This window comes from Falco peregrinus, chromosome 4 (assembly GCF_023634155.1).
Source record: "Falco peregrinus isolate bFalPer1 chromosome 4, bFalPer1.pri, whole genome shotgun sequence".
Classification (NCBI taxonomy): domain Eukaryota; kingdom Metazoa; phylum Chordata; class Aves; order Falconiformes; family Falconidae; genus Falco; species Falco peregrinus.
In genome coordinates this window covers 56,634,703-56,685,662 of record NC_073724.1, presented here as the reverse complement: position 1 = coordinate 56,685,662, position 50,960 = coordinate 56,634,703, and the positions used below count along the sequence as shown (strand labels likewise).

General features: G+C 46.2%; 1 protein-coding gene across 5 annotated transcripts; it reads left to right on the top strand.

Annotated features, from left to right (window-relative positions):
- Positions 1 to 15,302: 15,302 nt before the first annotated feature.
- On the top strand, positions 15,303 to 27,159 carry CHAMP1 (chromosome alignment maintaining phosphoprotein 1). 5 transcript variants are annotated; one of them, XM_055802436.1, is made up of 2 exons: positions 15,303 to 15,675; positions 23,447 to 27,159. In XM_055802436.1, the coding sequence occupies exon 2, from the start codon at positions 23,507 to 23,509 to the stop codon at positions 26,375 to 26,377; it is 2,871 nt and encodes a 956-aa protein (XP_055658411.1). In that variant the 5' UTR covers positions 15,303 to 15,675; positions 23,447 to 23,506; the 3' UTR covers positions 26,378 to 27,159. The 5 variants fall into 5 exon arrangements, with proteins under 5 accessions (XP_055658411.1, XP_055658412.1, XP_055658415.1 ...); XM_055802437.1 differs by lacking the exon at positions 15,303 to 15,675 and adding an exon at positions 16,026 to 16,299; XM_055802440.1 differs by lacking the exon at positions 15,303 to 15,675 and adding an exon at positions 16,323 to 16,771.
- Positions 27,160 to 50,960: the final 23,801 nt, after the last annotated feature.

Below are 50,960 nucleotides of genomic sequence, written 5' to 3'. Positions count from 1 at the left end.
TAAAGTTTATCTTGTTTGCCAAGTCTGTCCTGACTGCTGAGAAAGAATTTTGTCTCGGCATCCTGGCTGAGTGAGGTAGCGTTAGTGCAGGGCAGGCTTTCCCTTCAGTGAAAGAGCCCAGCTTGGTCTAAAGAGAAGGAGACTTGCCAGGAAAGTTCTCCTGCCGTAGAGCCAGGCAGAGCTGAAATCTTCACCAGATGAGGGTCTGCCCAAAAGCAAGTGTTTCCCACCTGTTTGGGTGCCCAGGGGAGGCTGGAGGGGGGGTGTCTCACCTTGTGGGGGAACCACAGGACACAGAAAAGTAGCGATTCTGCATGCGCTCACAAACTTGAGCTTAGTATCTTTTGGCTTTCGAGCTACTCCCCTGCCTTTACCCGAGTGCCAAGGTTATGAGTATCCCTTTATAACATCATAGGTAATTAACCAAACACAGTCTAGTTAGCAGTAATTTTCTGTTTGGGTCTTCTTACTTTCCATCTCGGAGTTGCCAGAGTGGATGTCAAACCTCGACTCAGTAAAAACTGTCAGGATTTGAACATCCGTATCTGTCCAGTCAAGCAGCTGTGCCCTTGCTGACTGGGATTCCCGCCACCTGTTCGCTTGTTTTTGCTTTCTTGTGAATGCAGCCTCCTGCACGGGGCAGGGAGCCCGGCCTTCGGCTTCTGTGCTCACGTGGGGTGAACATTCAGAACATTCGGATTAGGATGGGGAGAGTGCGCTAGTCTGCATCTGCACCCGGCGGCTTGGCCGCACCGCTCCTGGAGCTCTTGGGGCTACCTCTGTGACTCAGCAGGTACCAGCATCTGCTCCTCCCACATCTGAGGGGGCCAGCAAGAAGGTACTGGCCACTGCCAGCAGAATCTGAGCGTTTCTGTAGCCTTGCAACGCCTGCCACGACCTCAGGAAAGGACAGGAGCAGCGAGGCAGTGCCGGGAGCACCAGGAGCCCAGGGCACGAGGGAGTGCTGCCTGCAGGCTCGGCACTGAGGTGTGACCCCGGGGAGATGAGAAATGCCTCCCGCCAGCAGAGAACATGCCGCTGCTGAGCTTCCCCTCTCTGTGCTGACGGCCATCTCCGGGTGGATGTGGGAGCGGGGACTGGATTTGGGGTGGGGTTTGTACAGCCGTGTCTGTAGGGCAGACTGCACCCCTGGCCTGATGCGGGCTCGGGGGGCACCGCCTGCTGGAAGCGAGCGGATACCTCATTGGTAACGCTTGCAAAATACGATGGCTAAAGCAGCAGAACGCATTTGCAAGGCTGTGCCCCGACCTCTGCTGCACAGGGGTGCAGCAGGGCCTGAGCCTGCGCCCCTCGCTGCGGTGGCGAGGTGGGAGAAGCTGCCACCTGCTCAGTCAGTGCTCGCTCGTTCTTCTACGCTTCTCCCGATGACACCAAATAGATGCAGGCTCGCAGCCTGTCTTTGTGCAAACTCAGCATGGCATGAGAGCTTTACTGCCACAATAGTAACTTTGTTTTGCAAATTCAGCTTTGCTGAAAGTAGATACAGCATCCCTGTGGAATGGGCATTGTGTCTGGTTACATCAGAGCCGACTCTGGTGCCGTCTGTTTTCTTGCTTTTAAAGTATAATGCTCAACATTTAATAAAAATATTCAGTGACTTGATAGCTTCACTGAATTTCTGTTGCCCTGTTTCTTATTAAGTCCTGAGGTCATCAACATTTAGCAATATGGAAATCACCCGGCCTGTCAAACTGGAATTGGGCTCCATTCTGTCATGAGCTATTGTGTTACAGGACACTGATGTGGAATGTAAATATTCAGCAAAAAAACCTGCATTCGTGCCTGTCACAGCTTTAAAGAGAAGCTTATTGAACTCCAAAACATCATACTGACACCTTCACATTCGATTTTTAAACACATTCTGCTGCTCCTTTTCTTTTAAAAGCAAATGGCTGTAGGTTGTTTTCAGAGAGCCTTTGGAGGCCAGCAGCTCAGCTCAGCAGCCGCGGTAAGCCTCGCTGCTCGCCGCGCTGCCAGCATGTTTGCTGCTGGCCTCTACTTGCAGCATTGATCCTGAACAGCCCAAACAAAGGCGTGAAATGTTAACATGACAAAACCCACTGACTGCACAAAATTACACTGAACATCAAAAGAAAACATGCTTTAAAAGGAAAAAAATAAAAATAAAATGCAGTACTTGCCCCCCAAACCTGATGGAATATAGGATGATAAAAATCGGTGGCAAGTGTGACTTGTGAGTTGGTAGTGCTGGTCTGAGTCTTAAATGATGAAAGGAGAAACTTAAAATTCTCAGGTTATTATCATTTATTTATAACTGTTTCCTTTGAAAGAAAGAATATGTGAAACAAATGGGAAACCTATTGATTATTTTTTTTCTTACCTGATCTAATAATTTCCAAGTGATTTAAAAGCATGCACTCTGTCTTCTTTGCATCCACTTGGGCTTTTCATTGAACTTCTTCCTGAAGACTGAAAGTGTTATCTTCTTACCAAGAGCTGGTTTATCTCTTAACAGTTTAATCTCCCAAACCTCTTCACTGCTGTATAACTAAAAAATAAATATTTTCCAGATATATTTTGTGGTTTACATGTTATTAGACCACATCCTGATCTCCTGAACGTGTCCCATTTGCATATCTCAGCTACAACTATGTGAATACTATCAGAGGCTCATTACTGTTACATACATAAATATTACAGTATTTTGATTCAAACTGACACAAAGACAGAAAACATAGGACTGCGACTGTGAATGCAGTGTTCTTCACCCCATTCAAACAAGTAGCCCTGATTAGGAAAAAAACCACAAACCCAGCTCTCTAAAAGGGTAAAGACTAACCTCAGAGGGGTTTCAGATGCAAATTGGCTCATGGTCCATACAGGATGGGCAGCCTTCAGCATGGGCAGAAGGCAGGAGACAAAAAAAGATGCAGAAGTAGGAAGCTGTCTCTCTTTTTTTTTTTTTTTTCCCTTTTTAAAAATGTTTGTATACTCTAAATACAACCATTTTGCATAAAACTTGCAGGATTTTTTTTTTTTTTAAATTAGGATCTCAGTTGCCAGCTCTTCTGAACAGAGAGAAAAATAATGCTAGAAGGATCCAGCTGGCCAGACAGAGTATTTAGATCATTCACAGCACAAAGGACCTGGCCTGTTACCACTGATCTGTGCCCAGGTCACTGTGTTGTGCTGCTTTCCATCTCCAGTTACCGCAGAAATGCAGATGGTTCTATTGAATGAGACTGAAAAGTTCCACTTCACATTGTTTCTTAACAGTGAACTTGAATATAAGTTCTGATATCTGACCTCACCTGCTGGAACTTCTTGCATGTTTTTGACAGATTTTCAGCATCTAGAAACAACAGTATGTGTATAATTATGTTCTCGGGCATTCGGATGAGAAAACTGTAATGCCCCTGCATAAATTAACTGTGTATTCCAGCGTGTTGTTGCCAAAGATGTTCCTCACCCACTCTGTGGTACAAGAAAAGGAAAAAGACAGAGAAGAATAAACACAAAATAATCCTCACACACCCTGATCATTTTAAAGTGTGATCATGAATGCCATAAAATTGGGCTAGAAATATGTCAATACTTTGCTGTTAGAAGGAAAGAGGTTTGGAGAGGCTGGGACTCAAGAGGAGACAATAGGCTGGGCCATCGCTCTATACGTTGATGAGAGAGAGGAAGGATGAGGTGACGACAGGCTGGATGCTGCCTGTACCTTGAATTGCAGAAATCTTGGGGATGACCATGGTTCAAAACTTGTCTGAAGCATTGACACGGAGGTGGGGTGGAGAGCACCTACCAGCCTGGTCCTGCGGAGGACCCTGCAAATTCCCCACCCGCATTGATCAGGAAGACCTTCCAGCAGCAAAGGGGGGCCACAGCTACTACAGGCATTTTTTCAGTGGTATAAAGGGAGAGGAGGGCATTGCTGTCCAATCTACTTCTCTTTCCCAGAACAAAAGAGAACAGAAAAGAGATGTAAAGATGCTACTGAGGGAGAGAGGGTCTGTTGGGGCCACGGGTGCACCAAAGTGCTCTGCAGCCTCCTCCCTCCCTGCTCCAAGGTGTTTGGCTGGCTGTACTGAAGGGCAGCTCTGGCACAGGGCAGCTGTGCCTGGCCACGCACCTCCCACCCCAACCCACCGACTCCATTTCCCGGCTTGACCTGGGACCTCCTTGTCCACTACAGACCCGTTGGTGAGGGCACGGCCCCTGCCCACCCTGGCTCCCGGCTCCCGGCTCCCCTTCCCTTGCAGAGCAGCCATCTCTCCACCATTCCTGTAGCTGCTACCAAAGACAGAGGACTTGCTCTGCTGACAGCAACGTTACTTAGTTTGGAGTTGGGGTTCTGCCTCCCCTCCCCTAGGAAAGTTACAGCTCAACTCACTCCACTGAAATGAAATTAAATACTTGAGAGCTAATTTGGCCCTCCACACAGGGCAACATCCAAAACAATTAAGAAGGGAATATTAACTGTGATTAGCTTAGGGATGTCAAATGAAAAATGGAAACACTTCCACAGCTGAACAGACTTCATTTATAACACTACCCTGTAATACAAACATTAAACCTGATTGTGTATTGAAAACTTCTAAGTTCCTTACGTAAAGATCAAATATCTAAGAAGAAATGTGTTACATAGGGTAGGAAAGTATTCAGTGGGTGTTTAAGGCATACTTCCAATGACTTGTGATTTCTCCATAGCTACAGCGTTAGGTAACAGGTTTATTGCTCTACTCAATTACTGTCATTACCATGTAATAAGAACAACAAAAAGGCAATTCCAGAAAGTAATTTAGAGGCCTAAAAGAATGAAATGAAATCAAATAGCTGTCTTGTATGATTATACTCCATGCCTTCAAACTGTTGACATTTTCACCAAGAGAGAAACTTCACAGGTGAATATGATATATTTTTTTACATTTTGCTTATGCAAAAAAGATAATCTAGAACTGCAAACTAAATGCAAACATCTCTCAATATAATATTAACTGAAAGGGGGGAGGCATGAAATTTTAGCATGATTTCATAAATCAAATGAAATCCCTAGATGCAGAGAAGAAAATTCATAACAACTTAGGGGAAAAAAGTTTAACCATACAGTACAAAAAAGTTATTCACTAGACCACAGATGGCTTCTAACACTACATGCGTTCTGTTTGCTAGTGAAATACTTGCTCTGTAACTGCTGATCCAGCAAAAAATCTGTATGGAGTTCCTTCACCTTCTTTGGGAAAACCCTCTCTTGGCTAGATTGAAAGGGCATCTTCTAAGTACTCCACCTACGGAAATCACAGCATGAAAAAAGATCAGAAGTTAAATTACTTTGGCAAAAAAGAAATGTAGTAAATGAGGTACACCTGATTTATCTGGATTTTAATGAAGTGTTTAATTCCATTCTAAATGGAAATTATTAGATGAACTAGAGAAGCTGGAAATGAATTCAAGAACTGCGAGCTAGGTGAAAGTGCTGGCAAACCAGCGAAAGACAAAAAACTGGGGATGAAATGAGAACCACAGTGGAGACAGGTTAGGAGCTGGATCTGGGCTGACTTTACACACTATTTCCACAAATGACCAAGGCAGGAGTGAACTAGTGATATCTGAAGAAATAAAACCAAGATAAAATGAGATAGTGCAAAATGCAGGTACCACACTTGGGGACGAGTAACAAGAGCGCTCTTAACTGAAGATCTGGATGGAAACAACCAGCTGTTTTTTAAGTCAGTCATGGGAAAAACACAATCCACAGTAGGTCGTGGTTCTGTGGAAGTCAGTCGCTGTCCTCGAGTGTGTCAGGCAGAGCATGGCCCAGAGACCCAGGGGAGACCTACACCTGAAACCTGCCCTTGGACACTGGAAAACTGCCTGCCCCTGCTCAGGAAAGATGCTTTCAAGCTGGAAGGAGGGAGGAGATCAGGACAAAGAGGGAGGGAAGACCAAGCAAGCTCCTGCTCCCCAAGAACACATTACATGGGAGATGGCTGAAACCAGGGAACAAAGAGGGTGGGCTTGAACTAAAGGTCACTCTTGGCACAGCAACAAGTAATATATTCCCTATAGTCAAAAGAGGATGAGCCTGGGACTTGCCTACACAGAAGAACAGGTAGGTACCCAGCCTGCGGCGCTAGCTTTCTCCTGTGGCATCTAGAAGTGGAACAGAAAAAAATTCTTCATCAATCAATAATTGTGGTTGATCACCAGACTTTCACTACACCTTTACAGCATGGTAGGATTGATTTGCTTGAAAACTTAGCCACAGCTGCTGAAAAAATACTGCTTCTATAAAAGTAGCCTGTGATGTATGACACATCACGGCTAAATGTTACCTGACACTACAGCTGATCAGGAAGACAGGTACCAGCTTTTTTGAAAATGCTAGTAGTTTTGGCTAATGTTTCAAAACTGTTGAAGGTATTTTAAAGCTTATTCCCTCAAACAGAGAGGGAAAGCAAAAGCTGTTTTGAGGGGCTTCTTTTTTTCCCGTAGGGTAAGCCTGGAACCCTCAGGTGGCAAATGCTGACAGCTCCTGTATCAAACACATTTAAAACATGAAATAATTTTTAAAGGTGGGTCAGTTCCCTTCTCAAAAACTATATATCTTCTTTCAAGAAGAGGAATGAAGCTCTTGTCTCTGAGGTGCTTTTAAAAATATCCTTGTGCCATAAGACATAGAAAAGAAAGCAAATTACTGCTGCCGCAAACTCTCAGCTATTTCATTTCTTGATGATGGATGTTTAGCTTTGTGCTATTGAGATTCTTTTGTGTGTATTGTCCGATGATGTACCACAGTTCAAACAAAACCCAGGAAGGACTTCCAAACTCCAGCAGAATGGAAGTGCCAGAGGACTTCATGCTTGAAAAAGAAATGTAAATTTGTGCTTTCTCTGGAGAAATGTTTACCACCAGAATGGTGCGAGGCAGGCAGGAAAAAGCATTCAATATAAATTAAAGGATTTAAATTATGTCACTTTTCAGAACGTCTTTTGGCATTACTATAAGGCTGGCCAACAGCTTTCCAGGGTGCTGTGTAGTTTTGGCATCTACAGACATTTTCCTTTCCAGAAGCATAACAGCGCAATAAACTTTTTTTTTACCTTGCTGGTGTCAGCATCAGCGAATGCTCGGGAAGCACCTGTGTCCGGACTCATCCTGCCTCCTCACCTCTGCACCGGTGATAGTGGTGGGGCAGTGGTGGAAGTCTCTGCCAAAATAAATAATGTCGAGGCCTTGGAACAGGCAGACCTAAACACAGCTACACAAATAATACGAAGGAGAAAGTTGTCTTGGTCAAGCTTTGAGAGGCCCCAATATAAAGCTTAATCCAACTCTGCTTTAGGCTTTGGTAACCTCACAATGAATGAAAGAAAGTTTGAGACAGAAGGACCTTTCCTAGCATCATGCTGACTGTGGCAGAAAACAGAAAGATCGAACAAGCCCCATGAAGTGATCCAGCACAGCTCAGCACAGTCCAGCACTGGTGTTAAGTAACATTTACCTGGTGGCCTGAAAAGCATATAGTATTGACAAAGGATCCACGACTCCTTTCCTGGATTAAACACAATCTTTTCAAGTGTCACTGAAAATGGCAAATAGGGATTGATGAAAAACATCTACTTATAATTTAGGTACAGATTTATAATTTAATATAATCCAGGAAGAGATCTCTTGGAAGATGTTGGACCAGAGAAAGATCATAAAGAGATACTGGTATTTTGAAAGAAAGCCAGATAACATAAAGTAAGTAAATTTAGAAAAAGAGCCTTTTTCTGCTGTAAACTGTAAATTGGTTTAGCCTGATGTTACACCTTTAGCCTAGAGAAGGGAAAGGACTCTGCTCCAAATCAATTTCAATGCCTTTACAAAGGTGTCTGGCTGGAGCGAGATACGTAAGTTCCCCTGATAGTCAACAGAGATCTTGGTTTGATGCATTTGTCTCTCCAGAAGCACCTAAAGACACCTGAAATGCACAATTTATGGGATTGCATTCCCATACTATGTTCCCCCAGAGCACAGGAATGCAATCAGTACAGCTATAGTTAATTGTTTCAGGATGTGCTATAAAAAGCATTCATTTGCCTTGCACAGCCCTTTGCAGAGAGGAGAATGCACTAGCTGCTGGTTTGTTGTCAAGAGTAACGCAAAGCGTACATTTTAGCTCACAAATCCCCTGTAATGTGAAATTCTTGCTACTTCAAGATTGTCTTTTTCCTCATAGCCCTCTGGACAGGGGGCACTCATGGCAAAGGAATTTGTTTCCAGCCTCACTCTGCCTGCTGCCCTCTCAGATCCCCATTTGGACATGTGCACGAGCCTGTGAAGTCACACTGTGCTTGCGTCAAAATGTTGAGATTCTTTAACTGAATAGATACAATCTGGCAGCTTTCTGCACTCATTGCACCAGTTTTGCAAACTAATTATGAAGTGTGTGCTAGAAGATTGTTTTTCATAGTGTCTTCTATTAATTAATTATAAAAAAAAAAAAAGAAGTTCCTTTGTATCTGAATAACGTCAAGAGTAATTTCATCACACCAACATTCTCAGGTGGTTTCAAGTGGGCGTACAAAAAGTAAAACCTTCAGTCCTCCCTTGTGGCTCCCTTACAGGTGCATAGGGGCTCTTAAAGAGAGGCATTTGCCTTCTAGTGTTGGATGGCCACCTGGCCACCTTCTTACCCTTATCAGCATTGCCAGCAACAACCTTCCTCTTCACTAAATGCCTGCAGAACTCATTTAAAAACTCAGCAACCATTACGCACACTCCTGGAGAGTAAAGCATATCCCCACAGACAGCAGTGCCACAAACTGCATCGCGCTGACCCACCAGTGTTTCATCTCTTAGAGCTTTTTCAGTGTTGTCGCCGATATGGCACTTCCTCCAACTAAACTTCCAAAATGGAAGCTCAGCGAATGCCAGCTGTGGTTGCTTTCTCTCCTAGGAGGCAGACATCCATTTCTAAAATGACTAGACAGACACCACCAGCATTTCAGACCCCACATGCACAGTGTGTCCATGCTCAGCTGGCCAGTGGAGGGCTGGATCTGCTGGCCATGGCTGCATGGAGCTGGACACCAGCAGGCTACTGATGGGTCGAAACCCCCTTAACACAACTCTCAGGCTCTACCCTTCATGCTTTGATGCCATCAAATGTATGAAACAGTGAAGTTCATGGTCAGGTCTTTCAAATTTAGATTGCAGAAAACCATCATTCAAGAATTGTGGGTTTCCTTGTCAACATCATATTCTGGATTTCATGGCATCCATGAACTAGAAAAAGCTGTATCTCATGGTATAGTTCTACAGCCCCCATACTCCCTACAAGCTGAAGCCCTGACAGAGGAGATACACCTACATCAATAAACCACGCGGGAAGAACTGCAGGGCAGGAATAGGTAACACAACATCAAGTGGGGTGCCGTGAGTTTCTGCTCCAGTTTGAGACAATGGAGTAGGCAAATGTTCTCAGAGGTATGAGCAGATCACAGGGTGACTATGAGCCACAAATGTGATACAGGCAAATGCATTCTTGTGTGTCAGGCAAGACATTTCCATAGGAAAGGCAAGTATTGTGCAAAGCTCTGGGCAGAACTCACCAGTACCACTAGGGACATTTCTCATTCTTCAGGTTCAAGAAAGACAAATACTACCTGGGATGAAGGCAGACAAAGACTAAACAGTTGATTAGGGGCATGGAGGGCCTACAGAAGAAAACAACTAGAATGAGCAAGAAGACAAAGGCTGAGAGGGCTCACATGACTTTCAAGAAGCATATGAAGGATGAAGGCCAAAAAGGAAAAGCACTATTTAAGTGCAAGGAAAAATATGGCAAAGAACACAAAACAATTCAGGACTCCTTTCCAAGAGGAAGACCTCACCATAAACAGTGGAGTAGCAAATGTCACTCAGTACACTGGTAAGGAATGGTGAGGAAGTCATGCATGCTCTCTACGTCTCTACAAAGTTCATGCAGAGGGAACCAAACCCCTTTCTTTAACTTCTGGCATCACCATAACCAAATGAATCTATATGGTATAAATGCCCTTGTTTACATAGCCTGAATGTACATATTCATTTTGGCACCAGCGTACAAAACAGCAAGAACAGTACCTTTCTTACTCCTTCAGAACTCAAAATACTAAATCCTAAAGGAAACACATTTGCCAGGGTTTTAGTTAAGATCTGAACATCTTCCCACAAATCAAAGTAGGCAGATAATTCTCACAAAGTTTAAAGTCACAAATGAGCCCTGAAAGTTTTACTCTGGATGAAGTCCATTTTGTATCCTGTATAAACACGGCCAACTGCACGGCTTGGTTTCAGTGGGAAAGGGGGTGTGAGTGCAATAGCAGCAACGGGCTATTTTTGCAGTTTGGAACAGTCGTCGTTTGCCTGGCTGTGCTTTGGGCATGGATCCAAATGCTCTAGGTCTGAAAATGACCAACCTTTCCATCCTACCATTGTAAACTCCACTCATTTTCCCAAGCTCATGTTATTTCCATGACTGTCTGCTGGCACCGTCCATCCCAACCAATGGCTCTAGTTACACTTTGGCTTTCCCCCAGGCTGCGGCTGCTGAAATGCCTCCCCCTATGCCCCCAGAAAAGGGTTTGTGTCCAGCCACATCAAGTCCCTGGTCCTCCTCACTGCGTGGCCTCATGGACCTTAGCTCTGGCACAGAGAGGGGACAGCTAAGAGGGGTGGTCTCTGGGCTGCAGGGCTGGTTTCTGCCACAGCCTGAGAGAAGAGGAACAACACTAGGTTTGTCCTTGGGAGCTGAGTGGCAGAGGACGTGCCAGGGATGCCCAGCGGCTGTGCCCGGTGCATGGCCACCAAGGGCAGGGACACCTGCCCTGGGCACAGGGGCTGCCTCAGGGCCAGCACCCCAAAGGCTGCCCTCTGAAGGATGCTGGCTGGAGGGATGGCAGGCAGGGCTGCAATGGTGGCCCCGTCACCGCAGTGTCACAGTGCTACCACCCAGCAATGCAGCAGCCACACTGCCCTGGGACAGGATAAAAGGGGGCGTCCTCCTGCGTCCTGCTGCCAGCCTGGCCAGCCTGGCCATCAGGACAGAGCTGGCCCAGGGGAAGCATGAAGACATCTGAGAGGACCTCCTTGAGGAGTTGGTGGAATTATTTGGAGGGGCTGAGGGAGGAAGACCAGAGGCTGGATGAGGCTGCTAGAGGCTCTCCACTGCAAGGCCAGTTTCCAGGGGGGCCACATGCAGAGCTCATCTGATGGAGGGAAATAATTTTCAGCTGGATAGCCATGGCAAGACCAAGGGAATGCCTTCTTGAGGAGCACTGCAGAACTTGCCATCCTCAACCCCTACAGAGCCAGGGGCAGCAGTGTAAGAAATGGGATGCACAGATGTTGCAAGGGGTCCTAGTGCTTTGGAGCACCCACCGGTGTCCTGCCAGGTGCAGGAAGGATTCTTGTCCCTGAGGTCAATGACGCCAAGTGCCTTTTGCCACTCTGGGGAGCCCCCAAGATGGCTCCAGTTTGAGGAGGTGTGGGGCCTCTCCTGGGAAGTGTGACCAGCCTGTGGGATGAGGATGCAGGTTTTGCTCACGTGCTCAGGGAATTCTGGGGTCAGGAAGGAATTTTCCCCCGGGGCAGATTGACACTGGTCCCCGAGGGTTTTTTGCCTTCCTCTGCAGCATTGAGCATGACCACTTGTCAGGGCTCCTCTACTCTCTTCTGGCTAGGCCACTGCCCGCTGCTGATGTACCACGAAGGTGGCCTCTCATGCCCTGCAGCTGAGGAGAGGAAGGCTTTTTTCCCCCCCAAGGTGGGCTAGCAAGTGTCCCCAGGGTTTTTTTGCCTTCCTCTACAGCCTTGAGCATGGGCCCTTGCCAGGCCTCCTTTGGGCCGTTTTGGCTAGGTGCCGGCTGCTCCTGCTCTGGGGAAGAGGCCCAGGGGCATGAAGCTTTCTAGACTCCCAGGGTGGGCCCCCAGGGGTTGCTTCTTTTTCTGTATTGCACTGAGCACAGCCCCTTGTCAGGGCTCCTCCGAGCCATATTGGCAAGGTTCTTGCCTGCTGCTCTTGCTACTCCTACCCTGACTCTTTCCAGCTCTCTTTCCCATTGCCAGACTGTGACAGGAGCAAGCTCTGCTCTTCCCTTGGCTCCGTTTCTCCAGGCGTTCTTGGCTGTGCAAGCCAGCCCGTACTTGGAAGGGCTGCAGGCTTACTGCACCGCCAGGAGCTGCTGCTTCTCAGCTGTCCCTGCAGGCAATACAAGTGTGGGGCAAGCACCAGAGCGCTCTTCGTGGATCTTCGTGTGCCTTGAAGCACAGCGGAGCAAGTTTTGGAAGGCAAAAGGTGTGCTTGTCACGGATACGTCACAGCCTTGAAAATACCCCATGGTACCACACCCCCCCTCTTCTTCTTTTGTGCGTGGTCAGTTCTGATCCTCACTCTTCCAGTTCTCACTCTTCAGGAAAGAGGGACTGCTTGGTGTGTATTCCTGCTGCTCCTTTCTGCAGCTCCGTCACTTGCCCTTGCCAGACTGCAAGGGATGTTTTTTCAAGCCAAACTGAAGAACCTATCGGTCTGCTCCTGGCTACAGGTGCGCATTAGGTTAACGCTTGTGAGCTTCAGCTCAGAAACAGGTTCAGAAAAATCAAATAAAACCAAACCCTGTTTTCACTTGTAACCTTTGTGATATGTGTCCCCCAAAGTGTGTTTGGAGCCGACCCCCCGCCCCGTCCCCCCCGGGCATTTCAGGCAGTAACAGTCTCATTGTTACTCAGCTCTTGGTGAGCGCAGGGCATGCAGCGCAATAGCTACGCTGTGCTGTGCCTAGAGCTCCGCCTGGCAGGTCTGAGAAGTCCATCCAGAAGAGCAGCTCTCTGCAGCCCCATCCAGAAGAGAGGGGCACAGACGGGCAGACCTACAGCACTGAGGCAGGGACTGAAGGCTCCAGGCTGAGCTGAGATACGTCCCCTGGGCCCTTGGCATGAGACGGCGTTGGGTCCTGGGGGAGGCCGGTCCCAGCCATTGAGACCTACAAGAACCCCCAGGACCCTGGCAGATGTAGACCTGTACTGCTCATACGGTCTCCTTTAGACATTTATGGTTGGCCACTTTGCAGACAGAAGGAACTTTGTTCTGAAGGAGCACTGCTGTTCTCAGGCTCTTTTGTTTTATTATGTTCTTCCAAGGGAAACAGTTCAGGCATTTCTAAAAATGAGTACAAGGTGGGGTGTGTGTGGGGGTGTGTGTCAGGAAATCCATGGGGAAATGAACAGGTATTGTTCCCCTCAAAAAAATTTGCAACCATTTAGTTGAGGAGTGCATCCCGCTTCAGATTTGAGGGCTTCATCTTTGAGCCTCGCTGGTGTCAGAGATGTGGGGTTTTGCCATCCTGTGAAAATCCCGCTAAACTGGATGAACACAGAAGACTTTAAAAACCCACACCTGACGCATACTTTTTCCAAGTTTGCTCAGATGGTCAAATGCACAGCTCTCACCCCCATCAGAAGGTACATGCCTCCTTTCCACGGAGTGACGGAGCCAATGCCCAGGCTGGGACATGGTTACCCATTCAATCCCTTCTGCTAGTGCAGGGCTGGGGAAGGAATGATGTCCTCGGCCCGTACTGTTAGGGAAAGAAGAAGGTAGAAAGAACAGAAGAGTTCAGTTGGAATGATCATCTAGTCCAACTGCCTGACCAGTTCAGGGCTGACCAAAAAAGTTAAAAGCACGTTATTAAGGGCATTGTCCAGCCGCCTCTTAACCACTGACAGGCTTGGGGCACCAACCAGCTCTCTAGGAAGCCTGTTGCAGTGTTTGACCACCCTGTCAGTACAGAAATGGCTCTTAACATCCAGTCTAAACCCCCCCTGGAGCAGCTTTGAACTATTGCCACGTGTCCTGTCGTTGCCTAAAACTCCCAAATTACTGCACTCTGATTTAAACAAGAGCGCGCACACAGTTCAGGTCAAGCTCTCAAGTGCTTCACCCTCTCAAGTCCACACCATCTCAAGCTGTCGAATCTGATCAATGTAAGGACTTCTAATCAAGGGAGTCAGTCCTGGGAGACAAAGAACAGATCGAGGTAAGGACACCGTAAGGTAAATTATGCAGACAGAGGTCTCCAGGTGAAAAAGTTCTGGCCGCAAGACGAGTCAAACCGCTAAGGTGCTGCCATCCTCAGAAAATTAGTTGGAAGTAGGGGAAAGGTAACCGCGGTAACAGCAGACAGCGACCTCCACTCTGCCAGCCCCCCGGCGGAGGGCAGCCCCCCTCCCCGGGCAGCCCCTGCAGCGGGCGGGCGCCAGACGCGGGGAACTTCCCCGGCCCGGCGGGCGAATGACAACGGCGGGTGCCGCGGCCACGCGAGCGCTCCCCGCGCGTGACGCGTGCCCTCGGGCGGCGCGGCGTGCGTGTTCGGAGGCAGGGCACCCCCCGCACCGGCGCGGCAATGAACCGGCGCCAGCGAACGGCTCAGTGCTCTGGCTGGGAGGCCTTCCCGGGTCACGGTTTTCGGCAGCACCGCCCCCGAGTGCCGGGGAGGGGAGCTGAGCGCCTCCCGCCGCCGGCCCCGCCTCGAGGAGCCGCAGGGCGCGGTGCGGGGGCCGCCGCCGCCCCCTCTGCACGGCAGGCAGCGGCACGCGCCGGCACCCAGCGGAGGTCCCTGGGGCGCCGGCGAGGCCGCACCGCAGCCGCCGCCGGGCAGCAGCGGCGGAAGCCACAGCCCGTGGCGCGCCGCTCGCCGCTCCCGGCCCGGCCTCGCCGCTCGGGTCGTGTCACCGCGAGGAAGCCCCTTCCCCGGCCACCCTCCCGCGGGGGAGCGGTCGCCGCCCCGTGCCCCGGCACCGCGGGCGCTAACGCCGCCGCCGGGCACCGGGCACCGCGCGGGCACGCCCGCCCGCGGCTCGCCCGCCCCCGCACCGCGGACCCGGCCCGGGGGAGGCCCGCGGGGCCAGCGCGCTCCCGCGGCGGCGTTACGCCCGCCCCGGCCCGCGCCGCCCGCCTCCCGCCGCGGGGCTGTGGCAGCGGAGCACCGATGAGGCGCCGCGCTCCCGGCGCCGCGGGGCCTAACGGTGCGGGGTAGCAGGAAGCGGCTGGGCTGCGACGGACCCGCCGGCTACGGGAAACGGCAGCGACGAGCGGCCTCCGCCGGCGCCTGGCGGCCCCGCCCCCTCCAGCGGCCGCGGCGCCGGGCGGGCGGGGGCGGACCCCCCCGCAGCGCGAGCGGCACCGGGCCGCCGCCGGGGCGAGCCCCTCCGGTGCGGCGGCGCCCCCTGCCGGCTGGGCGGGGCCGGGGGGGGCCGCGTGACGGACCGGCGGTGCGGCGGGGGGGGGGCGGCAGGCGCCGCGGCCCCCTCCCCTCCGTCAGGGCAGCGGCACGTGACTGAGCCCGCGCGCCGCTGTCTCGACGGGCTCGCGGTAGGGCGGGGCGGGGCTGCGCCCAGCGACGGCGCTTCCGGTTGGGCGGCGGGCGGGCCCGGGGGAGCGATAAAGCGGCCGCTATTCGGCCGCGCGCCCCCTCCCGGAGCCCCCCCCCTTCCCCTCCCCCATCCCCTCCTCCATCCCCTCCTCGCCCTCCCCCTCCTCCGACTCCCCGCCCCTCGTGCGGCCCGAGCCCGCGAGCGCTGCCGGCCCGGCCTGCTGCCGTCACCGCCACCGGCGGGGGGTGCGCCCGGCCCGGCGCCCGCCGCCGCCCCAGAGGTGCCTCAGCGGTGAGTGCGGGCGGGGGGATCCCCCTCGCCGCCCCCGCTCCCGCCGCCGGCGCACGCACAGGGCGGGCGGGCGGCCGGGGCCCGGCCCGCTCCCCTCCCCCTGGGCACCGGGCCTGGGCCTTCCCCTTGTCCAGCCCCCGCCGCGGCGTCGCGCCGGGGGAGCGGGCGGCCGCCGGGGGGAGGCGGGGGGGGCTGTCGCGCGGGCCGGCGGCGGTCGGTGCCGGCGCGGGGGAACAAAACCGGCGGGGCGTGAGTGGCGGCGCCGCGCGTGGGGAGGGCGGGGGGGGGGCGCCCGGCGGGGCGGGGATGAATGGACGGGCGTCGCGGCCCCCGGCCCCGGGAGGGCGGCCCCCGGCCCCGGGAGGGCGGCCCCGGCAGGGCCGGGCGCGGGCCGAGCCGGTTGCCCTGCGGGAGGCCGGGCCGCAGGCACCCGCTCGGCGAACGAAAGTTGAACCGGCGGAGAGAGGAGCAGGTGGAGCGCGGCGCCGGTTCGGCTTTTGCGGGACGGCTCGGGAGAGCGAGCCCCCCACGGGCGCGTCCACGGCCATGACAGCAACCGCGGCGGGGAGCGAAGCGAGGGCTCAGCGCGTTGGCTGGGCTGCGAGCCGGCGTCCTTAGGGACGGGTGAGGCGAGTGGGCTGCTGGCGGCGTTTGGAGCTGAGCTCTGAGCCGGAGAAGGCTCGCGTGGGTTAACCGCACTCACTTCTCGGAGCCTAGAGGTGGGCTGCGGGAGCCTGTAGTACCTGGTGCAGGTGTTGGGCGGATTTAATGCTCGCCTGTGCAGGGGGGGAGTTGCGTTAACAGTTCAGCGCTGTTAGAAGTTATACTCTTCCATAATCTCCTTTTGAACCTCCGTTGCTTTCAGGATAATGTGAATGGAATTCTTAGTCTGGTGTCACCAAGATTCACAACCTTGGTTCACAGCTTCCGACTGGATTGTGTGTTCTGGCGGGTCCAGTGGCACTTCATTAGCTCGGGTTCAGCACTGCAGAAATGAGGTTTCTGGGGCCATTTTGGAAGCTAGCTATGTGGAATTATGAATTTGGCATTAGCCCTGTCGGAAGTACATGGAAATGTTTCCTACCCCAAATCTGCCGTAGGTATATTGATACTACTCCACGGTTTAGACAGTTAGATCTAATTAAGAGCTGATGTTGGTGTGTAAAATTGTCATTCTCTTAGCAGAGATGGAAATCTTGAAAATAGTTGCATTTCTGTTCACTTTGTGTTTCTTAAGTCATCTGCATATGCATCAAGTGTTGTCACTTTGCAGCTCTCCTCTGACTTGAACCTCTCCTCAAAACGGAACCACGTTAATACAGCCGTTTCCTGCCTGGATCTGGGGTCTCACGTGTTCTCAAGCGGAGCTCGCCATTTCAGTGCGGGGTCAGGTCAGGGTATTTGTGCCTTTTTAGGTGTGTAGTTATTAAGTTCAGCGATAGTTGCTGACAGAACTTAGCCCAAATAGATTGGCTGGTAGCTGGGAGTTCAATTGTGAGGATGCGTTTAGATTCCTGTGGACGCTGCTGGATTAGCAGCAGCGTAGCGCTGCCTGCCTTGTTCACAGTGCATTGGAAGTGACCCCCTTACCTGCTGTTTGTGTTGTGAAGTCCCTGCTCTGCCGTGCTGTGAGGACGTTTTGTGTGCAGCTGCCTCTGGGAGCTAAACTTCTGTTTCTTGTCAGTCACAACATGGGGATGTAGCTTCAAGAGAAGCATCATGTTGCCACCAGGCTGCCATTTACTTATTGGCACTGCAAGAACATGTCATTTTTCCTTTTGCTTAAACACAGCAATACTCCGGATCTCCTCCTGTTAGAGACAGTGATGCAGCTGTATCCAGCTTGCTTGTGCTGGGAGCTGACTTTGCCATCTACCCTCTTTGCTGATAGAGGTTATGGCTGAACTGCTTGCCTGCAAGAAGCTTCCAAGGCTTATGAAAATGCCAGCCTACCTGTGTAGCAACTGATACAGGGAATCCAATGCGGTTGTGGGGAATCACAGAAAATAGAGAACTTTCTTCTTGAAGTCTTTCCCAACTGTGCTGGCATCATTGATGTGTGTTGCATGTCCTCATTATCTGTTTGTGTCTCACCAGGCTTGATTCTTTATCAAGAGGAAAAGAGATGCAGATCCTTCTGCCAGTGAGAACCAAGATGGTCTGATTTTGAAGAATGATATGACAGACTACTTGTTGCTGTGTTTTGAATTCGTACATGTAATGCTACAAGCGATCTGTAATTTTCTGTGCTCATAGGCAGTCTAGATCTTTAGCTTTGAGCCTTTGGTTGCTTCCCTCTGGCACTGCCTCATGACAATCACAGCTTATCCACTGTAGAGGAAAAGCGCAGGGATATATTAAATGTTGCAACACTGGGTGTATAATATGTTTATTAAAAAGAAACCTGAAATGAGTAGTAGACGTGTAGCTATGAAATTGGAATGGAGTTGAGAAGTGGAGACATCTTGTTAGCTGCCATAGTAGGTGTTGTGCCATCCCCTGGTTGAATTCTTTCTTGCACACAGTATTTCCTGCACATTTCTTTCTACCACTGGGAGGTTTTTGAGAGGCTGTAGGAAGTACAGCTTAATCTTTAGTGGGATCCTCATGAGTGATGGGATGCCGAATCCAGGAATTGGGTCTGAATTGGCTGTAAGTGCTGGCTGGGAAGATACCAGGAGGTCTGTCTGCTCTGTGCCTTAGCTTAGGCCACTCCTACTGTTCAGCCTAACAAGAGCTCAACAGAGATTGCTAATGCTGTTTGACTGCTCTCTGTGGTTGCCCTGCAATATACGTAGCTGACTTCAGAATTTGCAGTTATCTCATTGCATCTGACTTCTTGGGTACTTTTTCTTTCCACCCAGTTATGACTTCAGCCTCTTGAATGCTGAGAATCAAGCAAGAAAAGTAGTGATGGTTGTTCTTTTCTCAGGTGGCTATATGTCCTCATTACTGATCCTTTTCCTCAGCTGTTTTTCTCTTCTTCCTATGGTGGAGGAGGTTATGGCCAGAACTGCAACATAGGGGACAGGAATTGGTGTAAGGATCTTCAGCATCTTTGCGGAGAGAGGAAAGACCTGGTGGTAGGAGCCTTTGTATGTAGGTTCTAGACATGCATGAAAGAAGGGGGATGGGGAGAGGTGGTTGATGGAGCAGCAGTAGACACTGGTGTGGTCCCACTGCTGAGATCTCTGGGTCTGTTCAAGCAGCTTTTATTTAACCTGAGTGATGGACATTGGTTTATGTCACTTCAGGTCAGCAGAAACTTTTAGTGAAGCTAAGAGCCGAGTTGGTGCTGATGCTGTTGGCTCTGCTTGATATCTGTGGATATAATGAGCTTGTAGACAGAAGCACTTACCTGTTCAGGTAGATTTCAGTGGAAATATTCATGTCTCAGGAAGACTCTGAATGAGCCTTGGCTGCCTTAAGCTAAAGTTTAGTATTGCAAACTCCAGCTCCTTAGTTGAATCTTAGTACTTTGTCTTGAGGTGGAGATAGGATGCAAACACAGGACAAGCATAAATGCAGGGCTTCAGGTTTCTGCTGTAATTGTAATGTGTTCTCAGAATAGGTAAGCAGTTTTGTTGAACTATCTGTGTTTGTTTTCTCAGTGGTGCAGCCATGAAAAATGAGAAAAGTGGGAGGGGACACAGAAACAGTGGTTAAGGGTTGCGGTGTGCTTGGTAGTCTTAAAAGTGGCATGCAGCACGAGCCTCAGCTGTAGCCACTGTTGCATGGCATATCCTGTAATTGTGAGTTTGAGTGAGGTCTCTCTGCTGAAGTGTCCTTTTTACAAAACAGGTGGGGTCTCGCAAGTGTTCAACAAAACAGTGGCCTGGTGCCTACACAGCAGTTATCGTACTTGGATGGGAGGCAGCTTGTTTGTCTCTCCTAGGAGTCTTCAAGCAGGCTTGAGAGATACTCCAGTGGCCATCTCCCTTCTGCTGTGTTGCATGCAGGACCTTGTCTCTTGTCATGACAACTTGGATCTTCATTCTGAAATTCATACTTTTCTTCAAAGGGCTTCAGATGGCTGGATTGATGTTTGGACTTAGTATTTGGTCAAGTTCTCTGCAGTATGCATGGGGCGTCCTGCCAGATGGATCGCACCAGTTACTTTCCTTACCCTTTTTATGGGTTTGAGTTGGAGCAGTGCAGAGGGAGGTCCCTTTGGCGTCTGTAGTAAAGCATTTACACAGAGGAAGCGTGGTCCATCATTTTAGTGCTGCCAAAAAGATACCACTGAGCACAGATTACATCACAGTTCATGCAGGCCCAAAGCCATGGGGACCTGGTTATTGAGCAGATGGTTTCTAGCCTGGCTGCCTCTGCTGACGTGGGCCTGTTAAGAAAACAGTGACATGCTGTTTCTCAAAACTTTCACCCAACTAGGCAAGGCAGGATTCAGTGCGAAACAAGTTCTGATGCAGGAGTTGACAGCAAAGAGAAATGTGAAGCAGACCGTTATCTGTGTGACAAACTTGAGTATAGAGGAGGGCAGTAATCAGAGCAAGCTATGCAGAGACAGTGGCATTTGAGCTCAAAGTGAGAAGGGATCAGGAGGGATTGACAGGAAGAATCTTACAGACTAGCTATTCAGATATGTGCTAAGTGAACTGGCAACATTTCAGAGTTTACTCCTGCAGAAGTGTTTCAACAAATTTGAATTGATAGCATGAGTTAATAGTGGCTCAGCACTGTTCAAGTTTTGTATTCTGTTTTAAAACTAGATTTACTATTCCATGGAGTCACAGCCTAAGGTGCTGCAGTACTAAAGAGTTGTCTTGGCTCAGTAGCGTGCCTCAGTTCAGTAGAGGTTTCAACAGAAGAGGCAGTTTCTTCAGTGACTGCCAGCTACAGTGTGCTGAAATTACAAAATTAAATATGGTGAGTGATGGCAGTGTGAGAGAAAGTAACCCCAACTCTATAATCTTATTTCTTATGCCAGAGGCTTGAATGTCAACCTTTGGATGTCTGGAGATGAAAATGAGGAAGTGCCTGTAACTTCTCTGTTTCCAGAGTAACCTCCTGGTCAAAAAAGCTTAGCAGCAACCTGTACAATTTTTGGAAGGAAGCCAGGGACCTTTTCTTCTCACTGTTGCATTTGGAAAGAAAATGGAAATATCCAATGTAAAGTAAGGTAGGACTGAATATAAGGAGAGGATGGGAGGTGAGGTGAAGTGTAGTTGGGAGGAGTGAATAACAGAAAACTGCAGAAAGAGCAACAGTTAGACATGTAAAGAGCAGAGAAATTATGAAGAGGGTAAAAAAGTTTGTTAGGTAAACTATGATAAATTCAGTTTGGAAAAGCCTTTTTTGGTTTTCTAGGGAAAATAAGATGGACAAATTCAGGACTACCACCAATTTTGGAAGTGGCAAATTCCCTTTCAATCATGAAAATGTGATAGTGCTGTATGTCCTTATTGTCCTAATTATGTTCTGCTGTGATCTAGTTAAAAAATGTATTTCTTTAGCTCATATGATCAATTCAGAATTTTGGCTTTCAAGTTGAAATCTGCCTTTCTTTCCATCGCCCCAAATCCCCCAACCAAAAAATAAACCCTCATTCATAAAGACTTTTAGGTCTTTTGCAGTGTTAAGATGTGGCTTGCTTTGGTTTTTTTTCAGTTGACAATTTGTTTGCTATTGCATAGTTGCAGGCCACTGAAGACTACTGTTATCTTTCCATTTTGTTTTGATCTTTTACAGGAATATAAGGTTTGTTATAAGATGTTGGGAAGTGTTTTGTGGTGAACGCTGGTTGCGGTGTGGACTACATTTTGATGTGTCTTTTGTATGGTTGCTGATAATGCTGGGGAGCTACAACTTACACCCCAAAGGTTCTTCCATTTCACTATTTGTAGAGCAGTGCAACTGTGACTCGTGTAGCTAGCCTGTGGTTGGACGCTCTTCAGCTGTCTTACAGATGCAAAGCAGGATCCCTCTTAAAGCTCTGTCTGTGGTCACGTCATACTTTCCCATTGGAAACCTACATATTCCTGTGATTTAATGTGAAGTGCTTGTGCGTAGTGCCTGCAAAGAAGTTGTTCCATGAGCAGCAGCTCAGCTAGTGGACATTTATTTCTTAGCGGTTTGTCCCCGCTGCTCCTCAGCCAATCTCTCTTTCCTGTTCCCCCCCCACCGTATCTGTGTCATCCTTTAGCAGCACTGCTAATTTGCTTTCATATTCTCCCTGCCCCAAACCCAAAGCAGCTCACCGTTGTAGTATTTGTAATTCCTTCCCTTTTCCCCCAATTACAAGCTGAATCAGACACTGCTTGTTCTGCATCTTTTAAGACTATTTGCATACTGACCATTCATGTACTGATTGATTACAGGCTAAACAGAGCCAGTAACTCGTTGGAGGCATTTCTTTTATTCTCTACTCAGTTCCTGATTTTCATGAAACTCGTAGAAATTTGAAATGAGATTGGGTTGCTTTGTCCAATTTGATTGACATTGACTGTAGGGCAATGTGTTTGTGTAAGCCTCATTTCCATAAGAAACCAGGGTAAAAATGCTTTAGGAATAAATTAAGGAAACTTGGTTTGGATGCATATGTTTAGATTCATTGGTAGACTACTATATATTTAGACAGGAAAATTAATGTTAAAATTACACAAAACTTTTGTGTGTTTTGAAACAGTGTCTTAGAAGACCCCCAAAATCAGATTGATAGCTTAGCATGATAATCATGTAACAACATTTAATTTGAACCTACAAGAAGATTATGTGCATTTCACATAGATGTCTAAATATTCCTTTTCCCCATAGAGATACCCCCCACATTTATGTGAAAATGACTTACAGAATATGGTTAGACTTGGTTTTCTGCTTATTGCAGTAACCGATCGGGGTAAATTCTGCTGGAAATAGTGGAATCTAGCCATATCATTAAAAATTATTTGCATTTGAGATTCTGTATTTCTGGGGTTTGTGGATTTTTTTTTTTGGTTTTGGTTTGTTTTGGTTTGTTTTTTTTTAAGGTCTTGCAAACCCAGTAATTTTGAGAAATTTCCATCTTTCTCTTTGGGTGAGGCAAACAATGTTTTGAATACAGAGGGCTGTCAACTACACCAACTGGAAAAAAAGTCACTGCTATTTTTTTTCTTAAATGGTGTTTTTGTTGTCATTGTTGTCATGAAATAATGGAATGGAAAAATTCTTTTCATAATGGATAAAGTCTTTATGAGCAGCAGCTTTTGTTTTTCATGTAATTAGTGAAAGGAAAACAGTGTTTAACAGACAAAAACAGGGCTAGGCTTTAAGCTGCTGTTTCCTTGAAATTTTTTCTGTCTTTGTCAAAACCAGCTAATTTGTTTTGAAATTTTATGGTGAACGTGTGGTTTTGAAATGGCTTTATCGCAGTGGCACTGTTTCAAAGTACTTTTTGTTTTCAGTTTACATGTGTAATGTAAATAAAACTACTTAAAATCTGGGAAGACAACTGAGAAAGCAAGTCACATTTATTAAAGGAAACGTAAACCTAGCTCTTCATTACCTGGGTTCTTATCATTTGCTTGCAGATTGTTTTACTTAGTTAGGAAGGCCTGTGTTAAGTAGCTTTGTTCAAGTTCTATTGATGTAAAATGACTTGCAGAAGTTGGAGACACCTATGATTGGATTTCTTTATGAAGTAGTTAGTACCTGTGCAAAAGTTACGCTTTCTAAAACGAAGGGGTGTGTGTGTGTTTAAAAAAAAGCACATGCAGTTATTTAGGAATGATTAACATTGACAACTAAATATACAGATTTTTTTCCTTTATTGCAGGAACTGAAGATTCCTCTTTAAAAGGTGCAGTGCTGTGAAAACTGTTACTGACAATTGAAAATGGACATGTTGCAGATCCTACGTAAAACCACAGAGCGCTTAGAGTGTGATCACTGCAGCTTCAGAGGAACGGACTATGAAAACATACAAATTCATATGGGTACCATACACCCAGAGTATTGTGATGAAATGGATGCCGCCGGTTTGGGTAAACTTATATTTTATCAAAAAAGTGCAAAACTGTTTCACTGCCACAAATGTTTCTTTACCAGCAAGATGTATTGCAACGTATATTACCACATCACAGCACAGCATGCAGCACCTGAGAAATGGAATGAGGGGCAGAAAGAACAGGTAGAAGGAGATTCAGATTCCTCCAAAAAAAGTGTTGCATTGGAGCCACAGAAGCCTACCCTTTCCCCTGAGTCACGCAAACCTACTGTTTCTCCTGAGCTCCCCAAATCTGAACCTGTTGTTTCCCCCAAGCTTCAGAAATCTTCAGTGTCTCCAGAGCCCCAGAAGTCGGCTCAGGCAACTTCCTCAGAGTCAGAGAAGTCAGCCCATGCCATGTCCCCAGATCCAGAAAAGTCACCCCAGGCCACATCTCCAGATCCAGAGAAGTTAGCCTCAGCTGTGTCCCCTGACTCTCAGAAGCCATCTCCTGCTGTGTCCCCTGACTCTCAGAAGCCATCTCCTGCTGTGTCCCCTGACTCACAGAAGCCATCTCCTGCTGTGTCCCCTGACCCACAGAAGCCAGCCCCGGCTGTGTCTCCAGAGCCTCGTCGGCATTCCCCGGCTGTGTCTCCAGAACCTCGTCGTCATTCACCAGCAATGTCTCCAGAGCCCCGTCGCCATTCTCCCGCTGTATCACCGGAGCCTCGTCGCCATTCTCCCGCTGTGTCTCCGGAGCCCCGCAGATACTCCCCAGCTGTGTCACCAGAGCCAAAGAAACCCACTCCAGCAGTATCCCCTGAACCACGAAGGTATGCCCCAGCTGGCTCTCCTGAGCCCCGAAGGCATCCTTCGCAAATGCGTAGGCCTGCTTCTGCTTCTTCACCCGAAACCCGGAGGCCGCCTCCTGCAGTTTCGCCAGAGTCATGGGGACCTGGTCCGACTGTTTCCCCAGAGCCGTGGAGATCCACACCTCACGAGGTGCAGAAGTCTTCCACGGTATCTCCCTGGGCTCCAAAGCCTGCCATGTCAGTGTCTGTAGAATCCCGGAGGTCTGCCCCTGAGTCCCGAAGGCCTGGCCCCGTTGTGTCGCCAGAACCTAGGAGGCTTGTTTCTGACTCGTGGAAATCTACATCCTTTTCTGAATCCCAGAAGTCTACTCTTGTTTCTTCTGAGCCATGGAAACCCATCTCATCTGTTTACCCTGAAGGCTGGAAACCTGTTCTGTCCCCTGACACGTGGAAGCATTCTCCCCCTGTTTCTCCTGATCTTCGGAAGTCTAGTCACACTGTTTCCTCTGACTCTTGGAAGCCCTCTTTCTTTCCTGAGGTCCGTAAGCCTGGCGCTTCAGTATCTCCTGACTCTTGGAAACTCTCTGAGTCCCGGAAGTCTATGTATTTTTCTGAAACTCAGAAATCCACCTCTGCTGCTTCGTCTGAGGTTCAGAAACGGGCGCATTTCCCTGAACCTCGGAAAAGAGCTCTGTTCCCAGAGTCTCGTAAGTCTAATCCCGCTGTTTCTGCTGATGTCCAGAAACGTGCTGTCTTTTCTGAGCCCCAGAATCAGGTGTCTACTTCTGCTGTTTCTGCTGAAGGCCAAAAACATGCCCTGTGTTCTGAAGCCCAGAAAGCAGCTATTGTTTCTTCTGAAGTCCAGAAGCATGCCCTATTTTCTGAAGCACAGAAGCTCGCCCCCATTTCCTCTGAAGTTCAGGAGTCTGTTTCCTTTCCAGAGTCTCAGAAATCTACTTCTCCTGAAATTCAGAAACATGGCCTATTTACTGAGTCCCAGAAACCTCTTCCTTCTGTTTCTCCTGAGACCCCCAAACAAGCTGTTTTTACCGACTCCCAGAAATCTACTGTTTCCCCTGATGTTCAAAAGCATGCTGTATTTTCTGAGATGCAGAAGCCTGTTGCTGCTTTATCCTCTGATGTCCAGAGACATGCTGAAACTACTGTACCTTCTGAAATCCAGAAGAACATCCTGTTTTCCGAGTCTCACAAGTCTGCTCCAGGTTTTTCCTCCGAGCCCCAGACACCTAGTGAGTCTGGTGAGAGTGACTTTCTTTCTCACAGTTTAGATGATCAGAAACCACTGGATGATTTATTCTCACAGGATGAACAATCAATATTAGCCAAAGAATCACCAGAAGACATGTTATATTCATGCCCAAAAAAGAAGCCGAAGAAGGAAAACCAGGAGAACTCGGACTCTGAACTAAATAGCAGTGAGTGCGGAAAAACAGAGATGGACTCAATGGAGATAAAGGAGCAAGAATCCAACAGTGACCAAGAGCAGTATGATATGGAGTCATCTGATTACGGCAAAGAGAGCAAAATAGATGCAACTACTCCCATGCAGCCACAGTGCGTGCTGCAGTTTACTGAAGAGAAGGAGGCTTTCATCTCTGAGGAGGAAATAGCAAAATACATGAAGCGTGGCAAGGGAAAGTATTATTGCAAAATTTGTTGCTGTCGTGCAATGAAAAAAGGTGCCGTCTTGCACCATTTAGTTAACAAGCATAATGTTCAGAGCCCATACAAATGTAAAATATGTGGCAAAGCTTTTCTCTTGGAGTCTCTTCTTAAAAACCATGTTGCTGCTCATGGTCAAAGTTTGTTGAAGTGTCCGCGTTGTAATTTTGAATCTAATTTTCCCCGAGGCTTTAAGAAACACTTAACCCATTGCCAAAGCCGTCATAGTGATGATACACCTAAAAAACACTTGGACAGCTTTGAACCTCTTGAAGAACAGATTTAATCTGTTTTTTCCCTTGTGCTAGAAAAGCTGAATTTACAGAAGTGTTCAAAAGTGTTGCTGTATGTTAACAGAGTAGTTTAGCTGATCTGACAAGTCAGAAGATGCATGGTTTATTGTACTATGTTTAACTTGTCTTATAGCTGTATTACTGAAATGATCTACTTTCAAAAGTAATTTTAAATACGTGTTCATGTCTTTGTATTACCCATCAGTAGAGTCATATTTTATTTTTCCGATGTACTATGTTTTTGAAACCAAAATGGATACAAATTAGTTTTGTAAAGATTTGTAAAACATACAGGCAATTAAGGACTGGAGTGACAAGCAATCCATATATTCCTGTGAAGACTGAACTTGTTTTTTCACATTTGTTAAATGTTGTATTTTTCAAAATGTTTTTATCAAATTCTCAGAACTAAAATTCTCCCCAAATTGAACGTGAATGAGCCAGGCATGAGAAACTGCTAATCCTTCTGGAATAATTCCACCCTGAGGTTGTAACTGAGTAAATGGTCATTTGTTGGAAATCTGTTGCACTCTGACTGACTTGTCTCGGATTTGGAAGCATCCAAGGTACTTATTTTGTGATTCTGTATTTTGGCCATGTTTTAAGCATGTACTAATATACGTTAAATTGATGGATTATTGCCAGACTATGTATAGCTCAACACTTTCTCTTGATGATTCAGATGTTTTTATCATCAGAAAATCCCTAAATTTCTTGTATTTGGTGAAATGTCATGCTTTAATGTTTTAACAATAAAAAGAAAACCAAACAGGCATTGGCCATTTTTGTTGGGTTTTTTTTTTCCTCAAATCAAGAACAAAAACCTTTCATGTTCAACATGTTGTCTCTTAAGTATCTTTAGCAACAGGAGATGCAAAATTATCCTGCAGGGTCTGCTCTGAATACTTCATCTTTCCAGTCATCAGCCTATGAAAGCAAGGTTAGTCAAAATTTCCTGTCAGCTTCAGAAAAACTCATCAGACATAAACGAGGGAAGACATGGAAAACAGGAATTTATGCACTGTTATTTAGCATGCTTGCTTTTGTGCTATATGCATATTAACTGTTGAAAAACCACAAGTACTTTATAATTCAGCAGGAGTATAGATTTGCAGTGGAGGTAGCGCAAGGGAAGTTTCCTTCTCTTCAGGCTAAAAATTGTGCCTAGACTTAAGCTGTTGTAAATACTGGCTTGGAATATGAGGGTGATAGTGTTAAATAAATAATAATCAAAAGTCTCCAGGTGTAAGCTCCTACCGAAGAGCTTCAGATTGATTTGATTGAGGCCTGTGCCTGATACCTTTTGTGTTTCAAGAGGATTTCTGGAAGGAAGGAAAAAAGCATTCAAAGCTCTTCTCTTTAGTGACTTCTCAGTGCTGCCTATTAAGAGTAAGCTTCCTTGCAGGGTTCTCTCGCACGGGACCAAACCCGTTGTTATGCTGCTAAGTCCAGTGTCCTTCACTTCCTTTCATGGTGTCCAGACTAGAATTCTAGAATTATTTCCCCACCCCCAGGAGTGGCTGTACATACATCTGAAAAAGAGCATTTGACTAGTGAGGCTCTGCTAGTGTACTGAACTTCATAGAAAAGCTGCTTTTCTCCTGTCGTTTTGTCAGTCTTGGCACAGTCATTTGGTTAAAAAGATGCCTTATGCTATTTGAATAAAAGGAAGAAATGAGAGGTTTGTTTGAATTGGAAGTCGTGTCACCTTTACAGTTCAGTGTCTCACTACTGATGGATATTTCTCACTGCTGTGCACCAGCTAACTTCCTTGATTTCTGGGAACGCATCATCAAGGCTTGATGCTGTTTCCCTGCATATTTTTTTTCCTGACTACTTGATTCTTATCTGGATTTAGAGCTGTCAAAGTGTACTTTGTAACTCTGGGAGAAGAACTTTCAGAGTTCTCTTGATGTTAGGGCATTGAATCTCTTTAAATTCAGACACGATGAGCACTTCCCCTTTTGTCTTGGTACAGAGTTTTGTCAGAGTGTTGTGGCAGTTGAAGGGCATTTCTGTTGTGTATTGTTTTTGTCCGACTAAATATTCTTTCGCCATTCGCTTACATAATGCTAGTTTGAGATCTTTAAGATGTGTGGGAGGATCTGCTGGAGCCTGAACTCATTTAACTGATTTCTCTAAGGAATGTGTAAGACGCCAACAGAGAGATCAGACTGGATTTATTGTTTCCCTTTCAGATGACCCATTAAAGACACTGAGGAGAAGGATGAATCCTCCTGAGTAGAAACAGTGATCATTCTTTTTTGACATACGAAAGAATTGCAAGTGAAGCCCTTCAAGATTTTCCAGTGAAAGAATATGCTTAATGCTATAATGTAGTCCTTGGATACTCTCTGAAATAACTTCAGTTAAAATTGTTAGTAATTTTGTTTCATATGTTAGAGTATGAAGCAAATACAGAGGTTTGCAGTTTCTGGAAATTGTACAGCATATTAAGTAACTGGGGCGTTTCATCAAAGCCGGCAGTGTTGTGTGCTGCCCTCTTACTCCTGTTCTTTGGCACAGGGACCCTTTGGGGTCAGTGCTGTGTAGTTCTAACTTCACATTTCCTTTGGAGGTGGTTTGCTTGGGAAATAGCGCGATCAGGTCAGGAGGCAGTAACTGGGGCAAACACAAAGTTTACTTATAGTATAGGTATTTCAGAAAACTGCAGTTCCTTCCCTCTCTCAACCCTGGGGGCTGCTCCTGCCTGAGAAAAACGTAATGACAGATCTTAGATATAAAGAAGATAACTCTACCTACTGCCCCTCCCCGCCCCCCCCCCCCCCCCCCCAAAAAAAAAAAGGCTATTTCTAGGCTGTGAAATGTCGTAGACAAAAAAACTCCAAATACAGTATTACTAGCCCACACAGTGGCTCACAGGTGGTGCATACAGCTATGAAGTAATTACTTTGATAGACAAAAAATGAGAAGCCTGTTTGGAACAGTGTATTAAAGTGTAGAGAAAGTGTAGAGCTCCAGCTGGAATGGGGCAGGAATAGAATCTTGTTTCAGTAACAGAGATGAGTACAATTAAACTTGGATTTTTAATGGATTTTTGTAAATATCCTGATTTTTTCATCATGCTTAAGAATAATGGGATTGGATATAGCAGGTTATATATATTTAAAATGCCTTTCCTTCTCTTTGTATATTACTATATCAATGCTTAAGCTCATGAAATTTTAGAAGCAGAAAATCTTGTAGAAAATACAATTATTGAAGGTTTGCCTATGACTTAATAGTTTTGTACTGTGGAGGCTTTTTTTAATTATGCCTGTTTATTGACGTAGACATGAGGTCATCACAACTGTTGCTATGCTCATATTTCTGTATTTTTAAAAGGAGTAGAGAGAGGAAGAGTAGAGCTGTTGTTGTGACCTGTTCTGGTCAAATAATTGATTTTCTGAAGTATAAGCATATAAGAACATGCTTACTTCCCATGGGGGATGAGACAGGTTGCTCAAACAAGTATCAGAGTTGGGTAAATCAATTTAAAACTCAAGAGTGCAAAATTTGCCAAAGTGAATATGAAACTGAAAAGCAAATAGATGAAGATGTAGGGTTCCACATGACTGCTAACCTTTCTGTATATGCTTTGTGACAGACTTCAAAAGCATGATTGTGTGCTTTTAAAATACGGAATGTATATGAACCTTTCACAGCATATGTATAATACTTTGCCTTTTCTTTCCTGTAGGTTTACATGTATTTAAAAAAAAAGGCACACCCCCACACACCCCCCAGTTTCTAAGGGACTTCTTGGTCAAAAGAGGAGTAGACCCAGTTGCTTTTTAACTAACAGCATTACCCAACCAGGGTTGCCACATGGATGTTGTTCAGTTAACTCTAAAGATCAGAAACACAAGCATCCTATGTATAATTAACACTGAAAAATTATATATAAAATACCTAATTTTTCGATGTTATTTTGTAAAACTTAAGAGACTTAAGGAGTTAACTCCATACCATGTGTATATAGATAACTTGAATGCATTCTGTGACTTACTGCTTTGTATGTCCTGTGGCTGTAGTTCAGTGTAGAAAGAGTGAAGTTACCTAAAAGCCAGTAGAAAAGATTTACTCATGACAATACAAAAGGCTGTGAAGATTACTTTTCTCTGTTTCCCCAGTATTCAAAAATATTATTTCTTGCAGTGAAAAATAATACAAATTAATGAAATTCAGCATAGTGAAATAATTTCCTGACTTTGTAGGGTATCCTCTATATGTACTTGGGTATAACTCACAATAATCAACATGAAGTTTCTCTTGAGTTTCTAAAGAATGCTACTTTAGTAATTATATGTATGATTGGGAAAATGCTTCTGTATGAACTTCTAGGCAAGATGTCAGTGAAAACGGCAGTTCCTTTGATACAATCCCCATCCTTGGAGAGGAATCTCTTCTGTGTATGCTTGGAAGGATGCAGGTTTGAGTCCTTTTCATGGAGAATGCTTGGTGGAAAGTACAAAATGGAAACAGGATAAAGAAACACCAGAGGATGTTGTTGTTACAGAAGAATGTCATTTTTCAGGTAAATTAGCTGTGGCCACATGTGCAATACAAATTTACCTTCATCTCTTTCTTGCAGAAAAGGGAGAATAATTGCGTGGAATGTCCAGTCATGTTTTTAAAGTGTATTTTCACAAGCATTCAATCAAATTAAAAGTAGTCTTCTGCAGAGAAATAAGGTGTTTTTCAGCAAAGTCCATTTCTGTCACAGATTACAACTTCATTTGATATTTGGGAAGAGATTCTTGCAAGAATTACTTCTTTCAGTAACAAAATACTTCATCTTCTGTCAGCATACCAAAGAGTATCTAAATAGTTGTCTAGGTGTATGAGTACATTGTTTAAGCTCTAGATTAAAGCAATCATAGTATCACAGAAAGGTTTGGGTTGTAAAGGACCTTAAAAGTCATGTAGCTCCAACCCCCCTGCCATGGGCAGGGACACCTTCCACTAGACCAGGCTGCTCAAAGCCCCATCCAGCCTGGCCTTGGACACTGCCAGGGATGGGGCATCCGCAGCTTCTCCGAGCAACCTGTGGAGGTCTCACCACCCTCACAGTAAAGAATGTAACCGCTAGAATTCTTACATGATGAACATTTACATAATGTTAATGTTATTGGTTGATCTCGTATTAATAAGCAAATTAATTGTAGAAAAACCCCATTGTTTATCAAAACCTGAAGACCATTTAGGATTCAGTAGTAATGTTTTGAAGTAAGAATTATGTGTGCTTCACGCAGAAGTATTAAATTTTAGTTCATTTAGCAGAAGCCAAACAGTAATTTTTGCTTATTTTTGTCTGGCATGCTTGGCCAGGTATTTTCTTCTGAGTTGCACAGTCGAAATAATAGGTCTATTTTCTTTTTTCTTTTTTTATTTTCTTCCCCCACCCCCCAAGCCCCCCAGAAGCGTTGCCATCTCCACATCGTGAAATAACTGACCATGTAATTTCATGATCAGCTCAGGGCAGTATAACTGTAGCCTTTTTCTGGATGGTGCTGGCCTCTCCCTTGCCCTGGCAGCGTGTTCTCACCATTTTTCCTCTGTCCACTTTGCTGTCCATAGTGGGTTGATCTTGGCTGGATGCCAGGTGCCCACTAAGCTGCTCTATCGCTCCCCTCTTCAGCAGAATTGGGGGGTGGGGAGGAGATAAAAAAAACTTGTTGCCCAAAATAAGATAAAAAAAACCCCTTGTGGATCAAGATAAAGGCATTTTAATGAAGCAATAGGAAAGTTTGTGTGTGTGGAAGCAAGGGAAAACAAAAGATGTTATTCTTTACTTCCCATGGGCAGGCGATGTTTGGCCACTTCCCAGGAAGCAGGGCTGCAGCACGTGTAGCAGTTGCTCTGGAAGACAAATGTTGTAAATAACGAATGCCCCTCGCTTCCTCCTCATTGCTCTTAACTTTTATATCTGAGCAGGTGTCATTTGATATGGAATGTCCCTTCGGTGACTTTGGGTCAGCTGTCCTGGCTGTGTCCTCTCCCAAGATCTTGCCCCCAGCCTACTGGTGAGGGGGGGGATGTTGGAGAGGCAGCCTGGGTGCTGTGGCAGCGCTGCTCGGCAGCAGCCGGAACACTGGTGTGTTGTCAGCACCTTTCCAGCCACCGGTACCAAGCACAGCGCTACGAGAGCTGCTGAGGGGCTCAGCCAGACTCAACATGCTGTTGTACAGCCTTGTGGTGGTGCAGATCAGCTTGCAGATTCTGCTGGAAACTTGCTGGTTTTCCCTTGTGTTCTGGAGTCAAGTCTGTTGGTATGACTGGCCTTGCAGCTGCAAGTGCTGATGCAATGGAAGTGAGTGTGAGGGGGATGTTTCTCCAGAAGATAGAGGGCCATGGCCAGAAGGGACTGTGAGCTCATGTGGGCTTACAGTGACTCTAAAACTGCACCCTGGCTTGCAGACATGCTGGCTAAATTGCTCAGCAGGGATGTCCTGACAACTCGGATTATTTTCTCACATCTACCTCTTACCTGACAGTTGCCTGCTGGGTTGGTCTTTTCTTTCAGTGCCTCTCCGTAGTCTCTTTTTAGTCTAGATCTTACTGAATGCTCCTGGCAAGATTCTTCTTATGCCTCGTGAAAGAGTGCCAAAGCCACAAATGATAACCCGCGACAAAACGGATAAATTACGTGTGTGTGCTTAGTGTTTTGTTAGCTGAGCTTGGAGACTCGCTGTTCTGTTGAAGCCATGGGGTAGCTCTCATTGTACCTAGACAATCCTCGACTGCAATGGAGGTTTGTACAGGTATCAGGAACAGATTTTTTCATTCTGTCTCAGATGTTTGTACAAATACTGACTCCAAACTGCACAACCTTCTGAAAACCAAAACCTCAAACTCCAGAGTTTAAGCGAAACTCAGTGGAGAGGCAGGCATTGTTCTCAGTGGCTTCCTCCATGCTACAGGAAAAAAATTATAAATAGTTGTTTTCTCTTTGTACACTTGACACTTAGTGTTATTCCTTATTTTCCCTCCATGTACAGCTGTAGAACTTGAAGCATATTGAGGAAAATTAACTCCTTTTAAGTAATTTCCAAACCTAAGTGAAGCCTCCTGCCTTTTGAAAGTAAAAAAAAAAAAAAAAAAAAAAAAGAAATCCTTGAAACCTAAGAGGGAAAATAAAATATTTGTATTAAGAAAGATACCTATCATAGAAACCTGTCATCCTGACCTGGTAGAAGACTAGAGAGTTTTATTAGTTATAGCATCCACGCTATGTACTTCTACATAGGAATAGTTCACAGGCATAAAAGTGTTCTGATAACTCCTTAAACATAGGTCCTACATACATTTTCATCTCTAAAACAAGATTAGGAGCTAGCCTGAAAACAAATAAAGTAGTTTTCAAAAAATAGCAGATAATGGAAATGGGGGGCCCAGGTCACGGCCGTGTTCCTGCCAGTGAAGAGCAAAGGCTTGCAGAAGCATGGACAGATCATGTGGGTTGACACCAAGTTGTGAAGCAGGTATTGTAGACAAGGATTTGACTTCTGTGACTCAGGGACCCTGTGTGAGGACTGAGGGCTGTTGGGGAGGAATGGGATCCTCCTGGCGGTACTGGGAAGATCAACATCTTTGCCAACAGGCTGATAAACCCGATGAGGACAGTTTTAAACTAAAAACGATGCAGGAAGGAAATGGCAACCTGCAATTAAGTGAACAAAACATGGGAAATGAGTGGAAAATAGAGGATGTGGGGGTCGTGTGATCAGGAGACACCTCCGGAAAAATAAAATGGTGAAAGGAGGCTTACATCTCACGTGTATGTATACTCACAATGCTGGCAGCTTGGCCAAACAAGCTGGAGGGACTATAGCTGTGTGGGGTCACTGCTGGAATAACTGAAATGTGGTGGGCCAACTCATACGGCTAGGTTGCTGTGATGGACAGTTACAGGCTCTACAGAAAAGACAGGAAGGGAAGATAAGGAGGGGATGCTGTTGCCCTGCAGGTGAAGGAGCAGCTTGGATACATGGTACTTCTATAGGATGTACAACAGGCTGGTTTGAGAGCATGTGGGTCAGGATTGGAGATGTCAGTTAGGGTGACATCATGGTAAGGATTTGTTGCAGTGCTCCCAACCAGAATGAAAAAGCAGATTAAGCTTTCTTTAAACAGCTTGAGAAAGTGTATCACAGGTCCTGGTCCTTGTGGGCGACTTGGTCCCCCTGACATCTGATGGACAGGCAGGATCCAGTCAGTCTAGGGGGATTCTAGTGCGTGTCAGAGACAGCTTCCTGATACAGTTACTAGGTAGGCCATTGGGGTTCACAGACAAGGAAGAACTGGTTAGGAAGTTGGCAATCAAAGGTGGACTTGGCTGTAGTGACCATGGAATAGTGGGGTGCAGTATTCTGAGGGGGAAGGAGCAGATAGAGTACAGACCATAGACTTCAAGAGACCAGACTTTGAATTAGTCACGGAACTGGTAGGTGGGATCAGAGGAGAGGCAGCTATGAAGGGTAAAGGAACTGAGGAAAGCTTATTGTTCAGATGCGTTGGGATGATCTCAGGTAGTGAGAGGTAACGTCAAAACTTAAAACCGCCTTCCCCCACACCTCCCTTCTTCCCGGGATCAGCTTCACTCCGGGTTTCTCTCCCTCCTCCCCCGCGGGCCGGACGGTGCTGGGGCTGGGGGGTCCCTCAGGCGGTCCCTGCCGCTCCTGCCCCTCGGGGGAGGCTCCCCACGCTCTGCCCTGCTCCAGCCCGGGGTCCCTCCCCCGGGAGCGGCTCCTCCGCGACCTTCCCCCGCGGGAGCCCTTCCCCCGGGCTGCAGCTCTTCACGCACCGCCCCGGCCGGGCCCCCCCGCGGTGCCGCCCTTCAGGCCCAGCCGGCTCCAGCCCGGGCCCCCCGCGGGGTCACAGGCCCCGAACCCGCCCCCGGCCCGGGCTCCCCCCCCGCGGGGCCACAGGCCCTGCCAGGAGCCGCTCCGGCCGGGCTGGCCGCGGGTCGCAGCCTCCCTCGGGCACCCCCTGCCCCGGCCTGGGGTCCCCCGCGGGCTGCGGGGGGGGATCTGCTCCCCCGTTCGCCGCCATGGGCCGGGGGCACGGCCTGCCCCAGCGGGGGCTTCGCCAGGGGCTGCCGGGGCATCTCTGCTGGGCGCCTGGAGCCCCCCCTGCCCCTCCTGCCCGGCCGGGGGGCTGCAGGGTGCTGCGCTCACACCTCCTCGCTCCTCTCTTCTGCAATTGTTCTGCAGATTCCTCCACACCCCCCACCACCCCCATCCTTCTTAAATACGTCATCCCAGAGGCGCTGCCACCGTTGCTGATGGGCTGGGCCTTGGCCGGTGTCAGGTCCATCTTGGGGCCGGCTGGCATCGGCTCCCTCAGACACCGGGGAAGCTTCTGGCAGCTTCTCACAGCAGCTTCTTACCCCTGTAGTCCCCCTGCTACCAAAACCTTGCCACACAAACCCAATGCATGCTGTCCCATTAGTACAAAAAGTCTGAACAAAGAAAATGTGGGACTGAGTGGGGTGGGTGGATTAGTGACAGCAGGCCCACAGAAGGCTGAGGCACCCCGTGCTGACTTTCTTAGTCTTCACGAGCAAGGTTTCCCAGGCCCCTGTGGTTAGTAAAGGGGTTGAAGGAGTGGAAGGACTATCAGCAGAGAAGGTTGAGTTATGAGTTACTTGAGAGAACTCAACTTATCCAAGTCCATGGGACCCTACAGGTGGCATTGCAGGGTGCTGTGAGAATTGCCTGATGTCCTTGCAAGGCTGTTGTATATCATCTTTTACAGACTTTGTGGGAGGTCTCCAGTGACTGGAGAGAAGCAAATATTGCACCCATCTTCAAGAAGGTTCAGAAGGATAGTCCAGAATTGTCCTGGTCCTGGCAAATACTCAATCTGTTCTGATAAAAATGCTAAAATCAGATGCTGAAGACGACTTGTCACTGGTGTTGTATAAATGTTATACTGATGCTGACTTTGAGGACAGATTCTTTCGGAAAATTAAAGAAATGCAGGGGCATGTTCATAGAAGCTCCTTCAGTTGTCCATCCTTTTGCAGAGTTTCCAAATCTATGACATTATAAAGGCTCAGCAGTGCAGTTGCTACAGACCTGAGTTGGCCCGATGACATCCTGTGCTGTTTTGTTATGGAGAACGAGGAATCTGGTAATGACCAAATGAAGAGTTTGGAGAAAACGAGCTCTGCGGTTGAAATGATGTCTCAGCATGTCAGCAACACGCATGCTGGTGCTACGGCCTCACAGATGGGACAGAAGGTTTTACACGAAGACCATATGCGCCCTAAAGAGATAATGTTATGACCTCTCTGGTGCAGCTTTGGCTTAAGGGGTTACTGCTCTCAACTGCCCGATTCCCTTTGCCTGTGCACTGTTCCCTAACTTCTTTTTGTTTAACTGTTTCGCCTGTGTGATTTCTAAAGCAGAAACTAGTCCATAAACAAGACTTGACTGAAAATATTTTTTTTAAAAACAGAATTTGTAAGTGCCTGTGTTTATAGTTAAATGAAGGATCCCACCATGGTGCAGATGGGGTGTTAACATCCAGAAGGGGCAGAAAAAGTTAGGTAGGGCTGAATAGTAGGTGGTAATTACATATTTTTTGTTGAAAGAGCATACACCCCGCCATGTATAGCCTATGTGGACCAAAATATTCCTGTCTGAATGAGTCCTTCACCACATGCCACCTCAGGTACCTTCTGAGACCCTGCTACTGAGCAGTCTGGGACTTGTAGCAGCTGAGCTTCAGGCCTCCCTCTTAAATGAAATGCTTTCTACATCACGTGAGGCAAATCAACGTATTTGAATGTTAATGCTATTCTTCAAAGTTCAAATATTTTGCTGCATAAATTTGTTATTTCTGTGGGGATTAAACCCAAGATTAGAACTGTGAAATACTATTTTCCTCATTTTCAGGTGTTGTTCTGCTCTGTACCGAGCCTACTGTCCATTATTACTCTTCCTCTGATTCTAAAGCAGCATCTTGTTTTCAAAGTCAGCATTAAAAATAATTGCCAATATGGAATATTACCTTCTCCTAAAAAGAAATAATTGTTGTGGCTAATTGCAGGTTGGAGTTGGCACAAATAAACCCTTAAACAAACGAAATGTTCCTCATATGCCTGTGAGATAAATATGTGCTGGACAGAAATTGATATATGTGTGCAAATAAAATGTGGCTTTTGCGAGTATCACTTGCTCAGATGTAAGAGATTGTTTTGTTACAGCTTTCTCTCATGTTTGACTTCCTGAGGATCTCAGAGCTAAAACAATTTTCAGAACTGGAAACTGAACAGACTTTACCCCCTTTTGACTGTGCTAATCTCCGTGGTGTTAGCTGCAACCATAGGAGTGTGAAGTGTTAGAAAAGATTAGTGTGAATATCCACGCTTCTGTGTTGCAAACTTTGGTGTACATTTCAATTTACACAAGAGGAATTCTGGCTTCTCTTTCAATTGCAATATATGGATTTTTATAATTAATTGTTTAATTCAATGTGGATTTTAAAGAAAATGTAGTTTGAATCAAGAAATTTAAAGTGCTAAAGCTGCTAACTGGTGTAACCAGGCCTCAGCCCTTGTATAGCCCTAATCCAAGGCTGGTTTAAAACCCAGTCAAATTAAGCTGTAGGAGGATAGGAAAACAATAGATGGTCATTTTGTTTACGCAGGTGCTTTCTGCAACACAGATGGCTTTAGAAAAATTAATATAGTGAGTAAGAATTGCTTGTTCAAAGACTAAGCATGCTTGAAAGATTGTGTGAGTTAAAGCAGGCAGAAAGAAGATTATGATCCAAAGAGAACCTTGGAACCGAGGCAGAGGCTGGAACCAAATAGATGAATCAACTGGGACGAGATTGGGTGATGGATTCCAGAGCTGATAAGACCAAAGGAAACATCTAAAGCCTCGGACATTGACTAATGATCTGATTAGTGTATATAAGCTGTGCTGCATCCCTTTGCCAATCACTGAGGTGTTGGCCCAGCTCTGAGTTGTGATTAAAGTAAGCCTAGCGGTACCCACATCTGTGTGAATTTCTCCTTTAACAGTGGATGCAATCACATTTAAAACAATCCTAAAACTCTGACGTTGCCGTTTGTGCATTACTATATCATGTCTTTCGTTTTTCAGTCTCATTATAAGATTCTTTTAATCTGCTCCTGGTTCAGCAACACCTTTCTTGGGTAGGCAGGACCTCTGCTGGAGCTACAGGGAAATTTGGCTGGGAAGCGTGTTCATCAGCCTGCTCGGTGAACGCCGGCTGCCTGACTCAGTGCTGGGAAAACTGGCAGCGAGCAGGGAAGATGCCAGCCACTTCCTAGGCTGCAAACCTTGCTAGAGCTAATGCTTTTTGTTCTTCTGTTAATGAAAGCATTATAAACCACGGTTCAGCTCTCTGGATGGTGGTGTGCCCCCCATGCGGGGCTCACGTGTCTGGGTGCAGCTCGTCTCAAGCAGTGCAGCTTGCCGCGGGATGCAGGGTGCAGCATGCGGGATGCAGGGTGCAGGATGCAGGATGCAGGATGCAGAGTGGGCACTGCCGTGCTGCTGCCTGCAGCCTGACTGGCTTCTGCACTTCCACCCCACTGGAGTTGTGGGGCCTTGCCTCTTGACTTGGTTCACTATTCCTTTAAGCTCTTTTGAAGAGCTGTAATATCTACTGAGATAAAAATAAAATGACGGATGGATGGGGGTTGATAACAGCGTTGTTGTTTTGCGCACATGACAACTATTCCACCACAAAGATCTTGATGTTATGCTACACCAGGCGCTGTTTTATCTCGTCATCGCTCACTGCTACCCTGAACCTGGTTTTGGTGAAGTTATCCATTAGAGGGAGCTACAAAGCAATTTATTAGTAGATCAGCTTTAAGGCATAGTTTTTAAACATGTTTAATACACATACCGAATACTGATACTTCAATGATATGTTCAGAAATAGCTCTGTGCTTTTCTCTTTGTTATGGTGAATTAGTTTTGGCCCTTTTAAGACTAATTTCCTCGCCAAAGTATCCAGAGTCCTCTGTTTTAAAACACTTCCTTGTTTTCTTTTGACACCCTTCCCTGCTGTGCAGTTATCCCATTCCCATAGCACGTGCATTATTTTACAAGGTTGTTTTAAACGCTTATGTAATCTCCAAAAAATAGCCACTCTTTTGTTCCCTAGGTCAGTACTTCTCTCATCTTGATAAGAAAAAATGCTAAAGGAATTACAGAGGAAGCCTGCCCTTGCGTGGTGGTATTGAAGAGCCAGGCTGTACTCAAAACCACCTAATGCCAGCCTTCTGTGCAGGGGACCCGTGCTGGGGATAAGCTCTGCAAGTGCAAAGAGGATTTAAGTACAGTCCACAGTGGCTGGTGCACACAACAGAGACACAGCCTTTGACTGATGAGAGGGTTTAAAATCTCAGACCTGTTGACCGCCAGAGGCTGAGAGGGTAAAGCAGGGCCACAAGCACTCCCCACAAGTCCTGCTCGTACAGCATTTGCAGCTGGTCCCTGCTGCTTTTGTGAAAGAACCTGGCACAGCTTCTTGCCCAAAATTCACGTAGGGGAGGGTGGTGAGTGATGGTCACACAGAAACGCGCCGGAGGGAACGAGTGAGATGAAAAGGATGCCAGTGCGAAGCCAGATTTAGACTCAGGTTAAGCTTCTCCAAGTCTGTGCAGAGAGTGGGCAGCCTCTGAGCAGGAAATCTGAAAATATAAATCCAGGCATGGCTGGCACTGCTGTGTGAAATCTGCCTGCAAGGCGGTGGTACTGCCGGCCTGATTTACCCTGGAATGTTTCCATTTCCAGCACTGACCACGTTTTCTTGGCTATTGATGGGCAGCAAAGCAACTGTGCTCCGAGACACTGCCTTCAGATGCAGCCTGCTCATCTGCAGTCAAATGTCCCCTTGAAGGAAGTTTGCCTGAGTGAGGCTGTGCACTGCTGACTTACTGAGGCAAAAGCTGTTTACAGATATAAAATACAAACAAGCCCAGAAACTTTTCTCCTTCATTATTTTACATTGACTCTCTGTGGTCTGGGCTGGCTCCAGCATTTTTTCTCACTGTGCTCATTACTCTGGGCAGTGATGAAACTGGATAAGCCAAATGACCAACTTGGCTTTGACATGATTATAATGTCTTAATGAAAGTAAGGGGGAACACAAATGTGCTGCCTCAGCCATGAGAACCTTCCTGCTTCACTTACAGTAAGAAAAAATCAGAAATCCTTAATTCCCTCACTTTCAGATTTCTCTAGCACACATCCATACTAAGGCATTGCATAAAACATCAGGAGGAAGAAGTCAGAAGACTTTCATGATTCGATCTTTTGAACCTGTCAGTGAGAAATCCTTTGAAATGTAACTTCCCACTAAAGAAACCCAGGTAAAGCCATAGGGACATTTTAATTGTATTAAAAGCGGTCACCAAAGAGGGTCACATCACTTGGAAGCGAATGCTGCTTTTAAATAATGATCTTCTGCTGCAAGATAAATTGACAAAATAAGTGTGATAAATGACCTTAGGCGGGACTGCTGGCATAGCCTTCATTGTGTTTTTGAAGCAGCAAGGAAGGATTCAAATACCTATGCATTTACAGCAGAACTGGGCTAATTTATCTGCTCTGGTTTCTGTCAGCACGTTTATGTCCAAATAGCTGAAGTGAAGCTTCCAGTTCTGCTGATAAGTAACAGAAAATTAAACCGCTGCCGCTGGCTTGCACAGCAGAGTTTACATCGTTTTGCAGCAGCTGCGGGGTGCATTCTTTATGTTTAATGTAAACAAACAGATAGGACCCCAGCTCCTGGGGGGGGGCTGTTGGGGTTGGAGGGCAGCTGGCTGCTGCAGAGCCATGCCTCGGCGGCCGGGCTGCTGCCGGGCTGCCTGCACTGGAGCCGGCACAGAGAAAGCAGGCACTGAAGCCTTTGATGGCTCTTGGCCTGTGCTGTATCCTATCCAGATTTCTTAAAACTGGCTACTTTATTGTTTGGCTATAAACTGGTGGTTGATTAGATGCAAGTGGGTTTGTTTAATTAAAAAAATAAAAGGCCAGCTAATTGAGTTAAAACTATGTGGTTTATGGGAGAAAATGCCAAAGTTAATTATGGTTACCATCTGTTTCATCAAAACACTCGTTCACTTTGAATACCTCTATTGTCAGGGCTGGGTTTAATATCTTTCTCGGATTTATTCCAGTGAGGAGATACTTTAAAACTAAATCACGTTGTTGCCTATAATCTAGCAGACAACAGAGTGGTGGTGTCTGCAGTGACCTTATGGTGCTATTTATTTTAAAGGAAATATTGCTGTGGCTTTAATCACTGCAAGCTTAGCTCTGTGCGTAGGAAGGTTGCACGATTTTTTCCAGGGATTTATTCAAAGAAATCTTTGTGTATGTGTTTCTTTGTGAGGCAAATTGCAAACATGAATGGTGTTCTCTTCTGAAGTACCTCCTTTCCGCTACCTGGCCATGATTTAATTCCTGCAATATCAATTCTCAAAAAAGCCATGAAGAATTCACCTCTCCCCACGGTACTTACACACACGTACACATGTATGTGCACACACCTTGCTCTTAAGAGCTGTGTCCTGATATATGAGTTAGCTATCTTGAGAGTCTTCCCATACCCTTGTATGACACAGCCTGGAGAAACTGAGTGACTGGCATAGCATGAGCTTTTACCCCATGGACTTGGTTGCAGCAGGGGGCCATCCGTTGCAGGCTGCTGCAGTACTGCTGGGCTGCCTGCCTTCACTGGGGGATGCTAGCACAAATACCAGTTCTTGACTAGTTTCCAGGAGGGTTGTGAGGTATCTGAAGTCAAGGCTTATGTATTGCTGTTGGTAAATAGAAGAGGTCAGACTAGTGCACAGGTGGTAGAAACAAGGTGGCTGTGAAGCTGGCATCAGGATAACAAAAACCAGTATCTTCTTTTAACATCCCACCTGTCTTATTATATACATGTTCTCTGAAACATTAATTTGGCTGGCAAATGAGAAGATATCCCTGACTGACTGTTTGTAATTTCCAAGGCTCAAAGGAACATATGAATTCATGTGTCCTGAATCCTATGAATTCATGGAAAATTCAGTGGAGGTTTAATCTGCTTCTGGAAAGAAAAAGTCTTTGCTCTGCCTGCTTCAAAAACAAAAACATCCGTTATTTTTCTTGGTGATAGGACCGTACTGCTACCACTCCACACAGTGAAATGACGATTCCTTGAAAATCTTGGTACTCTTGTATCTTGGATAAATACTAGCCTAATGGGAGTGATAAAGAATTAGGCAATAAGATTAGAAAGAGAGATTGTTCCTGAATCAGTCCATTAGGATTAACCAGGCTTTGTTCCATGGCAACTTAGCTAAGAATAATCATGACTGCAAATAGTGCTGTTCCAGTTTCTTGGGTGGAGCACAGAGTAAAATTGCTGGTCTCCAAATACAATTGTTAATGTGTTTGGCAGTTCTTAAATGTCACTGTGGCCGTACTTCAGCAATTCAGTTAGAGTTGGTTTTGCTCTCACATGTGATGCATAAATTGTTCAAAACCCTGCAGGCTAGCTGAGTTCATAAGGTCCTTGCATTTTCATGTTATTTTCCGTGGGACATGATTTCTGACATTAACAGTTGAGGTTGACAGTATTGTCTCTGCCACCTGCCTTGAGTCATGGGTGGCATAGAAGGTGTGAATGGAGTATGTGAGATGTGGGTTGAAGCGATCAGGCTGGCACGTTGGTGGGTCCTGATGATAAACCGGTTCTCAGGAATGTGGATCTCTGGTGAAGAAGTTCAAAACACCTTCTCTGTTAATCGTGCTGCAGTACACACATACCCGGGTCCCGTTCTGGGTGCAGCTGAGCTGGGCCCAAAGGAAAGGCAGTATTACCAGTGAGCAGGCTGATTACATTGATTCTGTCAAGGAAGAATCTTAAGAATCTGTTAAGAATCATACATCTTGCATTTCTTTATATTACTTGTTTTTCTTATTCTACTGTGCACTCCCCCTATCCCACATTGCAATATATTTTTATTTTAAACACATCTTCCTGTCTCATCTGTGCTCAGAAACTATGGTGCCTTCTTAATTCACGAACCTAAGTTAGCATTAATCATTTTACGTATTTGATTACAGTGGCATAGTCATTTAAAGAATGATGATGAGCATGAATTTAACCACTTTACAGGCAACACTAAATGTACACAGGGTCCAGGTAGCATTTGTTTGTGTATGCAAAATACTCTGGTAGGAAAACCCACCATATTTACTGGCTTATGGTTTAACGTGTATTTCCAGATGGTCACTTATTTCTCCTAAAACCAGCTGAGGCCCCAGAAGATGGTGTGTGCAGGTATGCCACTGCTCTTCACAGGTGCCTCTCTTCGAGGGTCTCACTGCGATAGACTGCCTTTGGGGCACTTTCCTACCTCTCCTCCCCATACTCTTTACAAGGGCTGTTAATCCAACAGGCCCAGCTCTTCTGGGCACCCAGCAGCCTCTCTCTTTGGGAAGTCTGGCTGAGGCTGAGAGCACCTGACATCTCATTTAGCTTTAGCTATCTGGCCTGAGCCTGTTGTCCAGGTTCCTCCATCAGTCAGTGGAGAGTGGCAGGTACCACCAGGGGATGGCTCAGGCGCTCTTGGGGCAGGCTTTGGGGATGGGAGGCTGCCTCCTCCCCAAACTCTGCCCTCCTTCCCCCTGCTGCAAAGGGGACACAGGCATCCAGCTAAGATGTGACCCAAATGTGTAAGGAAGGAGGGGAGATGGTTGCCAGCCAAAGTGAACCAAACACAGACTCACTGAAGCACTGTTTATTCATCTGAAGGGATGCAGAATGCAGAAGAGGGGATGAATGGAGTGAAGCCCATGCATATATTTCCCCATTAACTTCAGTGTCTCCTATTAAGCTTTGGCAAGATACTTTTGGTTTGGTTGCTCTCATCCTTGAGTTCAAAGAATCACCCTTTATTACGGGTGTTTCTCCCAGGGAGCCAACACCAGGTGGCATTGACAATTGCCATTACACCCCCCCTCCACCTGGCTTCTCTGGCAGGCCAGCACCTTTCAGGTTTTGGTCTCCTCTTTTGCCCTAGCGCCAGGTCTGGGTTCTCACCAGGCATTCTCCAGCTCACAGCATTGCTGCTGTTATGGGCTTGTGGTGTTAGCTGAACTCCACCTTGCCTTGCCATCATTGCCTCTTCTGTTTTTCCCCCTCCAATTACCTGCCTCTGATTTACAGCTAGAGTGGATAATAGCAAACTCATAAAAATTACAGCATCTTTATGACAGAATGTTTGTACAACCACATTTACTACATTGCACTCAAACTCTCCAAACATACAGTTTCATTGAGGGTAATTCTGGAGTCTGTTTACTTTTAAAAGAGCCAGAAAAATGAACATAAGATTTGTGCTTGTGGTTGCGTACAGCCCTGTGTGCCTTTGGGAATGCAGGGACTCTGCCTTTGAAGGCTATAGCCGTGTAGAAAACATCTGTAAATCTTGCGGAGACATGACAGATAGTCGTTCTGGGGTGTGTCATTTGGAAACTCAAGTTTGCAGAAAGCCCATCTCACTGATTGCAGTCTTCAGGCTATGGAAGATTATCCATGAAAAGCAGACCTGCCGCACACGCATGCAATGCATTGGGCACAGGCCTAGGTTATGGCGAAGGGCCCGTCCCATCTGAGACTTTTCACAGGCAGTGTAGTTAGCTGAAAGAGTGGTACATGTGTGGTCATGATACTGATGCTCCCATCTGCCATCCGATGTTCTTGTCCTGGCAGAAGTGTTGTTATGTGCCATACTTTTGCCATGAGGGGGAGTACACACTGCTTACCAGCTGCATTTTGATTCCACTCCCTGTCCCTACACTGTGTCCTTGTGTATCTACACCTCTCAGCACATCTGCTGAGTTGGCCGAAATACTTTTCAAGATACTGGTTTAGGAAATATTTGTGCGGGAGCAACAAAGCAGAAAATGCAGCCTTTCTGGTTGTCCTTTGGCTTGAAGCTAAAATGAAGTTCACCAACTGGAGAGAGGAGCAGATGCTCTGCAGGCCAGTGCTGGTGCATGAGGCCATGCTCCAGGGCTGGCCACAAGCCACACTCACAGCACCAGGTTAAAACAGTGAAGTGTGTGACAAAGTGTCCTCCATGTTCACTGGCTGCTGAATACCAGCCCTGAGCAGGAGCTAGGACTGTCCTTGTACTGCTTACCAAGAGCATTTATTCTTCAGATTTAATTAAAAAAAAAAAAATTAGACAAAAATAACACACACATACCTCTTCCCTAAATTACAGTGATTTATTCAATGCTTTGTGCTTTTTTGCCAAGGTCATAAAGAATACCTCCTTTTTAATGTGTTGCAGGAGAGCACTGATACTTTTTCCAGAACTGATTTAGTCTGTATACATTGAAGTTTGATATCCTGCAGATGCTTGTCTAATTCTAATAAAACAGCCAGACTGACCCAGCATGGGAATTTTATCATAATCCTCCTGAGGAAAAAAATGTTCATCCCAAGAGATATGTCATAGGTCAAACAAAAACTGTCATACCTCCTCCATGTTTTAAAAACACCCATCATCTTTACTTTTATTTACCACAAATATAAAAAAAGCTTTTTGTCAGCAATTTGTCTTTTTGTTTATGTGCTGGTATGGTAACTAATTATTACAAGTTCCACACACTGCTAATCTTGCCATAATGGTATTTCTAGTATGACAACTTTCATCTGCTGACTAAACAAGCACAGTCTTGCCTTTCTCAGCATGGCCGTGAGTCAAAACCAAGTCACTAGGATTTGAGGATCCTGGGGCTCGCCTGTACATGGGTTTTGCATCAGCACAATTAGGCAAGTTTAAGTCAAAACAGTGCAGCCCCCAAGCATGGGTGAAACTGCACTCTGGTTAAAGTGCTTATATCAGCACAGCTCATCTGAATAAATTCAGTGCAACAAGCAGCCCATGATGGAATAGCCGTGCTAGATAGCTGTACATGGAGCGGCTGTCCTGGTCTGGCTGAGACAGTTCCACAACGTCCACCACTCTGCCAATGTGGGAGGAGCTCAGTGTACAAGAAATTGGCCGTCATACTGCTCACCAAGAAGGTGAGATTTTTCCCTTTGCCTCCTTTCAGATCTGGGAATTAGGGGCCTGGACTCTGAGCCTTCAACTGGTTATAGGGAACAACACAACACAGGGAATACCCTGCTTTCACGTCACCTCACACCAGATGACTAGGTGCAGGAAACATGCTCTTTGCCACATAGCCCAGTGCAGTAAATGTTCTTCTTTTCATTTCATGCAAGTGGCTTATCATGCAGGAACCTCACCACAGGACCAGACTCTGGGTAGTTGTCCTCTATCACATGATCTGCTGCCTATGACGCATCTCCTTACTGTGGGGGGGTTGTTTGTTCCTTTTTTCTTTTTTTTAAAGCCTGGTCACCATGTGCTGATGGTGTAGGTACACAGTGTGTTTGCTTTGGCAATGAAAGCAGCTGAAGAATTTCCCACTTCATCCTCCAACCCAGCTGCTTACCCTGTCCCTCTTGGTTATGCTGATGCAACCGCCTGCACACAGGTAGTAGAAGCCAGGTCAGAGAAATAGTGATGTTAAAAAGGAACTTTCAACAAAAAACCCCACCCACAATGGCAAAGGGGACACTGACTTGTGGTTGGGACAGGAATGCACTGCAGACGACAAGCAATTTTTAATATGTCACTACAAAAGCAGTTCATTACAGGACTCTGAAAAAGAAGTATGAAGCAGCTTATGTTAGGGGGAAGGGTTCACAAAAAATGTGAAAAACAAGTGTTGAAATAAATAGAGCAAACAACTAAAATGACATTTGGAATGACACAAATGTGTTGTCGTGCACTGTAAGTATCAAGTGTACTTCTTCAGTCCGCCTATCTAATCTAAACACAGAGCAGCATGTATATCTAAAAAACAAACTCTTCCAAAACATTGCAGATACCCATCTTGCCCTGGGGAGATGATAAGAAGGAGAGCAAACCAGGTATGACAACTGCTAGAGGCATCATGTAATGCATGGTTAGAAGGCATTCACATTCCACTCTAATGAGAGCGGTAAAAACATACCAAGGAGAGGAGAGGAGAGGAGAGGAGAGGAGAGGAGAGGAGAGGAGAGGAGAGGAGAGGAGAGGAGAGGAGAGGAGAGGAGAGGAGAGGAGAGGAGAGGAGAGGAGAGGAGAGGAGAGGAGAGGAGAGGAGAGGAGAGGAGAGGAGAGGAGAGGAGAGGAGAGGAGAGGAGAGGGGAGGAGAGGGGATGGTAGGTCTCAGTTAAAAATTCAAGCACATTAATGTTGAAAGTTAGTTTCTCAAAGTGTCTTATTTTTATTTTTTTCTATTCAAAATAGACACCATGCAAGTTCAGTATAAAAAAAAATAGAGGTAGCATTAAAGCTTAATTTTGAATGCTAAATTTACTGGAACAAATGTGAATGCTTTTATTGCCACCAACATATTTAAAAGCAAGTCTTCAACCTGTTTTTTTGTCTTACAGCAAGCTGTTATGGTTAAAAAATCCCACCCCTTTCCAAACATACCCAGCTTTATCCCAAAAAATTCCTTGCATAAATTCTGGTTTGAAGGAGTAACTTTTACTCAAATTGAAAGTCTTTCAGGACACTCCTAGAGCTTGTTTTCCAGGAGTTTGGACTAACATTACAGATTTTTTTCCTTGACTGGTAATTGATGCACCCACACGGATGTGTCCTACCATCCTAAAGTGCTATTGGCAAGAAAAGTGAGGTGACAAGGTTCGATGTGATTTGCAGTGAGGATAGGAGCCAAGCTGCCATCTGATTTTAATGGTGATCCTCCAGGCCCCAGTTTGCTCACAGATGATCTTGCTCAAGAAAGAGAAGAGAGAACCTCTGGTTCTGCAGACAAGAAAGCTTCTTCCTGTTGCTTGAAACAACACTGGCTACTCTGTGACCCTTGAGTGTATTTTCACTTTGATGTTAAATTAACAGATACACAATAAAGCTTCTGCTATATTTTAAGTGCTGTTTGGATGCACTCTATACAACAACAACTTCTAAAATGTCTTTGCTTTAAACAGGAGAGGATATAACATGCATTTTTATCTCGTACTAATAAAAGATTTCTGAGTAGGATTAGCTAAGGAGACAGTGTTTGAACTTGAATTACTTTTTTGTCTTGAGTGTATATCCTGGTTCAATAATACTGAGTTTCCAAAAAACATTTTGGTGTCATTTTTCCTGTCAGTGCTGGAAATCCCATGAAATCACCAGTGACTATATTTCATGATTTCAGGGATGAAATCCTGAAGGAGTTCCTGAGAGATTTTGGCTATGCATGGAAAGAAATTGGAAAACTGTACCTTCTTTCTTTGGCTTTGATGCAGAATGACTCCTGCCTTGGTGCTAGTCTTTGCTCCTGCCCATTGTGCTCTGGCAGGAGCACCTGCACAGAGTCCAGCTGTTTCCTTCCCTTCCTGCTCTTCCGCCTTGATGCCACGCTGCACCGAGAGCCTCTTCCACCTGCAGAGCTGGGCTTTTAGTACCCAATGTGCTGTTCTCTTAAAATGCACTTCAGTCTATACTGGCAATTTTTGTCTGTGACCTGGAGGGAAATATTTAAAACCCCAACAAACAACAGATTTCAGCTGTTGACCTCAGCAGTTCTTAGGAACTACATCATTTCCCTGATACTTGCAATCCAGTAACCAGTCAGGATGCTAGCTGCTGGCCTTCAGCCAGGGAGCTGGTTCATCTGCATATGTCTGCAATCGTTCCAGTCCATTGCCACAAGCGCCATGGGCAGTTTCAAAAAAACAAAGAGATGTTAAAGATCCTTCAGTCTTTGTAACTGTATACTAAAGAGAAGCAAACAGCCTATTGCTGCTTTGGAGATTTAAGGAGCTGCAGTACTGGGAGGTGGATGAGACCATTTCTTTGGTATTCATTTCTGCATAGACACTGTTAAAACCAGTTGCAAAATGGGCATTTTTCCTGAGCTTCAGATCAAGCCCATATTCCTGAGAGGGCGTCATGCTTACCCCACCAAGCAGGCTGGCACTTACTTATGTGAGCTGCTGGCCACAGAGAATGAAAATTCAGGTAGAATGAAATGCCAGTTTATCCCGGGGTGGTGGTGGTGGTGGTGGGGGGAAACACGTGCTTCTCTGACCATGTGAATGATGTGTATTTTTGTGGATCTTTTTCTTTTTGTATGTTTACTCACACAACAAACTTTCAGGGTTAAAGTTCAGTAACAAACCAGAAAGTTTTCTCATTGATTGGATATTAAAACAGTGAGGCACAACTATGTCTTAACAAAAATGTATTATATACCATCAGAATACAGTAGGGCAGCATTTGTTATCAAGGTAAGGGAGGCAATGTATTTACCCTTATTTCAACCTCATATATGACAACTTTCTTTTACAATGCAACTCCCTGGTAGATTTTAGATAGATCTTTATGTTGCATTCCAGCCACTGCAGCACAATTATTACTAAATGGCTAGTGGTGTTGCCTTAATGTGTTTTTTTTTTGTTGTTGGGGCAAGCTCTCATATCTCTTCACTCATAAATTTAGGCTCCTTCCACACTGCAGTGGCAGGCACTGAAATCAGGGAGGATTCGCCACTGCTGTTAGAGTGGAGTATGTCAGAGGGTGATTTTCATCTATATAAGGTGTCTGATTCTCTGTTAATCAGCACTCCCAAGGGTCACCACTGGGACAGTCATGCCAACTCCTGCTGCAGAGAAGGCAGAAACAGGTATGGGATCATAGAAACAGGTATGGGATCACACCAGAGAAGTGTTGCAAATGGGGCTGACACCCCTTAAGGCCGTAACCTAAAACTACCAAAGTCAATGGTACTTCGGCCCTTTGAAAATTTTATCATGACTTCCCAGTCTAATATTTTGGATATTGGGCCACAATCCATCCGAGTTCCCTTGGATTTTTTTTTTTTTCTATCTGAGTGGCAAACATATCAGTCTAGCTGTAGCAGGGTAACATGCCAAGGATCAAACTTGTCTGTCTGACCAGGATAGTTTGGTGGAGGAGGGAAATATAATCAGAGCTGGATGGCAAACGTGTCACTCATAACTTTTTTCTGCAGGATTCTCTTTCAGTGTAAGTGGATAGCAGACAGTTCCTGCATGGGTAACACTCACTGTCAGCTATGCAATAATTTGGATTTTTCCTTATAGGGTCTCAAGCCCTGTTTATTGACCATCCCTCAAGTCTTGTTCAGAGGAGAAAATTATTTTTTCAGAAGACTTTTTATGTGGCTTATATCAACAACCGTCTGATGGCTTATACAAGCCATGAGGGTGGCATCATCTCTACAGGATCTAAGTTAGACCTGTGTCAGAAGCGTCTGTGTGGTTTGTGTTAATTATTTTGGATGTCTTGAGATGTTACAGACCCAGAATTTGGGACCATTTGGCATTGTTTGGCACTTTCTCAAATCAAAGCCAGTAACCCAAGGTAAGCCTGGTGGGAAGGGTTCATTCTCAAATTCTTTCTGGGGCTGAAAACACAGAAGAGAAAGGTTTCTTAGTCTCAGTTCCTCTGCCAGCACCCAAGGT

Bases quoted from the DNA above. Each gene is read 5' to 3' on its own strand.
- CHAMP1 (XM_055802436.1), top strand. From the start codon at position 23,507: ATGGACATGTTGCAGATCCTACGTAAAACCACAGAGCGCTTAGAGTGT.